This window comes from Apiospora kogelbergensis (assembly GCF_038363985.1).
Source record: "Apiospora kogelbergensis strain CBS 113332 chromosome Unknown utg000020l_segment0_segment0, whole genome shotgun sequence".
NCBI lineage: Eukaryota > Fungi > Ascomycota > Sordariomycetes > Amphisphaeriales > Apiosporaceae > Apiospora > Apiospora kogelbergensis.
Genome location: NW_027117437.1, coordinates 32,713 through 93,660, shown reverse-complemented (window position 1 = coordinate 93,660; position 60,948 = coordinate 32,713). Strand labels below are relative to the sequence as shown.

Genomic DNA, 60,948 nt, shown 5'->3' with positions numbered 1-60,948 from the left:
GCTAGCTTTCGGCTCGATTGATCCTACGTACAGACCTGTCCAGGGTAGGTCATTACGGGTCATGCCTTACAGGAGGTTTTCGGTCGGAACAAAAACAGGTCACTAAAACAGGTGCTAGTCGCCCAAACAAAGTCACTGACTCGCAAGTATCTTCTTATTCATCGTGCACTGGCTCCAACACCATGGAAGATGCAGTGCATCTGAGTACCTTCAACCCCAAGTTCAGCCTGAAGCCTCTGCTTAAAGTCTTCCAGAAAGCCAGCACTGTAGCTTCCAGGTTTTGCCAGTTATAGCTAAGACTGCCCCGCTTTACCCAGTGACCAGTAGCCCTTTTAATTCGGCAACGTGAGACAGTCCTGCAAATCACCCAGCTTGAGCCCAAAGAAACCAAGTTCCCGCTCTTCTGCGGTAGCATACATATCCTGTCGATCTTGCCGATCGACTACCCTCCACAATGGAAGCTCAAAATAGGGAGGGAAGAACCCCGAAAACTCCCAATCAATAATCCCGACGATCTTGAACGTCTCTGGGTTGATGAAGATATTTGGAGGACCAAGATCGTTATGGCAAAAGACAAAGGTGTCGCCTTTCGAAGATATTTGCGGCCAAGGACGGCGATCTCGTTCGTACACGCGCTGTGGTGGAAATACTGGAAGATTGGAGTCGACACTCCCAATAAAACTTCGACGTAGCGATCGAAGTTGTGGTATAATCACATCCTCAATCTCCTTGTCGACGACTTGGATTGCGGCCGGCTTGGATTGCTCAGCAAGATCGTCGAGTAACACTCCATTCCTGATTCGCTCCGTTTCAAGATGAGCGATCCCGTCTTGGTCATCATAGAATCGACATGTGGGAACGGGTATATTTGTTTGGGAGGCGACGAATTGAAGAGATGCTGCCTCGTTTATCAGTCGTTCACGAGCCCAGAATGGGTACATGACCTCACCGCCTAGTTTTCTGCCAAATTCCTCTTTGCGAAGCTCCCTTTTGATGACTCGATCTTCTTCAATGATGATACAACGTTCCCAGGTTTTTATGGTTATGGGATACTGTCGAGGTAAGCTGGCATCGGTCGCCATGATTTGTGAAGTTTTGCCAAAGGGCAAGACAGGCCGAACACTGGCTTAATGCGGTTCCCCTTAAGTACTGACGACATAGCACGGCCCCCCAATTTTGAGCTTGGCATAGCTTGGGCCTCACTCAGCCCACAACTACGACGCAAGCTTGAGATTTGTTGAGTTGAGATAGATGCCTCAAGATAGTGTGAAGATCACATAATGAACATAAGTCACTATCAGACGGCACGGAATTGCAAAATAAGCTGCGTGTATTCGAGATACGAAAACCTGCCATGCTGAATGATATTCAACCCCGGCCTTAAGACAAGATTCCCCATTGTTCATCAACGACACGTTCTATCCATATAGACGTATAGCATCCCTGCAGTTCTGCAATTGTTCACTGATTAGCACTGGCGAACGACACTAGAAGAATGTTCATATACCAGTTTCTAGCGGCAAAATTATTTTGGGTCATGCTTGGCAGCGTTTGGTCCACATTTTGGGTCGGCGCACATCTCGTGTGGATTGGCGTCACAAGTGTTGCATTTGCCCTTATGGGTGTCTGAAGTGACGGAGCGGCAATGGTAGCATTCATAGGTAGCCATAGTGGGGAAAAAGAAGGGCTTGACAAGAGCTGCTGTTGGTGTCTTGGAACGAATTTGAAGATATAATTGAGATGCTAGTTCAAAAGGTCACAATTTACGGGAAGTATTACATTTTATAGTCAGGTTTATGGACCAACATGTTGCAGTGTCTATGATTCCGACAGCAACAGTTCGCTAGCGGGCCAATACCACAAGAATGCCTCATGGATCAACGTGCCCACCGTAGGCTGTACCAAACTTCATCGTGACAAAATGGCGCTCAATATAATAGATGTGTGCACATGAATATGATCTTGCAGGGTGACTTCAAGAACCGGTGCTAGTGGTCCAAATAGGTGACCCTTGCATCTTGCCATTGCATTGAACGCATACACGTGTGATGTGATGTGCAACAACGAATGTACTCCATAGGGAGAGTTGTGATTGACTACAGCCTGATCTGATAAATGAAATTCCCCACCAATGAGTTCGCGGAAAACACAACTTGTAGTAACGGTTGCTTAACGGAATACTTTAGAACATTTGAAACGGTATGAAGAATATTGCTGGACCAGCCAGGACAAGAATGCGCGCGCACCATCTTATCACGCTCACGTCACGCTCACGTCGGACCGGCTTAAAGATTCATAGGCCGAATACACCACTTATTGCTCCGACAATGACATACACACTATTGATTCAGGCGATTTTTATCTGAATTTCGAAGGTTGGTAGACTTCTTAGCCTTCGAAATCGAGGCTTGCACTGCCAGCTAACTGGAAGACTCGCGGTACCGACATTTTTCCCGTGCGCTCAGGTAGGGAACACCGCTAGCTTGCCGGACACATGCCCTAGCAAACGTTCATGGCCTTCGCTGCCTAACGTATAGACTCCCCATTGCGAAAACGAAAACAACACTCGTTTGTTCTCCATGCTAGTCGATGATCATAGACATAGGGGCATGAGAACAGCGTTAGCCTCGTGCTAACGGGCGAGACTTGAAGTCAGTGCCACTTGAACTTTTTACTGTTGCGCCTGTTAGACCAGCATTTAGGAACTGGCTATGCTTACTCACCTAGGATGGCCTAACATGCAGTACATTTCACATCCTTCTTCGGGCCCACATAGCCTGAGCCCTTGCAGACGTCGCAATTTGGGTCCGCCATCGATTGATTGTGATGATAATAATGTAAGAAGAGTCCGTTGGTAACAGTTCGATGTGAATATATGTATTTAAGGAAGAAACATATTAAGGAAGAAACGTTGCTCGTAATGTCCAGCATCTGTTAGAAATCCGGCTATTTAAATGAAGACCAATTGCCACATGCCCAGTCACATGCGCTTGGGATTAGCCCGGCTGATCGCGGTCTAACTATGTGGAGTACCGCCATGTTTACTTCACCGTGCTATTTCTAGAGTTGGTTCACTTTTTGCTCCTCTCCCCATCTTCCGTGCTACCTAATACTATTCGCCTAGCATGTCTGTTTTCCAATGCAGTTGCAGTGCTGCTTTTGCAACGACAAGCCAGTTAGAAGACCACATTCAAGCGGAGCAAACTAGAGATTTTCAGGACCGGCAACTTTGCCAACGCCTCATTCAACGTCTCGAGCAATCTCTATCCCATTCGAAAGCCGAATGTGACATTCGAACCCCGGGCATCAATGACGCGGACGCGCCAGACGAGAGCGAGGGCACAGAGAAGTTGATTGCGAAACGGCCAGTGAACCGATTGAAGAAACATAAGGATCGGGAGGGGTATCACTGTCCTCTAGAGGAATGTGATGTCAAACCGGTCGATAAGCTGGCTATATTGCGGGACCACTATGCAACGCGTACGATGGCTCTTCCTTTATTATGCGACACCTCCTAATCTACTTATTTGCAGACATCGAACATGTGCGCCCGTGTCCAATCTGTCACCCTTTCAAGTCGCGAACAATGATCGAATGGATCCGCCACGTCAAGCGACACGATAACCTCGAGAGCGAAGTGGACAAGACTTTCATACGCGAAAAAATTATCGAATTGTATCGGCGTGTGGATGAAGAACTTGTCTGGGCCCATCCCAAGCCGCAAGCTTCACGAACGCAAAGGAGTCAGAAACGAACGCGGGAGGCGACTGAAATTGATTCAGATCAACCTCGATCACAGCAGCCCAAGCGGATTCGGCGCGCCATCACAACCACGCACGATGAACAGGCCCGGCAAGAAGACTTATTCTCTCCCCACATTCCATCAGGCGAACGAGTAATTGCAAGTGGCAACGAGATCACGGACTATACGTCCATCGAAACTAGCTACACTGCTGGTGCATTTTCCTCGCTACCCTATTCTATCCCAGATGACCATAATGCACAGGCTACACCCAGTCAGTGCATTGACCTGATTCCTCTTCCTGGTCAGATGGCAAGCCTCGGGCCAGATAGTGCATTTATGAACAGTCAACATATGCCGAACGGCCCCAGTCAGAACATCAATTCATATCCCACTCATTTGCAAGAATTTCCGTTACCTGACCAGCTGGCATTGTATATGCCTCCTATATTCCGAGCTTTGAACTACCCTCAGTGACCGACGGATCTGCCAAGTCCGGCTTGCTGAGTTCAAAGTTGATACCGATTGTCCCACTCTTGTCCTTCATACTTCGAACTTTATCTGCCACCTCGGGGGAATAGGGAATTGACATTGGGATCGGAGGGAGCAAGTCGCGTGGGAAGAACACGTTAGCGAACTCGTAGCCTTCTGTATGCTCGAAGGCGACCCGAGCGTCTGCGATTATCCTGCCACAGGTAAGAACACATCGAAGTAGCGAAGAGTGAAACCAAGGAATACTTACAAGCCACCCTCTGGGAAATAGAACGGTTGAGGTTTACAACCGGCATCGACAAGCGCGTTTCTGGTATTTTCGAGCAAAGGTTCCTTAACCTTGCGCTGATCATGATCCAAATGCGTTGCCAAGACAGGCAGCACAACTTTGTGTGAACCTATCCAGTATTCCACACGTGATCCTTTTGCCCATTGATGAGCCACGATTAAGAGGGGAGTGTTTGGGCCACCGGACCAGAAGCGGAAGAAACGTTTGGGCTTGGCCGTATATCTCAGGGAGTGTGCAAGAACAAAATCGTTAGAGAACGCTTTCAGGGTATCACGAACCCTCTTGAAGATTGTTAGATGAGACATAGGTAATATGATATCGTTGCTCACCGGATCGAAGATGACATGCTCCGTAAGTAGCTCTAGGGCAAGTATAGTCCCGTACGGAAAGCCTCTCGACTGGAAAGTCCGAATACGCTCTCCAATTTCGCAGTCTTGCAGTTGGAAGAAACCATGTTCCTCCAGGGCCAGCTTAGCTGCCTCCAGCCGAAATGTGTTCAACGCCATGCAAGCCTGTGGTTGTAGTCAGGTTCAAGAGCCACGTTTGGTGATGAGACTGAAACAAAGCCGCCTTCGGTACCCCGCAGGTAAAGTCGTTTGTCCGTTTGGCTTCTTCGTTCTTAAAACGGTCAGATACGGTAAGTTATTGGGCTTCTATGCCGTTTTTGATCGGAGGTGAAGCTAACCTAATGCTAGCTCCTTCCATACACTTACTCGCAGGGTTCCACTTCGCTCGACCCCTCTTTTGGACCTTGTGCAGGGATAGATACTCACATACAATTCTCCGAACCCTTTCCGCAGGGGTAAATGCTCTTGTACGTCTCCAATACTGTGCAGGGATAAATGCTCATGTACCATTTATCACACCTTTCCTACAGGGTTATACAGTCTAGTGCCTCGGGCTGGCCTATACCCCCATACCTCCAGGCGCTACCAATTAATAGCCACTTCAACGAAAGGGCCGCTCAGCTACTTTTATGTGATAAAATTGATAGTTATTGACATCGAGATGCGCATACGAAACATCATGTAGTGAGATGTATGTGCTTGCTCAGATAGAGATTGGTCAGTCATTCGGTCTTTGTCCTGACAGAAAGACCTAAGTGTGAGTATTGATATCCTTGTCAGCATGATGATGTCCTAAACTTCTGAATATACCAAAGGTGAATACGGGATATAGGTGCATGCGACTACATGGAGGTCCATGCCTCTATGACCTTTATCAGATTGAAGGACTAGAATCAGTCCATCTGGATTTGCCCATAAGCAAAGTGGGAGAAACGTCGTCATGCAAGCCATTTACAGCTCAGCGAATCTCTTCCCGGGACAGCATGCAACGGCTTGATCAGCACCCCTGACTATATGAGGCTAATGTGGATGGTGGTCCTGTCATTCGACTTCATGGGCCGTAGGAAGGCCATGAACACATAATGTCGTTATGCAAGCCATTGGGATTTGCAGCTCGGGGGTCAATCCATTCGCGGCTCGAAGATGAAGACTACGCCATTCTGAACAAGCTACAGGAGGACGCGAGCGGGTATAAGTCTCTCCCATTTCTGCTCTCGGGAAGCCCTGAGCCATATAGTTTGTTCACTTTCTCAGACTTTCACTAGATATTGTCCAAATCTGCATTGACTCTCAGAAGATCAAGCATCCCCTGCCAACACGCAACCAGCAAGTGTTACTCACCTCCAGTCATCTCATCAGGCCATCACTAACAAAAAAACAAAACAGTCGTCTTGTCCTTCTACCGATGCGTCATTTGTCAAACATTATGCCAGACGCAAACGAAAACCAGAAGACGGAGAACCAGAACGCAGAGAGTCAGACAGGGAAGCAAGTGAATGGCGATGAGAAGCCTGAAGGAAACCAAGACAGGGGCGAAGACCATCTAGTCAACGTAGATGAAGTTATCGACGAAAATTCTGGCCACACAGGGAGCTTGTAGCATCGTTTGGTCAATGAGAAGTCGGCCATATATTCAAGCAGCTAGTTACATCCAATCAAATCCACAAGGCCGTCTCCATAGGAGCTTCGCGGCAGAACGTTTTTCCATTGCGAACCACAATACTGGCAATCGTCATTGCCTCATTTCTGCCTTGCCTTCTGATCTTGAAGTTTAAAATCTCTTGGACGCCCGTCGCCAAAGCCCTCGAGACCTTCCTTTATTCATTCACTCCAAACACAGCTCGGAACTATGTTAGATCCCATCACTCCATCAAAGGAACTTCTTGAATCTCTCCAAAAGATTGCGTCCTTCGATATCAGCGCAGACGCGATTCAAGATGTTGAAATCGAGAACCCAAAGAAACGTCTTTGGAACCAGTTGCGCCGAGTGACATGGCCAGCCGAATTCGATGACTATGTCCAAAAGGCCACTGAAAAAGCCATGGATGAAGCAGTAAGGACCTATCCCTTCCCTATCTCGGCGTTACTGACTTAGAAAGAAATCACAGGTCATGAGAATAAGCCCAGAATGCAAGGGGTGGACTTCAAACACATATCTACTAGACAAAGGAGGTTTAATGTCACCAAGTATGCCCACAGTCATCATTCCGCTCATAAAAGCCCTCAGATGACCCTGCAACGATTAGGTTCAAAGATGGGGCGGGACCTGTGATTTGGGAGACTAAATTGTATCTAGTCCAGAAAGCAAACGGATTCTTGTTGCAAAGTGGGAAGATTTTCTATATTGCAGGAGCTTGCAAAGAATGAGACTAAACATTGAAGCTCTCACTGTCTTGTGCAAATGCCTTTTCGTGACCAGCGAAGTCGAGGAGAGCCTCGTCAATGTTAACTACCGAGCCCCAGTCAAAATCAGCATAGTCAGGCATAAATGACTTGTCGAAGCCGCCATAACACATGCTCGAGGTTGAAGCCGAGTTTATCTCACCATCGTGCCCCGCCTGTAACCCTCCCGACTGATGAATATTCCCGGCGCGAGACTCGCCTAAGCCCATATGTGGAATATTCCATGGATCCCCTAATGCCAGTCCGTCAACATCAGAGCGATAAGCTTCTGGGAGAGACGTGCGGGTATCTACAGGGAGTGGTTCTCCACTACGAATGGGCCCTATAGTTTCCACTCGATGTGAGAGGATCGGGGGTAAGATGTAGTTGGCGGACACATCGGCTGGTAACGATGCGGAATTAGGCGCTCGCATCGTTGTACTAGTCGCGTCCCCGTTCCTCTTCCGTTTTTTGGAGCTGGAGGTTATGTTCGTGTGCGCATCTTCTTGCCTAACGATGAGCCAACATCTCTCATCACCCTTGCAGGCCAAAGGGGGGAAACGTTAGGTCTGCTAAGTCGCCCTAGTGGGATCAAGTTAAGTGGCCCAATGCCAGCATTTGGATCACAGCTTGCGAGGCTCGGTAGCCCCAACTCGTCACACAAAGATTTGTAACTAGCAAGGAATGAGATTTTGTATCCTTAGGGAGGGTCGCGACTTACTCTCTTCCCAGAAGGCAGTAGAGGCTCGTGGCGGGATTAAAAGGTACATGTCCTCTGGGACGTGGATATCATCGCTGAGTATGCCCTCGCAAACTTCCTCCGTGATCTTGTAGCCGTCGGCCTTAAAGTGGCCAGCTGCGCTCCATCGAAAGTTGACCACTACTTGAATTAGATCGGTATTGGTTTGAAAGGGGCAACTCACCACTATATGCACAGTTCACAAGAAGTCCCCAAGGACCAATCCGCTTGGCTACGGCCTCCACCAAGCTGTTGATCCAATATGCTGATTTCTGCGGGCGGTGCCCGACAGCTGACAGCAGGTTGTCATCCTCGCTTTTTTGTTCGTTGTAGTGCAGGATCCTGAGGCATCGAAGTAGATGTTCCCAAATCCAGTCCTCAATCTTGGCCCAGTTTCGATGCTTGTTCTTCATCTCAGAAATTGCTAGAATTGCATCTTCCACGCTTCTCTCACCCTCTGTCGATCTGCCTAGAATAACCATCTCAGGCCCTGTGTAGTTTTTGCACTGAACAAACTGGGCTCGACCGGTTTTAAACTTCTGGGCTGCAAAGGATGCCGTGCTATCATCCCGGCGGTCGTCCAAGACCCTATCAGGACGGGATTGAGTCTCTGGAGGGTATCTCGCATTGCCCGCGCTCTCCCTTGCTATTGGAGTACTGTCGACGGAACTTTGCTCACTCACTGCCTCTGAATCTGGATTCGTGCACTCGCCGTATTCCGCTGGCAGAGAGGCCTTGCGTTCTTGACATGAAAGGTTTGCCTCCACGGGGCTTTCGTAATCATAGCTGCTGAAGATCTTAGCTCTACTTTCGTTGTAACGTCATACCGACTTACCCTCCATCAAGATATTTGCCAGGCTCACACTGAGCATTGTAGAATCTTCGAATGATATCTGTGGCCTTCGGAGCCTTACTACAGCACGGCTGGCCCCATGACTTGCACAGTTTAACGTCCTCGTCTGGTAGCTGTGGTAGCCTTAGAGGGCTGACATGAATCTTCACGGCTACCCAATGATGCCGTGTCGATAGAACAAAGTATACAAAGGCCTCCGGCGTCTCGAGCTCGACAGTACGCACTTGTTTGTCGGTGATCAAGATATGTGATGCAGCCATGAGGGGTTTCCTCGTGGAGCAGTCTCTTCTGCTCGCCAGATATCGTGAAGTAGAGAACGGATTGCAAAAAACTGTGGATAGAGATTCCCCGAGATTCATTTTACATACATGATGAGTACTCTGGCCACCCTCATGCAACCCGTGTTGAAAGTCAGTTCCAACCACGCTAATGCAATCGCCCCTAGTTGAATCCAGGTTACTGAGAATGGATATGAGACAGGGGCTGTCCACAGCCCCCTGTCAACCGATTTCGAAATCGGTTGACAAGGGTCGACTCAATGGTTGCATTAATGCAATTCCCTCTATTGCTAACAAACAGATCGCCGACCACCTCCCGGCCTGCGTCAAAACCGGGCCCACCCACACCAGATGATTCTGGGGTGAGTGATCCGCAGCTAAACTTGGGGGCCAGCAAGCCCCTTGTCACAAGTCAAACTAAAATACAGCTCATGAAGTTCTGCAACTTGATATAAGCTGTGATGTCCTTCTGCGAGACCGCCTTCAGTGGCTGCCTTATCTGCCATGTCACCCTACTCACCGAGTTTTCCTTCCAAAGTACACTTTCATCACCATGGAAGATTTGCTACGTGGTCCTGGTCCTGCATTCGTCTTTGTCCCTACCATCGGGCTGGCCAGTGTCGGAAGCCTTGCATGGCTCGCCTACCATCCACCTCTCCAGTCTCCCAGATATCGCTGGGAGAACATCCTTCTTTTTCCTCGTTGGCTGCGTTAGTGTCTTCGCTTTCCTCCTGGTTGGATCCGTATTATTCGCATTGGCGCGTCAGGGCGACCCAGTATGGATCGGGCGACTCTGGAAGTGGGATGTCTTAGGCATCATTCTTATCGATGTAGGTAATTTAATCCTCTTCTCGAAGCCAGACTGACAATGCCAGTCCTTATATGTCATACGTGCGCCTTTGAATAAACAGTTCAAGAAGCACATCCCCGCTACAACTAACCTCAAACTTACAGATAGGCTCTGGTTTGCGCTATGCTTCATTTTGATCGTGTTACTCTTTCTGATTCTATCCTTTGTTTCCGGTAATTGGACGCAGCTCATTGCTGTGTGCTCTCACTGCGTTTGGACGGCAGTCTGGTGCTGGAGCCTCAGACGAGGGGGTTTGCTATCGCTCAACTCACTGGCGCTGTCTTGCTGGGACTTGGATACAGTTTCTGGTCCCTCCTTGTACGTTATTTCCAAGCATCATAAAATCCAGCTGACTCACTAGAAATGCAGATTTTCTTCTGTTCTTTGGTGATCGTAGTCGCAATCGAACAGTGGAAGTATGCTCATGACGGAGGTGACGTGGAGTCCATCGCATCCCTACAGGATGTGGGTGAGCCCTACAAAGTTGTCATGATAGGTGGGCGTTGTGTCGGCAAGTCAATCGCCGTCCAACACGCGAAGGACCCTGATTTCAGCGCGGTAAGTGTTCAATCCTAGATCTTCTGAGAAGGCGCACCCGATTGATGGGCTTTTCAGAATAGCTACTGCTATATCCCTACGATACTGTCGACAGACTGGGTTCAATGCAGACGCAAATTGCTGCATATTACGGACACCGGAGATTGCGAAGAAGATAATGTGTCCCTGGGGGGATTTGACGGCGTCATTGTCGTCATCGACGTCCGGCGGAGATCATCATTCACGCAGATTATTAAATGGGCAGCACATCACAGATCAGACCTGAAGCCGGTACTCTTACTTGTAAGGGGAAGCGGGAAGTGTCGGATGGGAAGCGACAGAACAAGAGATCATGGACTTTGCTAATGAACAGAACTGGAAATACATGGAGGAAGAGAAGACTGGTATAGCACCGTTCGACTGTTTAGCTGGGATGATACAGGATTCGCGGAGGTTCGAGATCTAAACCTATCTTGGATGAGCTGTCTGCGGTTTTCTCATTGTCTTCGTTCTGTAAAAGTTGGGAACGGAACCGTTCCTTGTCATGCACTCGTCAATACTGATGAGGTTGGGGCAGATCGTGCAACATACATATTAAGTTGAATACATACTCTCATTGGTCGCTATTGTCTCCGACTCTATATATTCTCCAGCGGCAAAGTTTTCGACAAGAATATCACAAAAAGTATAGGGCCTGCTCACGTTTATCTATTCCTTCCACTCCTGTTGGTAGTTACTTCAATCCTCGGGCCGTCAATACCCTGCCGTTTTATTATTAGTCAAATCCAATCTTGTGGCCTTCCAAGAACAGTCAATCTGGGTATATTTTCTATTCTCGGCGATCTTGTCGGAAGGTTAGGGTACTTGCCCTTCCAACGATCCGTCCTTGGACAAACCCAGGAGTACGCTTCCCAACTTAGTTCAACTTAGGTATCCGAGTGGATGGGGAGATTAGTAAAATGCGCTGGTTAGAGGGCTAGGTACCTTTGTATTTGCATCAGGATCCTGAACAACCCAATAATGTACCTTTATTATCAAATACAGCTCACACGGACCAACCCCAATCCCGCTTCCTGATCGTATGGGTAGCAATATATGATGGGCATTGCTCTCGATGCCCCGTCTGTCTGACCTTCTTGCTCAACTTCACCCTCGTTGCAGCAATGGATCCGCCATCAAGCCAGCCCCTGCAGAGCCGCTCATCGTCTGTGGTCGGCGGTCGAAGTTGGGTATGCTGCTTGTATCCTGCTGAGTCCATGACGAAACTGGAGACTAATGGCTCACGGAATGAAATACATGTCATGAGTGGCCCCACATCTGACCCCAAACTCTACCTACTAGCAATGACCCTCGAAGCATCAGAGGGGGTCAGACAAGGACAAGTGCCGGTGGAATGGAGAATTGATCACATCCAGGTGGCAACACCGTCAAAGAACGCTGAAAATGTCCGGGGCAAAGTCGAGTCAAGGAAACAAGCATTACTCAAATTCCGACAAAATGCAATTGGCGGCATCGAGGTTTATGGCAATCAGATAGGACAGGTCTACCGAAAACACCATGAGTATCAGTCCGTTTGGGTCCAGGTTGAGGGCGGCATCTTGGTCAGTGATATCAAGGTAAATCCATCGCCGTGGCCTTCTTGTCAGCCCAAAGCTTATTCTTGATAGGAGTCATCAGAACAAACACGAAAATTATTTGCTCAGCTGATGGTCCAGGCCTGCCTGCCTCTGAGAGACAACTCACGCACTATCCATTACATAACGGCAGTTAACATTACTGAACATTGCCAGAATCTTTTCAGCGGAGACTTGAAGATCCGCGACGAAGAGGGAGACCGAGCTAAACTTCACCTGTTTGCCTTGGTCCGTCGTCTCCTCGAATTGGCTGGAGGCCGGGAAGATACATGGCAGTACCGGACATGCCTTCAGCATGATTACACGCCTGCCAGGGGCCTTATTCTTCTGGGCTCGTTCGTTGGTGTCCCCGAATCTTCTCGTTTGCAAGATCTTGGAACGACCAAGACGCTTCAGTTACTGTCCAGCTGTAAAGCTTTCGAGGATGAGCATCTGACAGAAGAAGCCCTTGAAAAAGGGACTAAGCTGATTGCGGGATTACACATCGATCTGCCACCGGTTGTGAGGAGTCCCTTCCAACTTTCTGTTCTTTGACTAATCTGGCCCAGGACCTTCCAGCCGCCTGTTTGGTGGATCTGTCTCGTATGAAGTGCGCTGAGTTTCGCATCTACCAGATGGAGACCAGATTCAAATATCCTATGCTTGCTGATCAAATCACAAGCACCGGCTTCTTCCTCTGTTGGAGATCCGGCTTTGATCCATCCGTCGAGCTTATTGGCCACGTGAGGTCTCCAGCAGGACGGGAAACCCTCCAGCCTCACCTCCACATCTGCCACGAAAAGTTTGATGTCGGCCTGCTTGCGATCTCTTTGCTCGTGATGCATTGGTTCTTCCGACTACACGGAACTGATAATCATGATGGAGGGATACGCTCAGGTGTTGACTGCCTCAAAAGGTTTCATTCTCTGCTATATGGTGATGAAATCCCAAATGCGCAATGGGTTGTCGCAAAGCTTATTCGTGCTTTCAGTTCTCAGGTCCCTGAAGTTTCCGAGTTCTTGCAGAGTGGCGGCACGTGGAAATACTTGGAGGGCGATGACGTGGAACCCGTTTTGGCAGATTTCTGGCGATATCACGTTCAAGGTGACTCAGTCACAGTGGCTTTCCACAAGGCGACTATAGCCAGTCATGATGCTTCCTATGTTGCGTAAAGCTTTTAGGTTTGCTTGTTCATTCTGTATTCACCAACATACATTGTGCAGCATGAAAAATGGCTGCTCTACGTCGAAAAGAGCCATCAATTCTCGGTTCCTCACCGAGTTGAACAAGATGCCGATATCAGCATGAGTGTTGACACCGACGTGCCCAACGTTCCGGACCCATCGCGAGTTTTCATACCTGTCTGGACTTCTGCCGGCAACGATGCAGACGAGGGTATGGTTGATGCATAACGCGGCAGCTTAGCGGAAAATGACTTGGTCGTGGTTGTTGTCATCTTAAGCCCCTGTCATACCGTTGTAGCCCGACCCCTTCTTGCCGTTTGGCCAGTTGCATACCGAGTAGTAGCGGCCACTTCGCTGCTTTCTACACACCCCCTTAGCTAGGTCCATTAGAAGCAACCACAATTGAGTTCCTTCTCCGTTCCACACAGTGCCGCCTTGAATCTGACAGGTACCGGGTCTCGCGGCGGCCGGGTTGCGGGTGCACTCCACTCCCTGTCCCGTGTGGGTCGCCCCACTAGCGCCGATTCTCAACCTCCTTTCTGTGGCAAGCCATTCAAAGTACCTTGTCCGGCCACTCCCAGCAGAGTTAGACTTGCTTTCCTCCTCCGGAGACCAGCAAAGCGCCCAGATGGCGTGTTTTATATATAGCGATGCTTGCAGTTCGATTGCACAGCCGGCCTGATGCTGCATCACCTGGTTGTCTGGCTCTTCTTCCTTGTGTATCGGCAGCCTGCAGTTTCCCCTGCCCATCATGTGCGACTATGCTCAGGTAGCCCCGGCCCCAACCCTAACTTGCAATACGAACTCGAGGTATGCTAAGACTGACCTTAGGTCGAGTACTCGTGCGGCCATTTCCGCTTTCGTGTGCAGCGATGGTGCTCTTACTACGAGCGTACACACCGCGTGTGTCCACCCAATATTACCACAGGCGAGTTGAGGTAAGTGGCTGGAATGACGACCGTGGCGGCGCTTTGATACAACGCTGACATCTCCCCAGGGGCGATGAACTATGCAGTAAGTGGACTGACGCGTGCAGTCGTAAGTAACTAACAGTCCCCAGCCGATTGTCAACCTCACAAGCCCGTTCCATGGGAACACATGATCATACGGACTATCCAAGCTGGACAATGCACCTAGTGTGACTACGCAGATGCTCATATGGGAGCGGGGAAATCACCACCTGCTCTGCATGTCATGATAACGCGGGTGGGCTTGCTTTTGTTGCGAAGAATGGGTATAATAAAGGCAATGGCCGTGACGGTGCTTGTGTGAAGTAACCATCATAAATGACACTTTCTCATCCTTGTTTCAATATGAAGATCGAGGTCCAGCCACCCACCGTGATTCAAGATAAGGTGGCCATGGAGCAGCCATTGGTTGTTGGCGACGCACAATATGACGTTCTTCACGCCGTACTCCTGGATCCCTCAGGCCAAGTCGTCGCAGGCATTAATGAGCCCTTCGCGTCCCCCAATGACCGTCGTGCCTCCTTCCTCAACCTCACTGTCTCTTGCCCTGGACGATACAGAATCCGTGTCGACGCATATGCGGTAGACTACACAACACCTGATGACCCTGTCAGTACGCACAAAGAATCGGTACTGAGTCGTGAATTCACAGTCCAAAAGCTCACAGTGGATGGCGGAAACCCCAGTAAGTTTCACCATGTGCCGTGACTGCATATGCTAACTCTTCCAGCTACCCAATAACAAAAGATCGTGCGCAGGATCGGGAAGCTGCTACAAGCCGGGATGGTTACATGGAAAGTGAATGCAACATTAGGGATGGGTGAAAAGGGTGTTTTAGTACAACAGCCAGCTAGGATGGGATAGTGACGTTCGCAACCAATGAAGAGCACATAGAGAGTCATGTAGCTTCTGGACACTTAAGATGCTTGTCTCGACAATTTCTGATTACCGTCTTCCATCATCTGCTCTCAGTGGACGCCTCAGTGCTTTCACCTATTCATGGGTGTTGGTGGAACCTTGCCTATTGAAATGACCGTACCTCATTAGTGCGATTGAGTACCTGCATCTGCAAGGAACCCTGGCTCCTAAAGGATATTGCCAATATGGATATCTAGAAATATAGCGTCTGACTGTGATGTGATTACAACGAGGCTTTGCTCGGCTACTCAACTCAATCGCTTATCCTTGACCTTCCCTAGCCGATGCTAACAACGTGAAAGGCAGTACCCTTAGCCGCCGTGGCGCAACGCAAATTTTAAACTGATGTATCATCATGATGTAACTTTTGGTGAAAATACGCGCTGATATGTGAGCATCCAGCTCATTGTTCGAGACCACGAGCACTTTTGTATATATTTGACTGCTCTTAGACATGTTGTCTCTTCCCTTCGCTGTGCCCTATGGCTGTGCGTCGTCCTGTGGATAATACAACTTAAACCTCCCAACACCCAATTGACAGCGGAATGCATGCAAATCTGCAATGCAGAATGAGCAATGGCATCTGATCAATTTCGAGTCGGAGACGATGAATATACAACAGGTTCCGGATGCAGCCCAATACACCATTTTCAGTCCTCTTAGCATGCCAGCAAACGTGCCACCACATCTACCTCCTGGATCTACGTATCACCAGTTCTTTGTCACCTCTGAACCCCAGACATACTCTCCGCTGCCTGCGTATCCTCCTGTTCTCATATCCGACATCCACTATCCATGGGATATTGCGCAAGCCAGTACCCCAGATGAAGCGCTGAATACAGCACGGTCGGAAGAGAATACGCGGCCAACCTCTACCGTCAAGTCGACCCCTATCGACGGACTGATGAATACTATTCAGAGGAAGATCGGCAGTGGACCTGCGGATGATACATCGCCACTTCATTCCTCAACATCCAAAAGCTCAGGGAATCCGAAACGACAAAAGAAATTGTGTGTTACCTGCGGAAAGAAAGTCTTAGGCCTTCCTAGGCATATTCTTACCCATACCGATAAAAAGCCTCATGTATGTCTTTTCCTCTCGGTTCTTCTGTGAGCCGTTCCACAACTTATACGAAACAGTCCTGCCCCAACTGTAACCGTTCTTTCGCCCGACGAAGCCAACTAAAAGTAAGTGTCCTGCAAGGCCTTCGTATTCAGGACTAAACTCAAGTTACAGGATCATGAAATTCGACATACGGGCGTCAAGTCACACATCTGTACGAAATGCAGTAGAGGGTTTAGCCTGAGAAAAGGTCTCCAATCGCACATGAAGACCCACCTCGAAAACGAGCTTTTACGCTGCAAAGTGGATAAGTGCACCGGGCAGTTCACCACTCGTGGAAGCCTCAAGGTATGTTTCTCTTCTTCTCCATCTACATTAATTCTAAAGAAATGCTATTTTGTTATGCTTACACCTTTCATCTTCGGCAGAAGCACCAAAACAAATTTCACGCCGAGCACATTACGCAATTGACGGATAAGTTCGTATCGGACACCAACGCGTTGTCAAAAGAAGAGCAGGAGCTTGTCCATGGGTTCGCCGAGGTCTACAAACATCACAACGAGGGTATCAAGAGCCGGGGAATAGGTTATCGGGCCGTGGCGGTCATACTCAATCACTCGGTCCCACAGCTAGCACTGCCACAGCCAACAGAGCTACACCAGACTGGTCTCCATCATGGCCTATAAGGTGACATGTTCTGAGAGCCTGGGGGCTGATGTGATCTCCTATGTTATTTCTCTTCCTCCTATTTGTACTCTATCTTTAGTCTGACTCTCATGTGTACTCGTTAGCCCTGGGAGAGACAGCGGATATGTGGAATTTGATGGATCTAGGAGTTTGCTTTTCGCTTCACACAATAATCTATAATACGATTTCTATACACTCCTAATACAGCTTCGCAGCGTTTATCCCCCCCTGTGCATGCAGCATACATGTGGTGTAGTACAACCCTGCCTGAGATAAAGCCATGAATGTGCAGCTGACGCTTTCATTGGAGCAAACAGGCGTACGCTCAGGCAGCCTGCTTGCGCCATCGCAGCAAACAATCGGAAGCAAACATGGCTTGTCTAACACTAACTCGACCATGGCGCATGGAGGCTGCATAAGATTGAATGTACAGGGTTATGCTGTGTTTGCCTCCAAGCGAGTACCACCGATCGGCAAGGATGTGATCTGTAAAGTCGAAACCCCGATTGCGGTCCCAAGGAGCTCAAATAGGGGCACACCCCGCGCTACAGCATTGGCCTGCGCCCGTCAACTTTTAATTGCCGATCGCCCCGCAGTTCCGATGTCTAGAAACAACTTTAACCACGAAGGTGACGACTGGGAACAGCACCTCCACTATGAGGTCTTCAACACCCGATCCATTGCGCCTTACTACACCGGGGTTGAATGGTTTGGTACACTGACAGTAAGGCCTGAGACCTGCGCTTGTGACGCCACGTTCTGACACCAACCTAATAGCCTGGCGGTTTCACTGTTCCCAACCAACTTGCACTCGCACAAGAGTCTGCTGGCGGCTACGATTATCCGGTACATCAAGGCTTCGTTTGGGACTGTGCCGGCCAGTCCAGTCAAGATGGCCAGCTGGACCAACCACTCGCTCAATCCCCAATAGAGGCTTCTTTTGGAAGCCTGGCTACTACCGATGACGGTCGGCAGTCGGAGATCACAACCAATCCACAGGCTTCGCCTAGCCATCACATTGTTTCTATCCAGCAAAAGAACAAGGAACGGAACAAGGAAAAGAATCGTCAAGCTGCTTCTAAGTGCCGCAAAAAAAGGAAGAGTAAAGAAGATGAATTGAAATTGAAGGTATCTGAACTGTGTACTGTACAAAAAATATTGAGGGCTACCAACGAATCTTTGATGAGGGAGAAGTTGATGGTAATGGAGGAAATACTCCGCCATAATGGCTGCGGCGACCCCAACATCCAGAGGTTCATTCAGTTGAGAGCGGGCGATATCGCTAGTATTGCGGCAAAGACGAATTCTGGCTGGGTGGATTAGTGGTAGTCCATAGACATTTGTGTGCGGGTGCAGAGTGTGGTGGACTGACAATTTGGCGAGGACATGGCGCATAACAGGAAATAGGATGGAGCGGAGTTTCAAGAACCCATTTTAGCCCGATCCTTCCAAGTAGTCGGGATGGCAACATATACTCACTTCGATGTGATGTCATGTATGTAGAAAAGCCTCCTCTCGGTATATCAACCCTACAGTGGCTATCACGAATCCGCAGGTCATTGGAAATCACCTGCCGAAGACTTGACTATGCGCCTACTTATGGTATGGTGCTTCCCCGTTTCGCTTTTCTGACTTCCACCATCAACCTTTCAATGCCAACCGTATAACTCGCTGCCCATCTTTATCAACATGAGCTCCAATATTCGGAAGCCATGTTTCGACCGAGCTGCATGGGATGCCGACCCCGTGGCGTATCAAGCGAAGTTGTTGAAGGATGGATCGCTAATGGATGTCCAAACGTTCCTTACGGCCGAAGGGCTTTCGAAATACATCCTTCCCCATGGCAATGAGAAGCTCTCTACTTCCACTTTCGTACCTATACCGGAAGATCGGGTAGACGCAGTCTGTAAGTGTGCCGATCACCTCAACCACGGCCACCTGTTAATGTACAAAAGGTGCACATCTCAGCGAAGAAAATGGAAGGCTAGTGAGAAGGCACAAAGAAAAAGGCTGTTACATAGTGTATTTTCCAAAAGATACTCGGGTTTCGCACGAATTAAATCTTTGCCTACCCGGCGGGTTCGGCCCGAAGGGCTAGCATTGATCCAAACATAAGGGATGGACTGGGTTGTTCTTAGTATTTCTCAATGTTTAAGGTCTGATGGCACGCCATCTACGGAGTCATGGATGTTCGACGCAGTGTTGTCAATAAACCAACCAAATACACCAACTCGTCAACCAACCAACCAAGAACATTTTTTTATCAACCAACCATCGTTAAATAGTTGGTTGATTGGTTGATTTACAGCCTTTTAGGTGTAAAAAAACCAACCAAATAAACCAACTCGTCAACCAACCAACCAAGAGCATATCTTTGTTAACCAATCATCATCAGGTGGTTGGTTTGGTTGGTTGATTGACAACACTGGTTCGACGGCGCGCATGGCTTGGAGGGTGGGGATTCGATGCTGCATTCTGACAGGGGTTTGGTGTGGAGGATCGACGGACGATCGACAAGATAAGTGATTAGACTAGCACACTAAGCCAACCTCGGCCCAGCGCGTCGCGTCGCGTGTCGGAACCCGGTTGCGGGGTACTCAGCAGGTACGCAACAAAGGAAGAGCCTCCTCTATGCAGGATACTATCTCACCACAGCCCAACATTCCATCGTTGCCTCGACTTGTGTTCTTGTCCTGGCACACTATGAAGAGGACCGTGCGAGGTCAGCTGGAGCCACACATCTCTTTCGGGGTGGAAGGGTCCAGGCTGGTGTGTCATTGTGGTTCGCGCCTGTACCACCACGGCACTCCCTTGACGCCAACGGACACCATGTGATTGGAGCAGGCTCTATGGGCAGCCCCCGGATGACGGTGGGCGACTGGCAGTGGCGCCAAATTTCTGACTGAAATGGTTGCCTTGTTCGCTCATGCAACCCATCATACAGACGGCTCCTTGCGTTCGCTCTCGGGACGTTACAACTCTGATGAGAAAATGGCTCCCACGACACAAGAGCATGCCAGTCTAGGAGAGTGTTACTGGCATGCGCGTGGCTATCTCACCACTCGACATCGGCATCTGCCTCGTCTATATGAGTCGGAGTTCCTACCGCCCAGCTCTCCTCGTCATCCCCTCTGGGCAAGTTATTCAACTGGAAATGGTCATACTTGACGCTGTTTACGTAGCATGCTGCGCCTACCGCTTCCTTGCCACAAATAACCACCGTCTCTCCATCTGATTCTACTCTTTCCTCTCGTGGCTTCCTTCCATTTGTACCGTCGATTGCCGCGTCGCTGAATGTCGAATACCCGTGGCATGGATGGCAACGCGCGGGGGCAGGTTGGACCGCCCGTTAGTGCCCCTTCGCAAAACCCGGCTTCAGATCCCAATACGCAACGCGGGTCATATAGTACCGGCATAGGCGGACATGAACCTGTGCCAAGGAACAGGTCCCTACCAACGGGTTGGGGCATGGTAGAGGTGGCTGCCTACAGTGGTTACTACCAGCCGCCGGCTGCAGCGTTCTCACCCGCAATGCCACACAAGACAACGTCGTACCACTCCGGGTACGAGCAGGTGACACCACAAGCGCACGATATTCGCGCCTATCCCTCTCCGATCTACAACGCCCCGCAAATGCGCGTGCAGAGCACCGTTTACGACACGAACCAGCCTTTTCTGTTGTGGCAATCAACAGCACTGCGGAGGCCGACAGATACGGTTGCGTCTTATTTCCTGAGCGAACCAGCCAGCACAGGGACAGCGCCTACACTCCCGGCTCAGGCTATTTCATCGGGCGCCTCGAAAGCCGATTCACCAAGCCCGGCGGAGGAGAGCGCAGTGCTTGATGTCCAAGGTAGCGATGTACCAACGAGCGGAATGTCACCGGCAAGTGAGCCGCCAGAAGAGCGGGACTATCCAACCTCTACAGAAATGGACGAGGCATATGAGCAATATCAGGAAACCATCAAAGAGATTTTCACCAACATACGCAACGGCGACCTGGCTTCAGCTAACGAATCGCTATTGACTGTTTCCGACTGGTTGCTCTCGAAAGTCACGGAATTGGGTATGTCCGAGGATTGTCTCTATGCTAACGGCACTCCTGCTGACAATAGGCTCTCCAGGTCTGGCTACTGATAATCCCCAACTACACCCTGACCGCATCAAGCTTTGGCAAGATTTCAACCACGCATGGCTAGCTCTACTACAGAAGCAAAAAGACATGGTTAGCTCAGGGATGGGACCACAAAGAGGCCAGACCCTAGTGGATGAAGAGAGCCTCAAGAAAATGGGCAAAGAGATTGTACGGCTTTGTGATGGGATCGAAAGACTCGGCCTTGTCGACTATGAGTATGGTGTGTGGGAAGAACCCATTATTAACAGTATGTCATCTGCAACTCACCCCACGACTTGTGGGTCTTGGCTGATTTGGAAATAGTTCTTACCGAATGTCTCGACCTCTACGAGAATGCGGACGGGTCCGGCGACGCATCCCTTGCAAACTATTCAGCCTCGAGGTAATATCGTTTGCTTGGTGGCTTCCGAGTGGCATGCCTGCCCCTGAACCTGATGACTATGAGAAAGAGACTTGGGCCGAGAGTGAACGCCATTGTCATGTGACTCGGTATACTTTTATATTCATCTTAGCAGCCCGGTTTAGGGCATCTGTGCGAGGTGTCCGGGGCGCTCGGGAAGCAGGTATATGTACGGCCAAACTTGGATAAAAGATGTGCTGCGAAAATGTAGATACCAATAGCATCCTCGCCACCGAAACATGTTCTGCAATTGCTCATGCAATACCCAGCTGGTCTCTTCCCCGTTTTCCATGGTAATCTCTTATTTGCTACATTCTTTAATGCAGTGCTGCCGTCGATATCACAATATGACAGAGGCTTCGTATGTACTAAACCCTCATGGTAACGCGCACTCCGAGGGCTTTTGCGTGGCAGATTTGGTGGGCTCCGACAGGCTTTGACCCTGCGATAACACATGAGATGTCACTGAGGTGCGTGGCTTGCAGGTTACAGAAGCTTTGACAATACCGACAAGTAATTGTCTGGAATATTTCAAGGGGGTTTTGGATATTGGGGAAGTTACCGTCTTATGTGTAATTCTTGATATGTAGGATATAAACGCAACCATCTGCCGGTTCATCTTTGTTAGAAACAGAAATCAAAAGGTTATCGGACAAGACAATCGACATTTCTGCCATAGACAAATATGGCACTGTCACCTTGCTTATATTGGCTGCTGGCTATCTCCGGGTGGCTCTCCGTCCTGTTCGTGGTCATCATGACCTGGCCGTACCTCCTAGGTGTCAGGTGTCTAACAAACAGATGGCCCCTGACGGCCGAGAAAGCGCTGGGTGCTTTTTTCTGCTGCCGCTACTGGCGGCTTTTGGTGAACTTCTGGTCCTACTACCGCCAGTATAAGCCCTCCCCAATTCCCGACTCGCCCTCCTACACGGCGGCCGAGCACGTCACCGTGGTTGTGCCCACCGTTGAGCCCGGCGATCCCACGTTCGGCCGCTGTCTGGACTCGATCTGCGCCAACGGGCCGGCCCGTATCTTCGTCGTCACCGTGGGCGCCGCGCTGCACCAGATGACCGAGGAGGCGCTGGCCCCTGTCCGCCATACTCATCCTTTCGTCGCCGTCGAGGTGCACCACACAGCGACAGCCAATAAGAGGTTGCAGATCGACTCCGTCATCGACAAGGTGCGCACGCCTATAACGTTTCTGGTCGACAGCACGGCGATCCTGCCCCCGTCAGGCCACTTCTTCCGCTGGGGCCTAGCCCCTTTCGAAGACCCAGACGTGGCGCTCGTTGGCACGCGCAAACGCGTCGAGCGCACCTCCCATTCAACCTGGTGGGCCCAGTTCTGGAACTTTCTAGGCGCCATTTATCTGGAACGGCACAACTTCGAGGTCGCGGCTGTCAACGCCCTCGACGGCGGAGCCTTCATTATCAGCGGCCGCACTTGCGGCGTCCGCACAGCCATCCTCATGGATGATGAATTTCGCCGCGGCTATGTCGACGAATACATCCGATTTCCCTTCGATCTGTTGCTCCCCATAGGCCCCATAGTTGCTGACGACGACAACTACATACTTCGCTTTTGCGTCGAAAAAGGCCACGGCGTCAAGTTCCAGTCCGATGTAGGCACGACGAGGGTCGCTGCTTCTTCAGTGACGCCATCCTCGCCTTCCAACTGCATCGTTGGAATTGCCAAGCTTGGCGAGTTTCCCCGCTTCCTCCAACAATGCCTGCGCTGGACACGGACAACATTCCGCTCCAACCCGCGCTCGTTGCTGAGTGCGCGTGCGTGGTGGCGGCACCCATGGAGCATGTACGGGGGCACAGCTGTCCACTATAACCAACTTCGCCTTGCTCTGCGACGGCCTGCTAATTTACCTTTATCTGCAGACGATGTGGTGGGCGGACGGGCTGGGACAGTGGGGGGCTGGTTTGCCTGGTGACGTGGATCCTGCTCACCAAGTTAATTAAGCTGACTTCATGGTTCTGGGACTACCCCGGCGATATTGTATTTTTCCCATTCTATGTAGTCTTCGTATATGTGCACTCTGGTATCAAGCTGTACGCCATGTTCACGTTCTGGAACCTGGAGTGGGCGGGGCGGGACCTCGAGAAGATTAACAAGATGGCCCTGGAGTGAACCTGGCCTAGAGTTGTCCTTGCATAGGGTTATCTTAGCACTGCATATGCTGTTTGGTATATAGTCCATTGATCATGATTTCAAAAGTTGTTGTAAATCTCAGTGTAGCATTTGGATTGCCTCTGCTGAGTTCCGCAAACTCATCTTCGTGACTTTTCTTGTCGCCTTTAACCCCTTGCTTGGACCCTCGACACCTGACACTCAGCCTCCAGACTGTAAGAACGAATGAGCCCTTGTTTCGAAGACTGCAAAGGTCAATTTCCGGTAAAACCAACCAGCTGCGAATTTCTGAGTCAGGGTCGTTATTTCCGGAAATTCTGCAAGAGGCATTCTGTCAGCGATCAAAGATGTCACTGTACGCCCGTAGCCTTGACTCTCATGCTGCAGGTGTCCTTGTTCTGGTCGCCCCCATCTCAATGCCAAACAAATCAACTCGGTCATAAAATATCTATTTAATGCCACCTCTCTTCCGCAGATTCCAATGCTCCCATCTTTTTCTCTCCGTCCGATCTCACTTTCCTCCTGTATACTCAACAACTGGCGTCATGAGCAACGGATCCAAGAATCCTGCTGGTGAAGGCTTTACCAACGAGATGCGAGATGAACAAGCACGAGGAAAGGATCCCTACGGTAGCCAAGAGGAAACAAAAACAACCGCCAGCGAGTCTTTCGCATCTCAAGAAAAACGATATTATTCCAGTCAAATGTTGGATAGTCCGGAGAGTCTTATGAATGAAGCACTACGCACTGGCAATGTAAGTCTCAAGCCGCCGTTATTCCCCACGCTGGACAGCAGTTAACCGGATATAAACTTCGTATACAGAGTGCACCAGCTATACGCCGGAAGTATCAGAAAATGCTATGCAGCTTTGAGCAGGAACTTGTACAACCCACTTCCGCGGACTCGTCAAAGAAGTCCAAACGCGGGCACTAGAAGTACTAGCCGTTCGCCCGAGTCTGAACAACTTTCCTCCCCAAGATACCTGCAGCGGGCACGCGGGGGTTCGGTACCGTGGCAAGGGGACTCCCAATTTGAATCGTAGCGGTCCAGAAGTGCGTGGTTGGTTGACGGAGGGCGGAGAGGGTAGGGCGGTAGATGCTCGTTGTATTCTGACATAGATTTCAAGATGGAATGGCACCCTACAGCATTGAATAGAAGCCTCTTGCCAACGTATGTCACACTAGCCTAGCCCTCCAAGCATTGCCCGTGGCGCTCCTGTTCCGTAATCAACTGAACCGACTAGCCAGACTAGCCGACCTGATACGCCGAGGATTAGCTGTCACAGCGCCGGCCTCTTGTGTCGCATCGGGTTTTGGCGCTGGGTTTTCGCTGTCAGGTCCTGATGTCGCCCAAGAAATGGACGGTTTTCTAGTGAGAGGGCGCCGGTGGGAGATAGGCGCAGGCGCAGACGATGCATCCCAGTTATGTTGCTGCGTCTCGGCAATCGAAGCGAACCTGACCAGCAGCTCATAGCCAAGGCGGAATTCTCCCGGACTGAGGCTCATGGCGCAGTGGCGGGGAAGAGCGAAGGGGATGTGGTTGCCATCGACGGCCTGGCATTACCTTCGGAACATTTACGAAAACAGTGGTCTATCGTCGCCATTGTAATCGTCGTTGGCTGGTATCGTCGTCGTGCTGCAAGGTCCAGAGTGCGATCGACGCGCGGTGAGTGGGCTTCTTTTTCGTAGTCGAGATGTCGTCCGGTAGCTCCCTGAAATATTGGAGCGTCTTCCTCAGTAAGCTCTTCTCAGTGTACCTATATCCGATTTCGTAGATGAAGTGCGAATGGCGCTCTCCTCCGTATTGTAATTGGCAGTTGATGATTCCCCGATGAACAGTGCTCGATCGCTGACTTTGCCTGTTTGTTCCTTTTTTCTTATACTTCCAAGTGGCTGCGATGATATCATCCGCCCACGGCAACGTGGGAACCGATGGTGGTGTCAATGTCGGATCGGATTGTTGGGGGAAGGCTATTTCAAGTGCAGTAACACCAATGGCGCGCGGACGACCTTGATCTTCGATGCTGCTGAGGCTCGATTCTGGCGTCGAACGCTCCGAGGCGCCGCAGACACGCCGGGGGTCGCCCAGTCCCAAGTCGCTGAGAATCCATCGACTCGCTGCCGCGAACACCATCTCTCGACCAGATGCTTTCAAACCGTGGGGTGTTGCCGGTGGAGATTGTCGGTCTGAAGACGGGCGAAGCGCTTGTCTTCCCCTCGAGCGCAGCAATGGGTATCGACAGCAAAGATGACGGTTGTGAGCAAGGTTCGACACTGGGTCGGGCGTGTCGCGGGGAGGAGTAGGGTGAGGTTGGCGGAGGACGGAGGAAAGAGTGTGACTGCTCAGCCTTCGCAAAATCTATTCCATAATTAATAAGTTTATCAGGGCATCAAGATGGCGCGCTTGAGCTGAAGCTCCCATCGGATGATGGGAACGGCGCAGCCCTCGCACAGGACCGAGGAGTGAATCTGGTAAGACGACTGCCAACGAGGGGCAATGCTTTGTCACGTGACCCGTGCTCACCCGCGCGCCGCTGTGCGACTAATAGCTTGGACTCCGCCAGGTGTAGCCCACCAGGCAAACCCTGCATGTTGCCTTCGCCACTACCCTGCTCGTTCCTTTTGACGCGTCGTAGGATCACAGCGCGATTGGAGGACAATGATCTAGCGGCCTGCATGGTGATTCGTATGGGTTGATCGTGTTACTCAGAGAGGTACCAACGCGCCAAACGTCTGGTGTACTGCTGTTGTGCGAAAGACAACAGGCACTTTAGGAAACGCGCCGTAGACGCGCTAGCGGAGACCCATGGGCCCGATCGTAGATTGAGTTGACAGCCGGCCGGTGCACTAAGATAAGCTTTTGTTGCGTCGCTATCTCGTTGCTGCACGCTGCGGCAGCCATATTGTTGTCGAAATTCACCCGCAAACGTATCCAATGCATGCACAAATGGGACTGGACACACTCGAGTCTTACAGTAATTCAAATATAGTCCAACGCAAGGTCACACAAAATAAACCATCATATCAAAGCTGTAGTACCGTCTTATGGTGTGGCATTCTCATATGTTGATGGTTATGGAGGTCGTAGCCCAGATCGTGCAAGGCTCGTTGCCGACCAGTAGTCACGTGCAGGTCTGTAGCTGAAACTGCCATCAGGCTGTCTGTCTGTCTGGAAAGACTCAACATTCACAGGGACTCAACACTTGGAAATTACGAGATTACCGATCCATTGTCCTCCTTCCACTGCTCCACTGCGGCGACTGATTAGCGTGAACATCCCTCGATCCACCACATTACGCTTTCCAGCGCAAGATGCGGTAATTCTTTTCACGACGTAAAGGCGACAAAGGCGGGGCTCCAGATGGCCCACCTAGACCCTCAGTCGCGAGCGCAAGCTCAAGCCAACGCCAACGCAAGCAGAGCGTTCCCATCCGGCATCAAGCTACTGCACTGCCCGTTGGACTGTACCGTTGAGTACGAAGCCCTTCCATTTCCGCAGTCGGTGGACTAACAGCGATTCATCCCAGGGTTGTCTTCGTCCACGGCCTGACGGGCGACCGCGAGCAGACCTGGACCGCCCACAACGAATCCGAGCCATGGCCCCAGACCCTCCTCCCATCCAGGATCCCGACGGCACGAGTCCTCACCTTCGGATACGACGCCAGTGTGGCGGACTGGAAAAGAATGGTTTCGCAGAGTCGGATCGCGAATCATGTAGGCAACCTGCTATAATCTCTCGCAGCGTACCGGAATGATGATGACACGGTAGGTAGGCTGTAATATAACATGACGTAGAAAAGATGCGGCTGATGCGAACAGAACGAACGACCGATCATATTCGTGTCCCATAGCCTTGGCGAGCTGGTCTGTGAAGATGTACGTCGTCGCTTTGACGCAGCAGAACAGTACTTATGGTTGCGCAGGCTTTGGTGACTGCGAAGCAGCGACCGGAGACATCTCCGATACATACTTCGCTCCACACGCGGAATTGTTTTCCTCGGGACTCCACACCGCAGGGCTGGATTTGCGCGGCGGAACTGCTCAAGATTTCTCGGCATCGAATGGCAGTCCTTACGTCAGATCATGGTCATTGAAATCAATATGGGCCTGAATCCAGTAGGGAAATCCATGGTTGCACGTGCCGGCGATTGATAGATATAGAAAGGTCAGCAGCCATTCCATAATTATAAACTAAAGATAGGCGGCCAAGAAGGAAGACACTATTCGTCCGATCTGAGACAGCGCAGCAAAATCCAACTAGTCAACAGAAACAACAAGCCCACCATCGCGATGTTCGAGATAGAGAGATAGATACCTTAGTAGCTCGAGGCGGCATCTTTTGGTCTGTATTAAGTACAACACTCGTTTCCCCACATTCATGTAGAACCGCTCCATGTTGACGAAAGAGCAGCCGAACGATCTCTTGACTTCCATCAGCTGAAGCGACCTGTAGTGCATTGCCGTATTTCCCGCCTTGCGCGTTGACGTCGCACCTTTCTGCGATAGCCCTAGGAGCTTCGGAAGCCCATTTAATGCTAATGTGTAAACGAGTCCTGTATCTGCTCCCTCTTCCATTTTGAATTACTCTTTCGATTCAGTGTCGATAATAAATTGCTTCCACCGTTGGAACCAGCCATCTAAATCTCGTAGCCACTGCTGGATACCCGGTGTCTGGGCAATGTCCGAGGAATTGGGAGAACCTCCCCTGTCCTCTGGCTCCTTGTACTCTCCGACCATTACGCCCTGAGATAGAGCCGTTTCTGCGTGGTCGAAGACGTGGCTCGCCGCGTACCCTAGAAAAGGGTCCTTACTTATTAAGCTTTTTATCGGCTGCGTATCTATCGATACCGTGACAACCTGCTGGATGCTACACCAGCAGCGCGCCCAAAGTCGCCCGTGACTCGCCGTGAGAGGCTCGGCGCCAAGTGTCGGGTCCAGCGTCTGCAGCCTCTTTCGTCGGAACAGGATGTTCGAGCCAGCTACATGAATTTTGTCCAACGATCGGATGACTCAAGGTTGCTCTCCTTCATCCCCACAGGTAACGCGATTTCTTCCCAGCCCACAAGCATTTTCTCCAACCATAGTTGTCTGCGTTGTTCAAGGGCTTGGAATAAATCGTCTTTCGTGGTGTGCGTGTGCGCGAGGTCGGAGAGATCAGCATGGAAGGCATGTGCGTTTTGGAGTGGCATTCTCCACGTGTTGAAATTGTTGGTGAAGGGTGGTGAATTGATCATCGGAGTCAAGATCCAACTTGTAGGCGGGCCACAACCATTCAGGGTGTAAGGAGTAGTCGGTTCGGTTTCGGTCGGTATTTTCTATCGTGGCCAGTTGTGGAAGTGATTGTAGGCGTGAGCTTCCTGGGCTCAGATTGCAGAAGAGTCATGAAACGTATTAGTGGTAATCAGCAAATCGAAGAGGCCAGGTCAGGGCGCGGTACCCAACGTACCGGCAGTAGGCGCCCCGCCTGAATCATGCCGCTAGAAGCCCCTGTCAGACATGGATGGAGTACCCAGAACAATTGGTTTACAGGTTTCGAGGATGATACCCATTGGGGCATCCAATACCTACACGATACATCGCGACCGCGCAGACTACGTTATGACATAAAACCATTACCCGCACCACAGTCGCGCGCACGTCGTAGGCGCTGAGGTTGTTAAACGGTGTGAAGCCAAGGTTGCAAAATTATATGCTGATATAATGTTAGGGATCTCCAGTTTCTGGAAGGATGGCCATCTTGCTGTGCCACAGATCTGCTCAACCTGGTCGCCATAAATGAGTTACGTCTGGACCAAAGCCAACAAGATGAGGGATTGGACCCAACAAACCCCCTTTTGCGAAGGCCATACGGAGTGGCGCATGGAAGAATGGGAAGCAACTGAACCTTTTTATGAAAGTCACGTCAAACAGCGCATCACCGAGACAAACACGGCGAGACAGGCGCCACCAGCAACTTGTTCCGATACTGAAACGGACCAGAAACTATTTCAAATATGGGATCTTGAGGTCGGTCATCCCACGTGTAGAATGCTGATTCAGCCCGGGGGCCCACGAAGAATTACATCGAACTGGAAGACCGACAACCTTGTTGGCTCTGCTGGATCTGTGCTCGGTCACTATCATCGATTTTCGCCAGCGTGGTTACGAGCCCTCCAAGCGCATGCGGCACTTCCGGTTCAGAGTCAAGCATTAACTCGCTGCCGCGACAGACTATCTCTTGACCAGACGCTTTCAAACCATGGGGAGTTGTTCGGGAGATCATCGGCCTGAATACGGGCGAAGCGCTTGTCTTCGCGCCCCGAGCGCAGCAATGGGTATCGGCAGCAAAGGTGACGGTTGTGAGTAGGGTTCGACACCGGGTCGGGCGTTTCACGGGGAGGAGTAGGTGAGGTTGTCGGAGGACGGAGGAAAGAGTGTGACTGTTTAGCCTTCGCAAAATCTACTCCATAATTAGCAACTTTATCAGGGCAGCAAGATGGTCCGCTAGGGCTGAAGCTGCCATCTGATGGTGGGAAGACCACTGTCAGTGGGTGGGGGCGCAATGCTTTGTCGCATGGTCCGTGCACATTTACACACCACTGTGCAGCCTCTCTGCTTCTGCTTGTCAAAAACAAATCGATTCATAGCCAATGGGGAGAGGTGCACAATACAATAGGCTTGCTTATGCGACAGGTCTCCAAGGCACTCAAAATGGCGGCTTGGACTCGGCCGAGTGCAGCTCACCTCTATAAGCGATCCGTCGATCGGTCTACAGCCAGACAGCCCTGCATGTTGTCCCTAACCACTCCACTGCTCGCTCCTTTTGACGCGTCGTAGGATCACGGTGCGACTGGAGGACAGCGATCCAGCAGTCTGCTTAGTGATTCGTAAGGCTCAACGTGTGATTCCGAGAGGTACCAACATGCCAAACGTCTGATGTACTGCCTGTTGGGCGAAAGAAGACAGGCACTGTAGGAAACGCTCCGTAGATGCGCTAATTAGACTCGTGGATCCGATCGTAGATTGAGCTAGAGGTTAGCCGCTGCGCTGAGCTTTTGTTGCATCGCTATTTTGTTTCAGTGCTCTACGCTACTCTGTTGCGACACGCCGTCCTGTATGTGGTGTCGATGTTCACTCGCAAACACATCCAATACATGCGCAAATGGGAGTAGACTAGCACACTCGATCCCTTTAGCTTACCAATGATAGTCAGACCCAAGGCCGCAAATAAACCATTCCCTGAAAGCAGTAGCACCACTTTATGCTCATAATCTGATGGCTACGGGCCGGCGGTCCAAAGCGTCTTGCAAGGCTTGGTGCTGAGAAACGGTCACGTGCAGGTCTACAGATAAAACTGCCATCAAGCTGTCTGCCTGGCAATACTCAACATTCTGAGTGCCTCAAGGGTTGGAGGGGCTTGATTGGTTAAGTGATCGCCCAATTGAATTCTATGCTCACGTGGTGCTACTAAGTATACAACGATGCTAAAGAACCAATGGGGAAAATAAAAATCGGATCACGGCTCGGTTCTCGGGTTATGGACGCGTCCTTTTGACGAAACAAAATCATTCAGATGTTGGTTTTACATTAATTGTGACTTTAATGCATACATCCGGACAGGCAGAAGCTTTCTGGAGGATACGCGGGGCAGCCCCTTTTGTAGGTCGGTTTTGGTGATCCGTAAGCCAGCTTGGGTGAATAGCTGTCTAAACTTATTGTCTTCCCTGTACTAGGTCAACAGCTGAAGGCAAACCGTTATGTTTCTTGTGCACTCGTAGATCGCCATAGCTTACCTGATCAAGCCGCTATCTGTTGCGTCAAAAAGGTCGGAGCCACTCATGCTGATATTCTCTTTGAGAACGATCACTCCATGTTCTGGATTCAAAGCTTGCCCGCATCGCTTCAAAAAGTCCAACAATTGCTCGTCTGTGAGGTAGCCAACACACCACTGAATCCAAATCAGATCATATCGTACTCCTTCAAGGGGTACCCATTCCTCGAGGCCAACGTTGAAGATATGCCGTACACCACTAATTCCACGTAGCTTGTCGTTGAACTTGATTACAGGTTCAACCACGTCAATGTGTAAGGCCAGGCCGCGGAGAAGTCCATCCGTTACTCTGCCAATGCTGTTTCGCCCAGAACTACTTCTTAGCATTCGTGGAATAATTAGGTTGGGAGAGGAACAGCCGTTGCTACACGACAGCGCAATACGCACCCTGCGCCGCCCTCTAATGTATGCGCAACAGTCCGTCTGTCATTTGTCATGCCAATTCCCAGCTTCGCTAGAAAACTGCGTGATCCTTGCAGATCGATCTTCGACGTGTTGGAGAATCCAGCTACTGTAGGAACACCGCCAAGCATACCATCGTCGCTAGCATCGACATTTTCCCAGTATTGTAGACTTCGTTCTTTCTTGATAAGGGAGTCGATCGCAGAGGTGCTTGAGGCAATATTGGAGCCTATCATATTCATTGAAATATTCCTGAGTACAGAACTCATTGAGCAGTGCTGAAATGCAAATTTTTAAAGACGACAATGCGGGTCTTGAATGTGTGGTGCACGGGCCATACTCTTGTAGGTAATAGCAGCAGTGGCAGTCATCATTCCAGAACTTACCCCGCAACAAGAAAACATATCCTCACATTCCAATCATGACGGCCCATAGTGAGCTCCTCGAATGGGCCAAGGCCGAAGGATTTCAGCTGAACGGCATTCAACCTGCTTCGATAAGTGGTTGTGGCACAGGCATCATAGCCAGTCGCAAGTTGATGGTCAGTAAATTTCCACCGGATGATCTCTATTCAAACTAACTTGAGCTTTAAGGCACATGAGTCTGTGCTTAGAGTACCTATTCGAGCTATTCGCAGTGCTACAACCATAACTCAAGAGCTCCTCCGACAAACGCCCTCCGCAATGCCACTCCATGGTCTCCTCGCCGCCGAATTAGCCCTGGACGATACCGACACGCTAGCAGCATGGCGACATGCATTGCCAACGATGGCCGATATGACAGCCACCATACCTCAAATGTGGCGGGAAGAGTTGCAAAATCTCCTGCCGTCACCAGCCCGTAGCCTTCTCGAGAAGCAGCAAGCCAAGTACCAACGCGAATGGAATATGATTTCGCAAGCCATCCCTTCTCTACGCGAAGAAGAGTTTCGATACTACTGGTTCGTCATAAACACGAGGACCTTTCTACACGACGTACCGGAAACCCAGCGCTACAATTGGGAGGACAGATTGGCCTTGGTCCCCGTTGCGGACATGTTCAATCACGCGGAGAGCGGCTGTACGGTATCCTACACGCCTGAACACTATACTGTAACCACGGATCGTGCTTATGAAGCCAGCGAAGAAGTTTTTGTTTCATATGGGGATCACTCCAACGACTTCTTGCTAGCCGAGTACGGCTTCTTGATGGCCAATAATTGCTGGGACGTGATATCCATCGACGATATAGTGATACCTAAACTTGACGAGGCCAGTAGAGAGGAGTTATGCCGAAGAGACCTCCTGGGAAAATATATGATACATGTGGAGAAAGGCCCATGCCGCAGAACACTAGTGGCCTTACGAGCGCTTTGTTGCCCATACGAACAATGGCTCCAGTATGTTGAGGGAAGAGATGACGGGCATGGCTCGCAGGATACGGTTAACGTACTATTGTGTGAAGTGCTTGGAGACCTCCAGCGCACCATCGAGGAGAAATTGAAAATGATAGATGAGCTGTGTGTCAGCGCACCTCGTCAGAGGGATACTTTGAAGCAACGATGGAAGCAGATAGAAACTACTGCTAGGCAGATAGCGACTGTATACTCCCTTAGATAGGAACGAGACAGCCACTTAGACTAGCTTGCTTGCGGTATACGCGAGCTCGAGGCAGGTAGCATCGTCGGAATACTTCTCTGAGCGGACGAGCGCCAGTCTTAGGATGGTCTGGCATCTTGCTGAGGTTACTTCGTTACACTAGGCATTAATACAATGGCAAAACTGAAGCCTCACTCTGATATATGAGCTGTGAGTAAGGGGTAGTGCACGCTTCAACATTAAGAATCATTAAGATCTAATAAAGGAAATGCAATTATGTTTACTGCTAAGATGTGCCAAATGTCAGCTTCTCCATTGCAGCGCATGACTCGAGCGAATGATCATTGCTTTGCTCATTGACTGCGTGGTCAAGAACTACCTCATATAGCTCCTTGCAGAAGGCCAGTTCGTTAGGTGTAACATCTATGTCGATAGATTCGAGTTTGCCGTTCTCGTCTGAAGCCGCCAATCGTTCACATGCTGCATTCCGGGCTACGACCCACTGAGTTGCCTCACTGGGTTCGCAACCCTTCTGTCGCATAAATTCTACGGTCGCATTTTGATCCATTAGTTGCGCAATATCCAGTGGAGTGAGCCCAATCTTGTCAACTCTTGCTTCAAGATCCGCCCCAGCATTCAGAAGTCGGCTCAACAGTGACGTGTTTCCAGCGCAGGCAGCCACATGAACGGCGCGATACCCTTCGAAAGTCTCAATATTGACATTGGCATGGTTTTGTAGAAGCAGATCAGTGATGAGATCTGCTTTGCTGGTATGTTCACCGGCTATAGCTCGGATCAGCGGTGTTATTCCCCATCGATCCTGCGCGTCCACCGAGGCTCCTCGGCGTATCAGATCCTGCGCCAAGGTGGTTTTTCTGTACTTCGCAGCCCAGTGTAGAGCCGTTCTTCCATGATAGTCTGTCACCCTCACATTGGCTCCGCCATCGATAAGGGCCTTTACCACCTCTTCATAGCCATCAAAGCAGCATTCTTTGATAGCAACAAGTAACGGAGTCCATCCGTATACTGTATCGTTGATGGCAGCTCCACTGTGGACCAGAAGTTTTACGAGCTCGCTATAGCCATCTTTGGCTGCAATATACAGCGCGGTGTCTCCGTAGTGGTCTGGATGATTCACACTCGCCCCATTCTCTAGCAAGAGCTTGACCATGGAGACGTTACCCAGCCAGGTCGCAAGGGTTAGGGCTGTTGAGCCTCCAACGCTGTCAACGGCGTCGATGTCTTCTCCAGCTGACAGGAGTGCTTGCACCCTCTCATGATAGCCGCTGTTCACGACCGAGCGGAGGCCACTAACAAGCAGACTGCCTTCTGACTTGTTTGCTGCCAATTCCATTAGCCATGCTTTGTTGTCTGGGTCTCTCAAGCAGTGTGAGGTTTGAGCGATGATCTGCTGGCCATTTGCCACTTTGTCTACCAGCGAGTCAACCACACAGCCATGCCCTCGGATTATTGCAGCATGCAATGGAGTCCATCCATCTTGATCTTTAGCATTGGCATCAGCATCGTTTGCCAAGAGGATCTTCACTATTGCTTCATTCCCATTTAGAGATGCCGCATGCAGCCCGGTCACACCATTCTCATCGCTTGCGTTGACATCAGCGCCAAATTTGATGAGTAACCTCAAAACCTCAATCTGGTCCTCGTGGACACTCCAGTGTAGCGGTGTACGCTTCTTGTGGTTCGCGATGTTGACACAAGCCCCGTGCTCTAGGAGCAGTTTAGTTATCGATAGACGTGAAATGGCCCAATGCAGCGCAACGTTGCCGTAGTGATCCGTTGAGTTAAAGTTGGCGCCTCGTTGCAGGAGCAAACGTACGACTTCCTCTTTTCCTCTCGGGGACTGCGAAATCGAGGGCAGTGCTTCCTTGGTCGTCAGTCCAATCGATTTCAGCTCCACCATCGAGCAAAATTTTCACAGCTTCATCGTTGCCAGCTTCGGCAGCTAGGATCATTGCCTTGTTTGTTCGATCGAGTCCGAACACGGAGGGAGAATGGTCTAACAGCACCTTTGCAGCTTCATTATGCCTGCCGATGATAGCCCAGTCAAGCGCTGTCCAACCTTCCACATCTTCTGCCAGGACGTCCGCCTGAGCCTGCAAGAGCAGTCGTATTGCTTCTGAGTGGCCGTTCTTTCCAGCCCAAATCAATGCGGTGTAGCCTTTTGATTGTGCGAATCAAGCTGAACTTTCCCATGCAGAAGTTTCTGGAGAAACTGAACATGGCCATATTGCGCCGCCAATTGTAGAGCTGTGGTCCCTTGGCTGTCTTGACTATCGACGTTGTAGTCGTCCTCATTTTGCAGAGCGTCGAGTACTTGACACAAACCCCAATATGCTGCAACATGTAGTTTGCTGAATCGACCAGGGAATCTGTCGCAGCGGGCCTCCATACGGGAAAATCCCGAGTAGAGCACTTGTAGGGAAGATGCTGACTTAGAGTCGCTGCACATGAAGGCCAGAACAAGCCTTAGACCCTCGGCAGCTAAACAATATTGGACGTGGGAACCCCAGTTCTGCGAGGCGTATCCAAAGAAACGGTATTGTTCGAGTCGAAGCTCTAGACTCTCAGGACTGGTACAGGGACCTTCATCGAATACATCGAAAGACAGGTATGAAAGACAAGCTTTCAACATCTCGTAGTCCGGATTTGCAAGTAAGCCCGATCGATGTGATTGCAAATACTCCTGCAGAGTATAATGGATAAATCCAATAGCGTTGGTGTTTCTATCGATGGTGATGAGTCCTGCACAGATGCCAATGAGAATTTCAAGATGATGGCGACTTTCTTCATCAATGTCCGAACTGCCTTCTTCGATAGATACGGCGTCAAGTAGCTCCGTTGAGCTCAAGGTCCTTTTGGAACAAAAGATGAACGAGAGCGCTTTCTTTGCCAGGGCTATGTCTTCTTCAGATTGAGCCTCAATCCTCATGACTGCTTGTTCATAATACTCTTCGATTCCTTTCGGCAAGATGCGCAGAGCCATGCGAATGTTTTTGATTGATGTCTGTTGGCGTATCAAATCAATATGAACGCTAGCGAGCAAAAACCTGTATAAAAGTCAGAAAATCAGGCTGGGGGTACAGAAGGCGGCTGCTCCTTACATGCCATCTGTCTTCTCATGTACAGTGTCTATAATTTCCTGTCTCAATTCAGGTTTGGCTTTAAGAAAGCGTGACAATCTAGAACTTGTATCGACGTGGAACTCTAAGAACCTTCGCACGTCAGCGGAATCGGGCACGATCTCAATGCTGCGTAGTTTCCCAAGAGTAGCTTCCAAGTCCACATTTTCCCGTGATGTAAGGAAGAGGCGGATGTAAGACTTCAAACCAAGAAGTAAGCGTACGAAGCTCTCTCTAGTCTCTTCGGGGCATTCGTCCTAACGATTCAATTAGCACATGACGAAAAAGATATCGAAGCGTAAATACCAATGCGTCCACAAAGACGAACGTCCTCCGGAAGAGCTTCGAGATGCTTGTAATAAGTGCAATGTACACATCATTACTCGGATAAGACTTCTTTCCAACCCAAGTTATGTGAAAACTCTTGATTTCCGAGGGCATAGGGCTAATTTGCTGTGAGAGCTGACGAATGATGCTCGATAGCATTTCTGACTCGGTATAAGGCTCCCTGTAGTCGCAGTAGACATACGCTATGCCGACATTGGAATGAGACGTGATATCCTCGACGTGACTGACTACTGTCGCACTATACCATCTATAAGTATTTGAATGTGAATATCAAGTACAGAAGACTTACGTCATGACAGTTTTCCCGGATCCGGCTTTTTTATACTTAGCACTCAGCAATATCTGTTAAACAAATAACAAGGGGGATACTTACGGATTCCATGACACCAGAGGACTGAGTTATCATCCGCAGATAGCCATGTGTTGAATTGTTCGTGGTTTAATAACCACTGTCCGGTCTGTTCGTGGCGTTTTGCAAACGTATCTCGTTGTTTGCCGAGATAGTCAAGCGAAGATAGCCAATTGATGATTGTGTTGCGCTCTTCATTATTCTCTTGTCCTGCGAAAATTTAGAAGATGGTAAAATTTGATAAGGGACAAAAGCTCACGCTCAAACAGATCAATTACCTGCCCAGTGTCTCCTAAGACGGAGGCAATGTTCTTGTTCATACTCTGCGAAATCGCAAGACTTCTACTCATACCATCCTGTATGGTGCCCGTGATGGATATAATGTCAAGGGAATTGGCCAACGTGGCTTTGAGAATAATGTTCTGTCCCAGTCTCACGCGCTTCTTAAATTCCATCGTTGCTTGCTTGAGCTCCTCATCTTGACCTGTACGAAGTGCCTGGGACCATTTACCTGTGGTGTATCAGTGTATCTGGCTGTTGATTCAAGGAGTAGTGGACATGGTGATTGGCAAATTGGACCCACGTCATATATGTCCTTTTGGACACTACCCTCAGACGTAACAGAAGGAGGAAAAGAAAGCTTACTCACCTCCTCGCCGTTTTCGGACGTATTGCGTACATATGCCACAAAGAACCAACACCGATGTGAACACTCCCGTCAATGCCATTCCATATTCTGGAATTCGGGAAAGTTTCCCTTCGAGTATCTTCAGGCTTTGCAGCTCCGCTTGCAGCTCGCCAAAGAATGCTTCTAACCTGTCGAAGTCTGCAGAAATTGCATTTGCTGACTATACGGAGTCAGCTATGGTCGTAAATACGTCAGATCATGGTTGTCTTAACCCCGATTAGATAGCGTATAGCTGCGAATATTGCTTCGGCGGGTGGATAGACCTATAGGAGATCAGTTATGTGGCAATTCAGCTTCTCAGTCTGCATCTTACAGCTTTGGTAGCCTGGGCGACAACATCACCCAGTTGCAAGATTTGATCTAGACTCTGTGCCACTGACGACCGAAACCTAGCAATCTTGGATCCATCATGACGGTAGTTCCGGAATTCGATTTCCATCTTAGATACCTCATCCCACAGGGCACTTATACTCTGCGTGTCAGACGAGATACAAATCGGATTTCCAGTGAGGGCTTCATAATGAATCACAGCTTGCTTCCACCTAATTTGAATATCGGATGGATCATCTGATCCCAATAACCTTGCAGACGATGCCATAATCCAGGTGTACAGGAGTTAAAATAGATATCTTGAGACAGGCGCTACTTCTGGGACGTTCTTGTTATCGCAATAAAATATCGACCGTTTCATAAGGTTATGGACTCGACTATTCGCGTACGCCAGGAGTCGAACCCCTCCTTGATTCCTGGCGTACGCCAATAGTCGACGTTTTTTTCTCGACTATTCGTGTACGCCAGGAGTCGAACCCCTCCTTGATTCCTGGCGTACGCCAATAGTCGACTTTCCTTCTCGACTTCCCGTTTACGCCAGGAGTCGATTTCCCCTGTTGTCTATAAGATGATTGCATGGATCTCTTGACTCACCGCGTACGCCTTAATTGAACCAAACAGATGCGAGTATGCACGATCCCGAACAAATTGGCCTTGTGCTGGATCAATCGCCCATTCATCACTTCTTATCAAGCCCAGACCTCAAAGTCGAGTTTCAGCGACATATTCAAGATAATCCAAGCAACCGCCGCGTTACACCCACCGAAAAGTCGGAACTGGTGCGATGGCTAACAGACGATTCTATACGGCCACTGTCACAAAAGGAGTTCAGCCGGCGAAATTATGTGCGAAGAACATTCAGTCTAGTCGAAGATACTGGCGATTTGTGGGCTGTTGCTAAGAACGAGAATGAGAAGGGTCGAATCGTGATTACTACCGATGGTATTGTGGATATGGTGAAGCTTGTTCATATGAACAACAAGCATGCTGGCTGGGATAGCACCTGGAAGGATGTGAGCAGCTCGTACTACGGAATCTTGCGCGCCGATGTGGTGTTTTTGCTCAAAAGATGTGAGGTGTGCGCTGGAGATCCACGCAAACGTCCTAAGGGCGTGGGCTCACGCTTTGGCAATACCACATCTGTCAGTGATCCAACGGCCAGGCTGCTCACTATAGACGACCTGCTATATGATGAAGCGACCTCGGAAGGAACACAAGCACAAAATGAACAAGAACAGCAGACTTGGGATTAACTTATTCCCCGGGACTATAACAAAGCACTGGGATGGTGCATGTCAGGAGCGAGGAAAGTAGAGTAATTCAAGAATTATACATACTCGATATAGTTATCTTTCTGTAGATGATCAGTTCCTGATATCATTAATGTTGTCTCAAGCCAATTTGCAAGAGGATACTCTTCCAACGTTTCGCCACCTGATCCAAGTACCTCTACTTGCTGAAGTCCTTGAAGTGAACACAGGCCTTTAATCCCTTTGTCAGCCTTGAAGACATTAGGCGAGATCTTCGCCAGTAGCTCGCTATGAAACCGAACCTGGATAGAACGGAGTCTTCGACATTCTTGCAGCAATCGTATGCAGGCTGAGACGTGTAGGACTGGCAAGTTCAAGTCATTGTCTTCATTGGCTGGATGCTCGTCCCATCTGCATTCGAGATCCGTTCTGCTTTCCCAAGGGAACTGGAGTGACTGTATATTTTCACGGCCGGTTTGGCCAATTGCAATCAAGAGTTTCATTAGGTCGTCCAGGTCGTCCAACTGGAAGGTTGTATGTTGAAATGCAACTGGCAGTGCTTCTTGGCGTAGTTTTTGGTTTGCACATAGGAGACCAATTTGCTTGCTGAGCGGAAAGTAGAAGCCATTACAATCTCCAATGCAGCTAGGCCAGCTGTTCCTAGGAAAGTCGTTGGCACCATCGATGTGCCAAAGACCGCTGGGGATCGCAAACTCATAGATCTTGAGGCGAATTTCGGCAGGCAAGGCGAAGAATCTGGAGGACAGGTGGCCAAACTGTCTGCTCGAAAGCTAATAAGAATGAATATCTGATGGCTGTCTGAGGGGTGAGAAAGTTGTATTTACCTTGGCGATCGACATGACCCAGGCTGCTTCAGCTTCACTCAAGAGGAGAGGTAAGGTCAAACCAAAATGATAAACCAAGTCGACGTTGAACCGGTAAAGCCCATTGTGGTCCTGTTGACTGACCACGATTAAATCTGCAGAGCTCTTGATTCTCTGAGTTCCATTAGCGAATGCGGTGGAGGCTGTGGGGAACATACTTCTGTCCTTCTGCATGATAGCAGCGCTTGAATTTCAAATGAGTGAGGCTTCTCAGCATTCTTTCCCATCGAATTCTCGAATTCTTTCTTAGTCCGTTTGTATTGTGACTGGGGTACTCGGCGAAGGTCAGAATAGAAGCGGCATTCTGCTTGGGTAGGTTGTAGTGGAAGCGTATACCCCAGCCTCTTTTCCATATCCTGTAACGTGAATACAGGCTTGCGCTTCGCCATCTCAACGTCTTGCCGAGTATTATCAGCTCAGATTGTAGAAAAGGATGAGAACAATATGAATATGGGCATGGCGGAGTAGCCTGCATCTACTAGTTCATGGAAACGTAATCACGGGGCCCGGCAAAAGGTTTAGCCGAAAGACGCTTACTACACCCAAAAAGCTTAGCTGTAGTGGGCGGTACACATTTGCCGCAACACTGTGCTTGTGTATTAGAGGTTAGCAGTTACACTTTCGGCTTTGCCGCCCGGACGTTAATAAATTGTGTGTATGTTTGTGATGTAGTGGCCATTGCGCTGAGTTGTTTGCCAACGTCTTTTGAGGGATTCTATCGGCATTAAAATCAACCGGGTTCGTCCTCAAGGGCTTGAGGGCTTGGGAAGGGACTATTATAGAGTCAGCTCGAAAGCTATTTAGCGTTTTATCCACCATTCCACTACTGAATTCAAGTCAGCTGGAGTACCGAGCTTAGCTGTCACGGTACCTGTCAGTGCCAATAATGTAGCCCTGCAGAAGTTTTGCTTAGCGCTGACTGTTCTTTTTATTGCATCACTTGCGCATGGTGCAGGCGCCCCACAGGACCTCGGATTTTTTTCCCTATAGAATGACGGACACTGAACCTGGATTTTATATCGCCGTCCGGCATGGATGAATTGTGTTTGTGTACAGTTCAGTGCCAGGAGTGTTGGTCGCTGAGGCTTGAACCAGCCGTTCTTTACACTACGTCCTCCAGGTACATCCAGAAGCACCCCACGTACCTTTCAGTGCCAAGATAAGATTGGGCCAGTTTTAAAAAGAGATCTTGCCCTGAAAAAGCGGGACCGTTTCAAATTCTAGTGCACACTGGATTGAGGTAGCTGAGAGTTGAAACGGTTTCTGGTTCCTTGATCACGATTATTGGATCACGATTCCTGGATCTCAATTCCTGGATCTCAATTCCTGGATCGCAGTTCCTAGATCATGGTTCCTGGATCACGGTTCCTGGATCCAGGACTCTGTGCCACGGTGGTAATAGACTTAGAATAGTAGCAGAGCCCCTCACTTGCAAAACCTGATTCTTAACGACAGACATCAGAGAATGCCGAGACACCGCTGCATAGCGATTCGTAGGGTTCTATCGTGTGACTCCGGGAGGTACCATCACGGCAAGCGTCTGGTGTACTGTTATTGTACGAGAAAAGACAGGCACTGTGGGAAACGCGCCGTAGATGCGCTAGTCGAAACATGTGGGTTCGATTGTAGATCGCCGGCCTCTGCACTAAGATATGCAAATTTGTGTGGCATCGCTGTCTCTTTTTCGTGCTTTAGGCTACCTTGTTGCAGCACCTGCGCCCGCCATCTCCGTGGCGTCAGACTTCACTTGCGAACATATCAGTGCATGCACATGGGGCCGGACCAGCACAGTGATGACCACAGTAATCCAAAGTTAAATACAAGGTCACACAACGAGCCATTCTTCCCAAACAAGAATACCACCTTATGGTATGATATTTCCAGCAGTTGAAGGCCATGGTCCCGAGGTCGTAGTACCGACCTGTACGGCTGCTATACGGAACGGTGTGGTCTTCGCCACCTTCCTATGCAATGGTGGAGAGCAACCCATCTAGCTTAGCATGAGAGGACTGATGGCTGCGGATCAAACCGTCGATTTACAACGTCCTGGGGAGCTGTGATTTGGGATAGCCTCCTCTTGCCGAATGTCACCGTCACTATCCAGTTCCATATAAGTATACAAAGAAACACGGCCAGGAGTAGAAACATAATAACAAGAGGGCCGAGAATAGAAAAGATGGTGAACCCATACGACGCTGCTTGGAACGCTTCGTTCGTGGCAAGCGACGTCGCAAGGCCGACTTGCATAGCTGTGAGTACCACAGCAATATAGACCGTCGCCGAGGCCAGCCATGCAAAATTGTCGCGGAAGAAATCTTCGTAGCGATTCCAGGGTGCCATGTACGCGGTGCCGGAGGCCAAGCATTGCAGCTTGTTCAATCGGCTTAAGCGTAGCTCGCCGTAATAGAAGCGCTCACCAATCTTGTCGTAGATTCGGCGTGCAAGAAGTTCCGCCACAAAGCGTCTCCAGTCAACCCAGTCGACCTTCCTGGGAAGTAGCTTATTTTCCATCGCCAGAGAGAAATCGCTCTCATGACAGATCAATGCAGCGTACGAGAACAGAAAGCCTAGCGCACACCTTCGAAGCCGTTGGTGGTGACAAAGCATATCGGTGGCCGGGGAACAACCGCAGCCAACTGGGCAGCTGAGGTAGTCGCGCCACAGGCAGGGCTCCAGCAGAAATCGTGGGAGAGGTTTGATGTATATGCGGCCGCTCGTCCAGACAAGATGGAGGTCCATCTGCTCCGCAATGACAATCTCCCGGCCGAGCAGCTGCTGGCTGTGTAACGGGCGGGGCGGTATGGGCCGACCCGCGACCCACAGCTTAGTAGAAAGTCTCGCTAGCCGGCCTAGTTCCAACTCTTTCTCGATATAGGTTGACAAATTATCCGCCTGAGGGGCCGCGAGATCGGCGTGGTCGGGTCCGGCTCGGTACGATGCAGGCAGCAGCGCTTGAAGCTGGTCGAGTGTCGACGCTTCCGGGAGAAGTCGGGTCTGGAAGGGAGCATCCTAGGTGTCATCCAGTTAGCTCGATCTGCGTCGCGTGCTGGGGAACTGGGGAATGATACCCGCTGGTCTTGGCTCTCTGCTCGTGGCATCTTTTAACATAACTTGACCGTCACTACGCGGCACGATAGACGTAACATACGTAAAGTAACAAACTCTGTAGTCGCGAACGCGAAGCAACTGGATGAGATGTCCGACTGTGGAAACAGCTATATCGTCCATTCGCACTGGCCGATTCCTGTTTTTGGCAGCAGTTGTACGTGCGGGGTACGGAGAAACACTAGAAGCTGGCCGCAGCGCCGTCGTACAGGTTACGTTGCCTAATTGGTTTGAGGATATATGCTGCCAAGCGCTGTACACCTACCTCTCCGGGGCCAGCTACCACGGCAGCCTCGTCACTAACCCATCATTTGTGTGAATCGGACGGGAGTAGTTGCCCGATATATGAAAGACCATGGACTCTTGCAGGCCTACATCAAGGCCTCTCAATCTATTTGTGTCTAGCGCATTCAATCTGTCAGTAGGAATTTACTGGAGCTAACCAACCGCTCCAAGGCTTCAATACCACCCGCCGTAGGTGACTGACTGTAATGCAGCATGCAGCACGGCTCAGTAATCATGAGGTTATTCGCGCTTCGCAGTACTGAATCTGGCCATGGTCACTGTCTCTGCCGCTCGGCGTGTCGTACTACGGCGAATCAGAGCATGAAGACAGCCCGAGACAGACGAGGGGGTGGCGTCGCGATACGACCAGTCGCCGTGCTTGCTTTTCTGGTGTTCAGCGGTCGCCGTCACTGTCGCCGCCCTCCAAGTCGGCAGCCTTGTTTCCCATCCCTCTAGACACAAGCTCAATCATTTCGACCTGCTTAAAGACATACGCGGACATTCCATTTAGGAATTTCCCTATCGCAGACAGAACTATTCGCATTTAGGTTGTCGTCGATCGTCCCGATCCAGAAACCTCGAGTAGAGATGCTCTGACCCCACCATGGCACCCCGCGGTACGCTACTTCTTCAATGAGCTACTACTGCCAATATGCTGACAGACGACGGTCGCAGCACCGCAGACAGAGCAACGACTGGGCCTTCGCAAGCTCGTCCCTGCAGAGGGTGCCACCGACACAACCACGATCGAGTTCGTCATTTCTACCCTACAGAGAATAGCACTGATTGTGTTAGCGTCATTGCGATCCACGGCCTCGACACCGAGTCGCCCCGCACATGGATATGGGAGAAGAACGGGACGCAGGTGCACTGGCTGCGCGACAGCGACATGCTTCCGACGGCGATCCCGGAGGCGCGCATCTACACATACGACTGGAACGCCAGAGTGTTCGACCATGCGCCTGTGCAGACCTTGCTGGGCCACGCCGACAACCTCCTAGGCCAAGTGGCAGCCGAACGCGGCCAGAGCAGCGAGGCCCGCCCTCTGATCTTCGTAGCATCCTGCTTTGGCGGCCTGGTCCTCGCAGAGGTGAGGCACCTTACGTCGACGACGAGTATCGTATCAGCTGACGTCGGTAGGCCATTTGCCGGGCGGCCCAAGAAGGCAGTCCTTATCGTGGAGTGCTTCTCGCCACGGTTGGCGTCGTGTTCCTTGCCACGCCGTTCGCGGGAACGGACGCAGCGCAGCCAGCATCGTGGCTGGTGACGGTTAAAGGGATCATGGGTAAAGGTGCATCCGACAATTTGATCGACGACCTCGAGAAGGACAGTTACAACGTGTATCAGCGACTAAAGAAGTTCACTGAAATAGTTCATACCGACTCGATCAAGTTGCCAGTTTGTTGTTTCTTCGAAACAAAGAAAACGGACATCTACCGAAGAATTCTCCCTAGAAGTATCGCACGATGGATTGAAGGATATAAAGGCTTTATTGTAAGCTACCTTTTAACCCTTAGCCTTATCCACACTAATATTGGTAGCTTGTCACTGAACCATCTGCTTGCATTCATGGCTATCCTGGAGAGGGTCTTGCTGCGAAACATGTTATGATGAACAAATTCGAGGGACCCGATGATGCTGGATTCAAACGGGTCAGTTATAAGCTACAGGGCTTTGTGTCTGAAGCTCAAAAGGTTCTCCAACGCCGAAGGAACGGTTAGTCTGCTACATTTTCTACGTATATAATAGTATCTAATACGAAACAGAATCCGTTCTATCTTACTTCCTTGTCCGATTTAGTAGGAACGAGAACTTTGTGGGACGAGAGACGGTTCTGGAGCAGCTTCTCAAAAGGATCCCGCCAAGTGCGGACCGGAACGCGTGCCAGCGGACCGTCATCGAGGGCCTCGGCGGCATCGGGAAGACGCAGGTCGCCATCGAGGCGGCCTACCGCGTGCGCGAGGCGCATCCCGATTGCTCGGTCTTCTGGGTGCCGGCCGTGGACATGACCATGTTCGAGAACGCGTACCGAGAGATTGGCCGAGCACTCGGGGTGAGGGGCATGGAAGAGGACAAAGCCGACGTCAAGGCCCTCGTCAAGACGGCTCTGAGTCGAGACGAGGCGGGACAGTGGCTTCTCATCATTGACAACATCGATGATATAATTCTGTTCACAGACGGCCAGCTACTGTCATACCTCCCGTTCAGCCGACAGGGGTCGATTCTGTTCACGACCCGGAACCACCAGGCCGCCACCCGCTTCGATACCCGTCATGTGATTAGACTGGAGGGGCTGGATAAATCCGAAGCCCGTGAGCTCTTATACCAACGCCTGGACGAACGCCAGAGAGGCAAGCTGGAAGATACAGCGAAGCTACTAGACTACCTGACCCGCCTACCTTTGGCAATCAGGCAAGCCTCGGCTTATATGGCGTCGAACGCGAATGTGTCGGTTCTAAAGTACCTAAGCTACTGCGAGTCCAGCGACCAAAGCATGATTAAGATGCTGAGTAAGGCCTTCGATGACCGAGGCCGATACCAGGCGACCCAGAACCCAATAGCCGTGACATGGCTCGTATCCTTTCGGCACATCTCGCGCGATGCGCCATTAGCGGCAGCTTACCTCCGATCTATCGCCTACTTCGCAGAGAAAGATATCCCTATCTCCTTCCTGCCGGCCGGCGAGGACGAGATGGAGAGGGACGAAGCAATCAGCACCTTGCAGGCATACGCGTTTATCGTGGATCGTGGCACACCCGATCGGTTTGATATCCACCGGCTTGTGCGTCTCGCCACACGAAACTGGGTTCAAGCCAAGGGAGGGCAGGGACAGCAAGTTACGAGTGTCGTACAGCAGCTCTCCGAGAAGTTTCCATGGCCGAAGCACGAAAATCGAGACATGTGGACATGGTACTTGCCACATGCGCAAGCGGTATTAATACTCAGGGACGAATGCAGCGAAAGTGAGATGTTATGGACGCTGCAACATAACGTGGCAGCATGCTACAGCTTGCTTGGGAAGTACGCGGAGGCGGAGGAGATGTGTCGGCAGACACTGGGGCTGACGGAGACGGTGCTGGGCCGCGAGCATCCCGACACACTCGACAGCATGAACAACCTGGCAGTCGTGCTCGACAGCCAGGGGAAGTACGCGGAGGCGGAGCAGATGCATAGGGAGACACTGGGGCTGAGGGAGACGGTGCTGGGCCGCGAGCATCCCAACACACTCGACAGCATGAACAACCTGGCGATTATACTTGATAATCAAGGGAAACACGAGGAGGCAGCACAGAAGCAGAGCCAAGCATTCGTGGGTTATAAACGTGTCTTGGGAGAGGGGCATCCTCGCACACTTATGAGCATGAACAACCTGGCAAAAGTACTCAGGAACATGGGAATGCATAGCTAGGCAGATACAACCAACTAGCAAGCGCACTTATTGACAGGATCTAGATATGCTTGAGTTAATCGAACTTATCTAGTACTTCTCGTTCCCACACAGGAGCTAGCTAAATCGGCAAAGCGAAATAAACACTACATTGAGCATGTCGGATTCTCATTCGAACCATGCTACTTAAGGCCTCAACTATGGCAGGTGCTTCTATTGATAAAGGTAGCAAAGATGAGGTAGGAAAGAAAGAGGTAGTCTACAGTATTGCATTCAGTCTGTCCTTAGGGGCTGCCGCGCCAGCCAGCTGGTGCACAGCTGGCCGCCAGGTGTAAGGCCCCTAAGCAACGTGTAGGGCCGTCACATTACTGAGCATAACGAGGATCGTCTATTAGAAAATGTACCGAGATTCGCGCATCTTCGCTACATTAGTACCCATCAACACCAATTCTGAAGGCTGTGTAATGAGCACGGGAGCGGCAGCCACTGCTCCGGGATTAAACTTTCTCGGAGATCTAATTGTGAAGGCCTAGCCTGGATAGCGCGAACAACTCAACTTATACATGAATTACTTCAATGCGAGAGCCTGATCTCAATCTACATTTAAACACACTTTGCAACGAATACGTGGCTCAGGTTTGTCTTACAATCGGGTTTCTATAACTAGTTTGTGTTAAACCAGCGCATGCCATCGGCCACATGTATGCTGAAGACGCGAGGCGTGCCGTCGCTTGGATTGCCAGCAGCTTAGGCGGTCTTGGGCGAGAACTAGGGCTATCGGATCGGACCCAGTGAAAAGCGGGGTGGTCGAGGCGAAGGGAAAGCCATCCACCCAACAAAGCCGGCACCCCCCCTGTAGAGCACGCTAGGCGACGCGTTCGTCGCGACGTTTAGCTCGCCCAGCGTTCCATATTGGAGCCGTGGCGCGTCCGTTCGATTAACAGACAGTTGGTCTCGAGCTGTTGTATATATTTCCACTGTGCAGAAAGTACCTTTGTTGCTCCTCCAGCATGCCCTTTGCTTCTCGCGTGGCGCCAGAAAGGCTTCCTGGGTGGGGTACCTTCGTTGACCTCCCTCGGAAGCTGGTGAGTGCTTCTGCCGTCGCCGCTCGTCGTGATCCCAGTTCCGCCCGCTCCTCGGCTCTGCAACGACTGCCATGGCTATTGGCAAACATTCACCCTCTTTCTTACTCTGCTCCCCGCCTTCTTCTAGCCTAGCCCGAATCCTCCGCATGACGATGCCTGTCGCAGCAACGATGCTCCTCGCTGTCGCCGTCCCAGTCGCCTTGGTCACGGCCGTCGCACCACGCTGAAACCAGCGTTGCCTGTATGCGATGAGCAGCGTCCTCAACTAGACCTGTGCGACTCGACGGCACACGACTAGCAGACGATGATCGACCGCGAATCACTTCGCAGCTGATCCGGCAGTATGACATGCGCTTAGGATACTCCACCACCCCGGTAAGAGACAAGGAATACTAACGGGTGTCTGTCATGCTTCATGATAGGTAGGTGGTACGGGTGACTCCAGTCGACAACGGTACGTGCACTGAATCATTGCCCATCGTACGGCCGAGAGCGGCGTACTGGCTACACCTGTGATTCGACCGAGCGTTCGGATACAGGAAGCACCCGATGGCCTTCTTGTCCGGCACATGCGATTCGGAACGCCTGCAGGGCACACTTACTTTAGCCTACGCCATCACGCGGCTGCAGGACGCATGTCATTGACAGATGGAGAGACGGCGAAGAGGAAGCATAGCACGCATCACGAACGTTGAACGGCCAGGCTGGCAACCACCATTCACTGGCTAGCCCTCCTAAGGTGTCGGCATGGCTTTGATGGAAAATGTAGCTTGTTCTTTGATGTAATATCAATTTCGCTGAGACGAAATTGCCTAATACTAGACAGATCCTATCTACTCTCAATACAGAGAAGAAGGCATAATACAATTCTCAGCCAGCCAGCCGCGTCTGAATCCCCTCCACCGGTGTCTGTCAAATGCCTTCGTCTACCCCGCTATGCATTCCCATGTTCCTGAGTACTTTTGCCAGGTTGCTCATGCTGTCGAGTGTGTTGGGATGCTCGCGGCCCAGCACCGTCTCCATCAGCCCCAGTGTCTCCCTATGCATCTGCTCCGCCTCCGCGTACTTCCCCTGGCTGTCGAGCACGACTGCCAGGTTGTTCATGCTGTCGAGTGTGTCGGGATGCTCGCGGCCCAGCACCGTCTCCGTCAGCCCCAGTGTCTCCCTATGCATCTCCTCCGCCTCCGCGTACTTCCCCTGCCAGTTCAGCACGTTGGCAAGGTTGTTCATGCTGCCGAGTGTGGAGGGATGCTCGCGGCCCAGCACCGTCTCCCTCAGTTCCAGTGTCTCCCGATGCATCTGCTCCGCCTCCGCGTACTTCCCCTGCTGCCGAAGTGATACGGCCAGGTTGTTCATGCTGCCGAGTGTGGAGGGATGCTCGCGGCCCAGCACCGTCTCCCTCAGCCCCAGTGTCTGCCGATACATCTCCTCCGCCTCCGCGTACTTCCCAAGCAAGCTGTAGCATGCTGCCAGGTTGTTCATGCTGTCGAGTGTGTCGGGATGTTCGCGGCCCAGCACCGTCTCCTTCAGCCCCAGTGTCTGCTGATGCATCTCCTCCGCCTCCGCGTACTTCCCCTGCTGCCGAAGTGATTCGGCCAGGTTGTTCATGCTGTCGAGTGTGTCGGGATGTTCGCGGCCCAGCACCGTCTCCGTCAGCCCCAGTGTCTGCTGATGCATCTCCTCCGCCTCCGCGTACTTCCCCTGCTGCCGAAGTGATTCGGCCAGGTTGTTCATGCTGTCGAGTGTGTCGGGATGTTCGCGGCCCAGCACCGTCTCCGTCAGCCCCAGTGTCTGCCGACACATCTCCTCCGCCTCCGCGTACTTCCCAAGCAAGCTGTAGCATGCTGCCACGTTATGTTGCAGCGTCCATAACATCTCACTTTCGCTGCATTCGTCCCTGAGTATTAATACCGCTTGCGCATGTGGCAAGTACCATGTCCACATGTCTCGATTTTCGTGCTTCGGCCATGGAAACTTCTCGGAGAGCTGCTGTACGACACTCGTAACTTGCTGTCCCTGCCCTCCCTTGGCTTGAACCCAGTTTCGTGTGGCGAGACGCACAAGCCGGTGGATATCAAACCGATCGGGTGTGCCACGATCCACGATAAACGCGTATGCCTGCAAGGTGCTGATTGCTTCGTCCCTCTCCATCTCGTCCTCGCCGGCCGGCAGGAAGGAGATAGGGATATCTTTCTCTGCGAAGTAGGCGATAGATCGGAGGTAAGCTGCCGCTAATGGCGCATCGCGCGAGATGTGCCGAAAGGATACGAGCCATGTCACGGCTATTGGGTTCTGGGTCGCCTGGTATCGGCCTCGGTCATCGAAGGCCTTACTCAGCATCTTAATCATGCTTTGGTCGCTGGACTCGCAGTAGCTTAGGTACTTTAGAACCGACACATTCGCGTTCGACGCCATATAAGCCGAGGCTTGCCTGATTGCCAAAGGTAGGCGGGTCAGGTAGTCTAGTAGCTTCGCTGTATCTTCCAGCTTGCCTCTCTGGCGTTCGTCCAGGCGTTGGTATAAGAGCTCACGGGCTTCGGATTTATCCAGCCCCTCCAGTCTAATCACATGACGGGTATCGAAGCGGGTGGCGGCCTGGTGGTTCCGGGTCGTGAACAGAATCGACCCCTGTCGGCTGAACGGGAGGTATGACAGTAGCTGGCCGTCTGTGAACAGAATTATATCATCGATGTTGTCAATGATGAGAAGCCACTGTCCCGCCTCGTCTCGACTCAGAGCCGTCTTGACGAGGGCCTTGACGTCGGCTTTGTCCTCTTCCATGCCCCTCACCCCGAGTGCTCGGCCAATCTCTCGGTACGCGTTCTCGAACATGGTCATGTCCACGGCCGGCACCCAGAAGACCGAGCAATCGGGATGCGCCTCGCGCACGCGGTAGGCCGCCTCGATGGCGACCTGCGTCTTCCCGATGCCGCCGAGGCCCTCGATGACGGTCCGCTGGCACGCGTTCCGGTCCGCACTTGGCGGGATCCTTTTGAGAAGCTGCTCCAGAACCGTCTCTCGTCCCACAAAGTTCTCGTTCCTACTAAATCGGACAAGGAAGTAAGATAGAACGGATTCTGTTTCGTATTAGATACTATTATATACGTAGAAAATGTAGCAGACTAACCGTTCCTTCGGCGTTGGAGAACCTTTTGAGCTTCAGACACAAAGCCCTGTAGCTTATAACTGACCCGTTTGAATCCAGCATCATCGGGTCCCTCGAATTTGTTCATCATAACATGTTTCGCAGCAAGACCCTCTCCAGGATAGCCATGAATGCAAGCAGATGGTTCAGTGACAAGCTACCAATATTAGTGTGGATAAGGCTAAGGGTTAAAAGGTAGCTTACAATAAAGCCTTTATATCCTTCAATCCATCGTGCGATACTTCTAGGGAGAATTCTTCGGTAGATGTCCGTTTTCTTTGTTTCGAAGAAACAACAAACTGGCAACTTGATCGAGTCGGTATGAACTATTTCAGTGAACTTCTTTAGTCGCTGATACACGTTGTAACTGTCCTTCTCGAGGTCGTCGATCAAATTGTCGGATGCACCTTTACCCATGATCCCTTTAACCGTCACCAGCCACGATGCTGGCTGCGCTGCGTCCGTTCCCGCGAACGGCGTGGCAAGGAACACGACGCCAACCGTGGCGAGAAGCACTCCACGATAAGGACTGCCTTCTTGGGCCGCCCGGCAAATGGCCTACCGACGTCAGCTGATACGATACTCGTCGTCGACGTAAGGTGCCTCACCTCTGCGAGGACCAGGCCGCCAAAGCAGGATGCTACGAAGATCAGAGGGCGGGCCTCGCTGCTCTGGCCGCGTTCGGCTGCCACTTGGCCTAGGAGGTTGTCGGCGTGGCCCAGCAAGGTCTGCACAGGCGCATGGTCGAACACTCTGGCGTTCCAGTCGTATGTGTAGATGCGCGCCTCCGGGATCGCCGTCGGAAGCATGTCGCTGTCGCGCAGCCAGTGCACCTGCGTCCCGTTCTTCTCCCATATCCATGTGCGGGGCGACTCGGTGTCGAGGCCGTGGATCGCAATGACGCTAACACAATCAGTGCTATTCTCTGTAGGGTAGAAATGACGAACTCGATCGTGGTTGTGTCGGTGGCACCCTCTGCAGGGACGAGCTTGCGAAGGCCCAGTCGTTGCTCTGTCTGCGGTGCTGCGACCGTCGTCTGTCAGCATATTGGCAGTAGTAGCTCATTGAAGAAGTAGCGTACCGCGGGGTGCCATGGTGGGGTCAGAGCATCTCTACTCGAGGTTTCTGGATCGGGACGATCGACGACAACCTAAATGCGAATAGTTCTGTCTGCGATAGGGAAATTCCTAAATGGAATGTCCGCGTATGTCTTTAAGCAGGTCGAAATGATTGAGCTTGTGTCTAGAGGGATGGGAAACAAGGCTGCCGACTTGGAGGGCGGCGACAGTGACGGCGACCGCTGAACACCAGAAAAGCAAGCACGGCGACTGGTCGTATCGCGACGCCACCCCCTCGTCTGTCTCGGGCTGTCTTCATGCTCTGATTCGCCGTAGTACGACACGCCGAGCGGCAGAGACAGTGACCATGGCCAGATTCAGTATTGCGAAGCGCGAGTAACCTTGGACACTGCCAGGAGTTTGATGTCGAAGACTGCTCAAAATACTGCATTAAACGTAAAGTGACTTGATTAAGGCTTTGCGAGCGATCGTTTGTTGCCAAAGTGATTTCAGGAAACGGCGGGTAACCCTTTCTGTAGGTCGATGCCGGCGATCCGTAGGCCTAGCTTGGGCTTACTGTCTGTTGCATCCCATATCCAGGCCGCTAGGTTCCTCCACTTTGCATTGGCACCCACCTCGCTGACCTATTCCTTAGTTCACATGCCTAGGCCAGAATAACATATTGCTCAAATACACCACAGGCTCGTCAGTCTTAACTTTGCTCTTAGGGGACGTCACCGAGCTAGACTTTGTATAATACCTCCCTCCCCCGCGACGCCCATTACGTCCGTTCGTGCATACGACACATAAATTCTTTCCAGTATCTACTGTACAGTTCAGTGCCACGAGTTGGTCGCTGAGGCTTGAACCAGCCGTTCTTCACACTATGTCCTCCAGGCACATCCAAAAATACACCACGTTTGCTCGAAGTACCTTTCAGCGCCAGGGTAAGACTGGGCCGGTTTTCAAAAGAGACCTTGCCCTGAAAAGCGAAACCGTTTCGAATTCCACTGTACTCTTTTAGGTTGCGCGCTCACTCACTATGCACATTGGATTGAGGTAGCTGAGGAGAGTTGAAACGGTTTCTGGTTCCTTGATCACGGCTCTTGGATCATGATTCCTGGATCTCAATTTCTGGATCGTAGTTCCTGGATCGTAGTTCCTGGGTCGTAATTCCTGCATCAAGGTTCATGCATCACGGTAGTAATAGACTTGGACTGGCAGCAGAGCCCCTCACTTGCAAAACCCGACTCTCAACAATAGATATCATAGAATGCCGAAACACCGCCGTTACTGAGCTGTGCTGTAAGAATAGCAACTTTTATATAGAAAGGACAAGCACAAGTCTTTTTCACTCACTGTAACTATGAATGGAAGAGTTCAAGCCTGGGCTATAAGGATAAATAACTTGTACTTCCACTGCGGTATAAGGTGCTAATAGTGCAGCGATAGGAAAAAGGAGACATTCATGTAGTGCCGAGTGTGCAAAGAAAAAAATCAGATACTGTTCCAAGCAATCAAGATCCAGATGAATAATCCCTCGCCATGCCAGATTGCTCCTCATGTTCACGTAGCAGCCGCTTGCTGATCAATTTCTCGGCTACCCATCCTTCTTCCTTGAGAGGACGATCCTTCCAATGCAGCTTGTACTGCTTGTTCGCACCCTTCCCACGTACACCCAAGATATCTACGCCTTGATAGATGCCATCATAGCCTGCCTCGAATTCACGGACCATTTCTTCATCGATGTCTGCACGGGGAACCCAATCGCGAGTGCCGTCCGTCCACTTGAGGAGGAACACGGCGCGGCGGCCTAAGCCCCAGCGTGCGATCAGATGATCAACCTCACCAATAACAGCGGATTCAGCTTCTCGAAGTCAGTCGGCATTCCCGAAGAGACATTTCATGGGACTTATGCATACCTTCATTGGTCTTGTCAGGTGAGTGGTGCAGCTTTTGCGACCTCCTGGTTCGGCCCTGCTGCCTAACTGGAGCCTCAGGATTGGAAATATGTTGGGGACAATACGCTGTGCCCTGGGGCTTGTCCGCAGTGAACTGGAGCTGATATGTTTGCTGTCCGTTCACTATTACGCGTTTCAGGATACCGTCGAAGAGCGGTATTTCCTCAAATGATGCAGCGCTGAGATTAGAGACGATATTCGAAGATTCGGGGTTGGATACCGGCAACGTCTCGACTGATCGTCCAGCAGGGTCGTCACGATGAGGGGGCTGACTCGTTGGTGAACTTGGTCGTCGAGGCTGGTCCGTCCTCCTCTGACGCTTGCGAACAGGCTGTTCTTCTGCCGTCGCTGTCTGGTCTCGAGAACTCGCGTGATCATCACTTGCGCCGCAACGAGGAGCAGGGAGGCTGCCGTCCGATTTGGATAGCTCCTCCTGGGCTTTGCGTTTCGGGCCCGCAACCACCGAGCCTCGTGAGTCGGTGTTGCTGGCAGAATCTGGTTGTGTCTTCGAGGCAAGGCCAATCGCGCGCCTATCAGTGACTCCAGAAGAACTCGGCGTCCCTACTTTTATCGACTGATCGCCACTGGTGGCAATGGTAACAGCCTCCAGAGTCTGGCTGTCTCTGTTTTGGGATAGGTGAGAGATGCTCTGTACCGACGCTTTGCGAGCCTTTCGGCGCTCAGCAGCCGCTTTCATCCAAGGAAAATTTCCAAATTCTTCCCTTGCCATGCCGTGGAACAAGGAATCCACAGGGGTAGGGGCCTTGACAGCAGAGAGGGACCTCGATTCTGCCCCTAGTGGCCGTACCTCGGAGGTAACTGGGTGGCCTGATTTGGTTGGTGGGGTACCGATGAAAGAAACGCTCTCCGGACCTTGGGGCCTGACAACAGACCGACCCGAAGCGAAAAGAGCAGGCGGAAGACTTAGAGTCGTGTTTTGTCTGGGATTGGCAGGTACTTCTGCCTGATGGTTGTTGCCGCTTCTCCAGGGTGGAATCGGCATAGGATTTCGAGATTCGTCGTCTTCAATAAGCGAGATTGGGTCTTGGAAGTGGGCTCCTTTTTCGCTGCCAGACGATGCTTTCGGCTTCATTGGAATTCCCACGGCGGAGGTTGGCACGAGATCCGCCCTGCGACTACTAGCTATATGAGTACTATCGCCGCCCAGCTTTTCTCCATGGGGAGTTACACTGGGCTTAGGCAGCGGCACACTGGGGGTTGGAAGATGTGACATGGCCGCCCGTGAAAGAATATAGTGTGATTGTAGCTTTCTAAGTGAAGTGTAGAAGGGATATCAAACTCGAAGTCTGATGTGCTAGAGACATTCTGCGGAAAGAGGAATTTGGCTCGACCAGTAGATATTTATATACAGAGCAATCAGCGCATCACATCCTTAGCAGTCTTCTCCTAACTCTTACTGACCATCTTCCGTTGCAGCTCTGGACTTGCGGCCTGCTGAGATATCGTGTAATCTATGCCACACCAGACGCATCCGGACGTTGACTTCGGTGACTGGGAGTGCTGCGTGGCGACCAATGAGCCGGCAAAGCATGTGCTAAAGACGTCAGTCGTATGTGCCACTCCTAGTTTCGGCCAATCGCCCCCGATAAATAGGCGCGGAGACATGAATATAACCGAATTGACCGCAGCTCAGCTGCGGTACCACACACAGCCCACCGACATCTAGTGAATGATTGGTCGAGATCAAGGCGGAATGCCGTTCGTCCGAAGCCAAGGCAGCTTAGGGGCCCTCTAGAGATGAGACGAGAATGGGACCTTCCTGGTTTGGAATGAAAACTGACGATGTGGCTGCAATATTGACGTGGTCTCGCCGTTATGCGTGAATGATTGGAAGAGACGAATCTCGGAAAGTCCTACATCCGAAGCCAAGGCAGCCGCGTGGCCGTGATGACGCGGCAACAGTGATCTTTGTCTGGAAATAAGACGATAATAAAATATCCTCTCATCCGAGACCGCATAGTTGGACGCAGTGCTGACGTGGCCTCGCCATCATGCGTGGATGAGTGGAAGAGACCATTCGCGAAACGTCCTGCATCCGAGGCCAAGGCAGCTTCGTTGGTCTCTGGATATGAGACGAGAATGGGACCTTCCTCATCTGAAATGAAAGCTGACAATGTGGCTGCAGTGTTGACGTGGTCTCGCCATCATGTGTGGATGATTGGAAGAGACAAATCCCGGAACGTCGTACATCCGAAATGAAGCGATAGCGCGGTAGCGATGCTAACATGGCTTCGAGTAGGCGAACGCTGTTAGAATGGAAGCAGCCCTTGGGAGACGGAGGAATCCCCCATGGCTGCGAAGAGTTTGCTGGTAGCAGATATCTAGAAAAGACTCAGAGTAGTGATGAAGAGAATGTTATTTTCAGCGTGACTTGTATGAAGATTGGTGTGAAATGTGGAAAGTAGGCAGTGATGACAGTAGAGTTCGATTGAGCCGGAACGCAGATGGGATTGAAAAAGGTAGGCCGGACCTGTAGCCATTGACGGGAATAATGAGCGTGGTGGTAAATCTTGTGGCAAAGGAAGAGAAGAAAGAAGTCAAGTATACATCGAGGGGACTTTGCGGGATGGCAGTCTTATATATGTATTTAGGTGGAGACAGGGGTATATGACAGCGCCATGCCCAATCGGGAAGGGGGCTAAACCCGGGAGGTGCGACAGCGTGTTCTCGATTACAAGGGTTTAGATTGGCAGGTGTATAGTATTCTGACCCAATAACGAACGAGCCGGCAACCCTTAATCACCATTATTCGGTCTATAATGCCCTACCCTTCTAGATGGTGGCGTAGGCCGACTGACAGCATCTGGTGCTTCCCGAGTTACTCCACTGGGCCCGCCATGGATATCGGCTGAATTATGATCCTGATGCGCTGGGTGCATTCCGGGTGGCGGCGGCCAATGAACTACATTTGACGGGCTTGGGTGATGTGGATCGACTGAACGCTCCATATCGTCAATGTTGTTTTTAAGAAGGGAATTTTGCCCATGACATGCATTCGTTTCATCTGTACGCTTGGCCTTCTTCAGAAGAACAGAGGCCAGAATTGCGCCAGTTAACAGAACTAAGGTAGCAACTCCAACGAGGAGACCTACCAACAGCCCAATTATGATATTATCATTGGTTCCGCTGGACTGGACCGTCAAAGGGTAGTAAGGAAGGTCTGTTGGAGTGGTTTGATTTCCCATGGTGTAGTTGATTGGCTCATCTGCGTAGCAGTTTATATAACCTTCAAATGTCTCAAGGGCAAATGAAGGATGTTGAACAACCTAGATATATATATATATAGTTATATATATATATTCGACACATATACTACTCTCTTTTTGGAGCACATATTACACTCACTCTGGTTGTTGGCAGGTCTTAGCTCTTTTAACCCCAAAGGACGCAAAAGTTGCTCCCGGCAATCGGGGCCAAAGGGGTAGGTAGTTTCTGCCATTCCATGTACGCCCATTCCTGGACCTTCGTTACCTCAGCTGCCCAAGAGCTTCAGATCTTATGCAGATCGGGAAAGCTGTATTGACAAATGGGGAAAAGGGTGTATGCGCCGGCAGAAAGTAGCTCAGTCCTTCAGTACCATCCAGTCAACATCATTTCTGCTTTCACAGTGGCACGCCGTACATGGTACTCAAGAGAGTGCAGATGGAAAAGCAGTAGTTACAGTAGTACAGTAAGTAACGCTAATGGAGTTGGACCATCCATGGACTTTTGGGTTCTATACTACGCGGGATCAAAACAGCTGGTGGATGAAGCCTCATTGTTTTCGGGTCAAAGCTACTACCAGTGGCACTGTGTTCCGTTACAGCTCTTCAGAGCCGCTTCGCCTCCATACAGATCCTGACTCACATTCACATTGGCTTTACTAGGGGCGCCCTCATCGACGGATGGCGCCCTTCTGCCTGCCAACAGAGAAGAACTTTTATTTCACTTCACCTCATGCGCCTGTAACTTCAGAAGGGACGCAGCCCTCAGGTTCTCGCGTAATGCCCACAAAACTCCAATTGTTTCCCATGTGCTGTTCCATCGCCAGAGCCCGAGGCAATATCGGTCCGCTATCGTCTACCGTGAAATCCATTCTGCGCACAAAATTGCGCTAGGTCACAGCATATATACCAGAACCAATGGTTTGTAAGATGATTTGACAGCTTTCGCTGTGGCCGACTTCGGTTCCGTCTCGTTGACCGTGAGTCGGGGACATAGCAATCACCAAATCCATAAAAGAAATGAGAACAAAGGCTTATAGTTTAGTATCAACCCGAATTTTTTACTGTCAATATGATTTTGTTTTTGGCATTCCCTTCCCCATATGCACGGCTCCTACCAACGGTAAATGATTGCTCAGGAACGAATGGAAAACGTCTCAAGAAAGAACCCAGGCCCTGTGCTGCCCACGCGTAAAAGAAGGGATAGAAGCAACGAAAACATAGCCAAAAACTGGAAGACATGGGTGAAAAGCAGTCGAAGGCTTCAGCGTCGATACGGAGCAGAGGTTTACATCTATATCAAAGTGCCCCGTAGGCGCAAACAGTATCTCTTCGTATCTCAAAGGGGCATGTCACCGTTAACACTAAGCGACGTTGTAAGCACCCCTCCCCCCTCCCCCTCCGCGACTCACGTGGCCACCGAATATGTTAAATTCCACTAAACACTAAATAAATAACCTAGGAAAAGCAGTATCCGCCACCTACTGTAGTTGTTGGGAGTGAGTTGGATGGGCCGGACCAAGGCAAGGACGCAGCACCAGAAATTGTTGATCGCGTGTTTTAGTCGAAGAAGGCAGGAGTTCAAGGTATGTCCCAATGGGGCAGCCCGAACCAGGCATCTTACGGAACAGAAAATGTAGATGGGAGCGATTGGGTTCCCTGGGTAGACAAGGTACGACGGGTTCGTATAGAATTCAATGGATATTTATAGCCTGCCATGGCTACTGTCGCCGTCCAATCCTAAACTTGACCACAAGCCTGGAAGTATATGATCCTTATAGCTCCAACCAGGAGGATGGGACCTTTGAGGCCGAGAGAGTCTCTCCCTTTTTATACACGACGAAGGCTCGCGCAGTACCAGTCTATGGTTTATGCCTTGCTTAGCCCCTTTATACAACTCTAAATTTCAACCCTTCTTGGCCCAGGGGCAATGGTGTCACACTCAAACTCATCCGTAAGGTGGCTGTTTCCTCAGGTCTATTCACCGGTGTAGTAGATTTGTCGCTTCAAGTTCTGGCATTCTGGACTGTGTATAGGGCGCATCCCGACCCAGAAGCCAGGAACTGTCTGCCACTCCTCGGAACACTATCTCTGCACACGAGCAGCTTCTTACCCGCCTTGAAACATGGAGTCTTTACCAACTCAAGCCTAGATGTGCACATAGCGTGCCAAATTTGGCCCGATCATGAGTACTTATTAATGGAGCCGTTCTGTGACGGAATTGGGTTGGTGTCAGAAACAATTCGAGCGCAAGCCGGAACAAGATATGCGCCTTGAATTGTGTTGCGCCAGAAGGATATCAGGGCCTGCTCCCACTACCGCGACGGAACAGTCGTACTGAGCTAGTTCTGGTGTTTCCAATGAGCTGAGCAAGAGCCAGGCCCGATGCATAGACTGTCCATATGCCTATCTACACCATATCAGATATCGTTTTGTTGACATTACATAGATATCATATCTTATTGCCCACCATGCAGTGCACCATGAATCTCTAGTCCATTGAGCATGGAACACCCAGACTACATAAGCAATAACCAGTAGATATGTATATCTCAGGTATCCCCTCCACATCTATTCTCTGAAATATATACTAAATCACCGTAGCGCACAAATCCGCATGGATATAACGCAATCCTTTATGGCACGCCGTTCACAGAACACAACAATACCCACGAGGAGACATAGCCCGTTATTCTCCCAAGATACTAGCTCAACTATGTCGGAGACGCAGGAAACCGACCTCCGGCTTCCCGAGGAATGGGAGGCGCAGGAAATCCTGGACGAGAAAGTCATTGGCGAGAAGTCGTACTACTTGATCAGCTGGAAACCCACTCTCGTGCCTGAAACGGAAGTAAGCACAACGCTGCTTCAAAAGTGGCGGGACGAGATGGACAATTTGGTTCTTCCCAACCGTGATTCTGTCTTGGAAAGCCATGTGGTGTTGCAACGGTGTGATCAGTGGCTGGGCACCATCATCGGAGAAGAAGTGGTGGACGGTGCGACTCACTATAGGGTCCAATGGGAGCCGACCTTCGAACCTGATAGCAATCTGGTGGAGATGGCGGAGCTGCTCCAGGAGTGGAGGCTGAAGTTTCGAACGCGGAGTGGACGATTGTACACGGAAAGGAGCAGAGTGGGGACCCGCAGGAAGCCCTGTCGTGGTCGAAGCCCAAAGCGACGGAACGAGAACAGCACCCTGGAGTAGACGTCTTCCGCGACAGAGCGGACTCTGGGGACAGTGATGCTGCGGACTCTATGAAGCAGTCGCTTGACATGTCGTCTTTGCCGTCCGACAGCAGCGTC

The 60,948-nt window shown here is 50.8% G+C and overlaps 21 protein-coding genes across 21 annotated transcripts; 11 read left to right on the top strand and 10 right to left on the bottom strand.

Annotated features, from left to right (window-relative positions):
* Positions 1-332: 332 nt before the first annotated feature.
* PG998_015155 (uncharacterized protein) lies at positions 333-1,082 on the bottom strand (the record flags this gene model as incomplete). Its single annotated transcript, XM_066881971.1, has 1 exon — positions 333-1,082. One exon carries the CDS (start codon positions 1,080-1,082, stop codon positions 333-335), a length of 750 nt encoding a protein of 249 aa, XP_066722988.1.
* A 2,504-nt stretch (positions 1,083-3,586) lies between these two features.
* On the top strand, positions 3,587-4,219 carry PG998_015154 (uncharacterized protein; the record flags this gene model as incomplete). Its single annotated transcript, XM_066881970.1, has 1 exon — positions 3,587-4,219. The coding sequence occupies one exon, from the start codon at positions 3,587-3,589 to the stop codon at positions 4,217-4,219; it is 633 nt and encodes a 210-aa protein (XP_066722987.1).
* Positions 4,188-5,029, bottom strand: PG998_015153 (uncharacterized protein; the record flags this gene model as incomplete). Its single annotated transcript, XM_066881969.1, has 3 exons — positions 4,188-4,428; positions 4,485-4,804; positions 4,853-5,029. The coding sequence occupies 3 exons, from the start codon at positions 5,027-5,029 to the stop codon at positions 4,188-4,190; spliced, it is 738 nt and encodes a 245-aa protein (XP_066722986.1).
* A 1,472-nt stretch (positions 5,030-6,501) lies between these two features.
* Positions 6,502-7,048, top strand: PG998_015152 (uncharacterized protein; the record flags this gene model as incomplete). The annotated part of the gene is made up of 2 exons (XM_066881968.1): positions 6,502-6,923; positions 7,034-7,048. Exons 1-2 carry the CDS (start codon positions 6,720-6,722, stop codon positions 7,046-7,048), a joined length of 219 nt encoding a protein of 72 aa, XP_066722985.1. The 5' UTR covers positions 6,502-6,719.
* Positions 7,049-7,239: 191 nt separating this feature from the next.
* On the bottom strand, positions 7,240-9,104 carry PG998_015151 (uncharacterized protein; the record flags this gene model as incomplete). Its single annotated transcript, XM_066881967.1, has 4 exons — positions 7,240-7,562; positions 7,974-8,132; positions 8,176-8,777; positions 8,827-9,104. 4 exons carry the CDS (start codon positions 9,102-9,104, stop codon positions 7,240-7,242), a joined length of 1,362 nt encoding a protein of 453 aa, XP_066722984.1.
* Positions 9,105-11,672: 2,568 nt separating this feature from the next.
* On the top strand, positions 11,673-13,534 carry PG998_015150 (uncharacterized protein; the record flags this gene model as incomplete). Its single annotated transcript, XM_066881966.1, has 4 exons — positions 11,673-12,125; positions 12,300-12,644; positions 12,692-13,240; positions 13,346-13,534. The coding sequence occupies 4 exons, from the start codon at positions 11,673-11,675 to the stop codon at positions 13,532-13,534; spliced, it is 1,536 nt and encodes a 511-aa protein (XP_066722983.1).
* A 1,085-nt stretch (positions 13,535-14,619) lies between these two features.
* PG998_015149 (uncharacterized protein) lies at positions 14,620-15,015 on the top strand (the record flags this gene model as incomplete). Its single annotated transcript, XM_066881965.1, has 2 exons — positions 14,620-14,959; positions 15,005-15,015. The coding sequence occupies 2 exons, from the start codon at positions 14,620-14,622 to the stop codon at positions 15,013-15,015; spliced, it is 351 nt and encodes a 116-aa protein (XP_066722982.1).
* A 739-nt stretch (positions 15,016-15,754) lies between these two features.
* On the top strand, positions 15,755-18,265 carry PG998_015148 (uncharacterized protein; the record flags this gene model as incomplete). The annotated part of the gene is made up of 5 exons (XM_066881964.1): positions 15,755-16,276; positions 16,333-16,380; positions 16,430-16,603; positions 17,376-17,666; positions 17,720-18,265. The coding sequence occupies 5 exons, from the start codon at positions 15,755-15,757 to the stop codon at positions 18,263-18,265; spliced, it is 1,581 nt and encodes a 526-aa protein (XP_066722981.1).
* Positions 18,266-20,236: 1,971 nt separating this feature from the next.
* On the top strand, positions 20,237-21,457 carry PG998_015147 (uncharacterized protein; the record flags this gene model as incomplete). The annotated part of the gene is made up of 3 exons (XM_066881963.1): positions 20,237-21,008; positions 21,058-21,324; positions 21,381-21,457. Coding segments are annotated over 3 exons (1,116 nt in total), but the record flags the coding sequence as incomplete, so codon positions are not given.
* A 705-nt stretch (positions 21,458-22,162) lies between these two features.
* PG998_015146 (uncharacterized protein) lies at positions 22,163-23,616 on the top strand (the record flags this gene model as incomplete). Its single annotated transcript, XM_066881962.1, has 2 exons — positions 22,163-23,289; positions 23,367-23,616. The coding sequence occupies 2 exons, from the start codon at positions 22,163-22,165 to the stop codon at positions 23,614-23,616; spliced, it is 1,377 nt and encodes a 458-aa protein (XP_066722979.1).
* Positions 23,617-24,161: 545 nt separating this feature from the next.
* On the top strand, positions 24,162-24,550 carry PG998_015145 (uncharacterized protein; the record flags this gene model as incomplete). The annotated part of the gene is made up of 2 exons (XM_066881961.1): positions 24,162-24,371; positions 24,440-24,550. 2 exons carry the CDS (start codon positions 24,162-24,164, stop codon positions 24,548-24,550), a joined length of 321 nt encoding a protein of 106 aa, XP_066722978.1.
* Positions 24,551-25,207: 657 nt separating this feature from the next.
* On the bottom strand, positions 25,208-26,294 carry PG998_015144 (uncharacterized protein; the record flags this gene model as incomplete). Its single annotated transcript, XM_066881960.1, has 4 exons — positions 25,208-25,328; positions 25,374-25,975; positions 26,069-26,085; positions 26,141-26,294. 4 exons carry the CDS (start codon positions 26,292-26,294, stop codon positions 25,208-25,210), a joined length of 894 nt encoding a protein of 297 aa, XP_066722977.1.
* Positions 26,295-26,977: 683 nt separating this feature from the next.
* On the top strand, positions 26,978-27,727 carry PG998_015143 (Protein SERAC1; the record flags this gene model as incomplete). Its single annotated transcript, XM_066881959.1, has 4 exons — positions 26,978-27,090; positions 27,144-27,303; positions 27,359-27,381; positions 27,436-27,727. 4 exons carry the CDS (start codon positions 26,978-26,980, stop codon positions 27,725-27,727), a joined length of 588 nt encoding a protein of 195 aa, XP_066722976.1.
* Positions 27,728-31,177: 3,450 nt separating this feature from the next.
* Positions 31,178-32,064, bottom strand: PG998_015142 (Protein N-terminal methyltransferase; the record flags this gene model as incomplete). The annotated part of the gene is made up of 3 exons (XM_066881958.1): positions 31,178-31,319; positions 31,389-31,724; positions 31,814-32,064. The coding sequence occupies 3 exons, from the start codon at positions 32,062-32,064 to the stop codon at positions 31,178-31,180; spliced, it is 729 nt and encodes a 242-aa protein (XP_066722975.1).
* A 185-nt stretch (positions 32,065-32,249) lies between these two features.
* On the top strand, positions 32,250-33,426 carry PG998_015141 (SET domain-containing protein; the record flags this gene model as incomplete). The annotated part of the gene is made up of 2 exons (XM_066881957.1): positions 32,250-32,369; positions 32,422-33,426. 2 exons carry the CDS (start codon positions 32,250-32,252, stop codon positions 33,424-33,426), a joined length of 1,125 nt encoding a protein of 374 aa, XP_066722974.1.
* Positions 33,427-33,691: 265 nt separating this feature from the next.
* Positions 33,692-38,369, bottom strand: PG998_015140 (uncharacterized protein; the record flags this gene model as incomplete). Its single annotated transcript, XM_066881956.1, has 12 exons — positions 33,692-35,133; positions 35,243-35,584; positions 35,640-35,696; positions 35,752-36,473; positions 36,528-36,802; positions 36,852-37,131; positions 37,183-37,207; positions 37,267-37,452; positions 37,502-37,753; positions 37,922-38,090; positions 38,143-38,193; positions 38,244-38,369. The coding sequence occupies 12 exons, from the start codon at positions 38,367-38,369 to the stop codon at positions 33,692-33,694; spliced, it is 3,927 nt and encodes a 1,308-aa protein (XP_066722973.1).
* Positions 38,370-39,123: 754 nt separating this feature from the next.
* On the bottom strand, positions 39,124-40,568 carry PG998_015139 (uncharacterized protein; the record flags this gene model as incomplete). The annotated part of the gene is made up of 3 exons (XM_066881955.1): positions 39,124-39,364; positions 39,598-40,301; positions 40,356-40,568. The coding sequence occupies 3 exons, from the start codon at positions 40,566-40,568 to the stop codon at positions 39,124-39,126; spliced, it is 1,158 nt and encodes a 385-aa protein (XP_066722972.1).
* A 1,821-nt stretch (positions 40,569-42,389) lies between these two features.
* Positions 42,390-43,492, bottom strand: PG998_015138 (uncharacterized protein; the record flags this gene model as incomplete). Its single annotated transcript, XM_066881954.1, has 2 exons — positions 42,390-43,403; positions 43,463-43,492. The coding sequence occupies 2 exons, from the start codon at positions 43,490-43,492 to the stop codon at positions 42,390-42,392; spliced, it is 1,044 nt and encodes a 347-aa protein (XP_066722971.1).
* Positions 43,493-44,436: 944 nt separating this feature from the next.
* PG998_015137 (uncharacterized protein) lies at positions 44,437-47,193 on the top strand (the record flags this gene model as incomplete). Its single annotated transcript, XM_066881953.1, has 4 exons — positions 44,437-44,874; positions 44,925-45,278; positions 45,326-45,500; positions 45,551-47,193. 4 exons carry the CDS (start codon positions 44,437-44,439, stop codon positions 47,191-47,193), a joined length of 2,610 nt encoding a protein of 869 aa, XP_066722970.1.
* A 1,976-nt stretch (positions 47,194-49,169) lies between these two features.
* Positions 49,170-52,448, bottom strand: PG998_015136 (uncharacterized protein; the record flags this gene model as incomplete). The annotated part of the gene is made up of 4 exons (XM_066881952.1): positions 49,170-51,334; positions 51,385-51,559; positions 51,607-51,960; positions 52,011-52,448. 4 exons carry the CDS (start codon positions 52,446-52,448, stop codon positions 49,170-49,172), a joined length of 3,132 nt encoding a protein of 1,043 aa, XP_066722969.1.
* Positions 52,449-53,977: 1,529 nt separating this feature from the next.
* On the bottom strand, positions 53,978-55,151 carry PG998_015135 (uncharacterized protein; the record flags this gene model as incomplete). Its single annotated transcript, XM_066881951.1, has 2 exons — positions 53,978-54,327; positions 54,383-55,151. The coding sequence occupies 2 exons, from the start codon at positions 55,149-55,151 to the stop codon at positions 53,978-53,980; spliced, it is 1,119 nt and encodes a 372-aa protein (XP_066722968.1).
* Between the last annotated feature and the right edge of the window lie 5,797 nt (positions 55,152-60,948).